Here is a 60,948-nt window from a genome sequence, read left to right as displayed (position 1 = left end):
GGATTTTTGCAAACAAACTTTCCTTAAACCTTGAAAAAACTCATTATATTTTGTTTAGTAATTCCCCATCTGTACTACCTATTTCTGTCAAGATCAACAACATTGATTTGTCACAGGTCAACAGCACAAAATTCTTGGGTCTTTACATTGATAGTGATTTATCTTGGAGAACCCATGTTGGTTATGTAAGTAGAATTATTGCTAGAAATACAGGGGTTCTAAACAAACTTAGTTATTATTTTCCATGTAATATTCTACAGAGTATATATTCAACTTTGATATCTCCCTATCTTAATTATGGGATTCTGGCGTGGGGAAATGCTTCTAAAAATCTTATCGATTTGTTATTTATTGTGCAAAAACGCGCTATTAGAATTGTAAACCACGCTGGATACTTATCGCATACGAATGAACTTTTTATAAGCAATAAAATTTTGAAAATTCCTGAGTTATTTTCTTACAACGTTTGCCTGTTTATGTTTCAATTCTCAACTGGCCAATTACCAGATGCATTTTCCAAAATGTTCACAAGAAACTATACAGTTCATGATTATCCAACCCGCCAACGTTATGCGTATCACCTTCCACGTACCCGAACAATTTTTGCGAAAAAAACTATCATGTTCACTGGACCTAAGTACTGGAATGAACTCCCTACGGAACTTACAAGCTGCACCACTTTAACCTCATTCAAACGAAAATTAAAACAATATCTTTTGAGCAGCTACGGCATGCATATTGTATAGTACTTGTTGCTCAGTATTTCCTCCCTTGTCTATCTCATTTATCTTCTAGTAGTAGTCCGACGGGATCCTAACCATGTACATTATTATTCTTCGATCAGTCTGCCTGTTGCGCTCTCTAAGTTTTTATTGTTACACTCGATTGTTGGAATTCTTGCGCGTGGCAGCTGTCTGTTACCATGGTCACACGGCCTGCATGGTTTAGGACCCCGCTGGAATTTGACACCTGAGCTCCATTGTCCTTGTGTGTATATTTTATATTCACGACAAAATTCTTTTAGCCCACCTTCCATTATGTATTTATGCCAATTGTTACGTCATCATCTATACCTCCACACCCACTTAAATCCTTACAATCTCAGTCGTTGTTCTCTCAATGTCCTTACTTGTAGTAGGTTATAGTTGCAACATGTGACCTTTCAGTGTTTTATTCTGTATTTTATATAGCCACATTTGATTTGATCTTGTTCGTTTTAATCGGATCCCCCAATTATAGTATGGTCTAAAAATATCTGTACTTATGCTTCCCCTAATCTGATTTTACCACGGGACCTGCGGCTCTATACAAGCTTGCTTTTACGCAGGCCCCATCATATTTTTTTCGCATTATGATCTCAGTTTAACTCGCATGTATACAGACCTTGTGTATACCAAGACAAACTTTTGAACATTCCGGTGAAGTTCTATTTTGAATTATGTTCTGTATAGATTTCGTATCAATTTATTTTATATTGTGATATATGTGAGAAATATGAAAATAAATTGAAATGAAAAAAAAAATGAAATGAAATCATGGAACAAAGTTAAAACTCCGGAAAGGCTGCCGTATCCCCCTCTGCTTGGATGGCCTACGTGCGGAATGAAACAGCATCTCGCTTGGATGAAAACAAATAAATACCCGCTGCCTTCCTCACTTCAATCAACAGATCCAGCAAGAAGTCTTCGGCTTTCTTCCAGACTGTCAACCAAGTCTTCATCAGCTAAGGGGAGCTCGATTATTCCATGCATCATTGTTTTCAAGTTGATATTTCTACCTTCACTTTCCACAGGCTCTCTATCATCAGTCGGCTGCCAGTGTCAAACCTGCGATGGTATCCATATGTGGTCTCCGATCTGCCGCCAATGTGCTTCTTCCTTTTACAGGCAGCCATGTTTTCTATACTTGTACTATAGGTGTTGCAAAAAACATGTTCCACTTCTGATCCTTAATACTAACGTTCAAAAACTACATTTCAGATAACACTGGCATTGTTATCATGAGCAATAGCTGGATAGTGTACAATATTTTGTTGGAGATATTTTAAAAAGGAAAGCATAAGTCAATTTCATTGAATGCTAGAATGATTCTAAAGTTATAGAATTCAGATTTTGCTCTATTTTCAACCCTCAGTACAAAACTGTAAAGGGCTTTTTACACTTGTAAATTTTTGCTTAGCCCCGGACCAACGGTGGGGCTAAGGGGGGGGGGGGGTGGGGGGGGCTTAGCCCCACCGTTGGTACGGGACTATCCTTAGCCCACTTTCTGTTTACACTCGTTTTTGCCAAAGTGGGCTAGCCCCACCGATAGTACGGTACTATCTGGCCCTGCAAAATAGCAGGGGTTAGCACCGCAATTGCGGTGCCAAGCAAGTGAGTGTAAACAGAACGAAAAAATAATCCTGGGCTAAGCGACGGAGACGAAGTGCGACCCTCACTGACCAATCAGAAACGAGGTAATCAAGTGCTGCCGGTGCGTCCGTGTACGTGTACAGTACACAGCGTAATTATGAATATTCATGTGGTTTGGAAAGTCCGGGGCTAAGAAATACGAGTGTAAAAAGGTCAGTTTTCTCCTTAGCCCCGGACAAGAGATAGTACGGGACTAATTGGCGAGTGTAAAAAGCTGAAAAAATTGGTACGGGACTAACGATAGTCCTGGGTCAGAGAAAGTCCGGGTTAAGAAACACAAGTGTAAAAAGCCCTTAAGTTTGCACAGGGTCAATAAATAGTGCGTATGGAAGTAGGCCTATGTGGTTAATACCCAGAAAATGGCCAGGGTTTGCACGGCTAGTTTTTATTTATCTTGAAATTAGCGGGATCAAGGAGGTACTAGGCAAGTACCTCCTTGGCGGGATACAAATCTCGAGATTTGCATCGCGATCGGTATCTCGAGTTTTTTTTTTTTTTTTGCATGTGTGGACACAACCCCCCCCCCCCCGAAAATTAGCGCGATCAGCATCGTGATGCTAATCCCAAGAAATCTTGCGCTAATGCCTCAATTAGCGCGCTAATTTGTCCCGCACCGGTACGTGTGAATGGTCGGGTTTAGAATCTCGAGTTTTTATATCCCATCATGCAATGCGCACATCACAACAGCGAGGCCTCTGCGAAGAGGTCCTTAACCTCTATAACGCATGGGGACATGTGCATGCATCATGGGCGTAAATCCCGGGGGGGGGGGGGGGGGGATATATCCCCCCCTGAAATGGAGGAGGGGGGATGGCCTGTACAATCATCCCCCCCCCCTGAAATTTGAGGGAAAAAATGGAGGAAGCAGAAATGTGATTGTATCATTTTTGTCATATTGCATGACGTTCGTACGCCCGCCTTCAGACAGGTAACAGAGCTGAACAGTATTCTATCTTGAAGGATAATGTATACATAATTTTCTCAAGCGCTCGCTCGCTTCGCTCGCTCGCGAAGAAAGTAATATCGACATAAGGTATGGTCCAGACGTTGACAGCGTCAAATAGCATAGGCTTACATGTAAACATGCTATGAAGCGAGCAACTCGGGACCATCTGCAAATTATGTACGAAAACAAACAAACAAACAATAACAAAAACTATACCGCCATAATTGAACCCCCCCTCCATTTCCTGCATCATTCCTGAAACGATGATGACTCTGATACATCTATGGGCACTCACGTAGGGATGATCAGGGGCGTCGAATCTATCTCGGGGGGGGGGGGGGGGGGGGTGGGGGAGGCAAAGGGGCATTTGCCCCGCCCCTACGGAAATGTTGGGGGCAGACAAATCATTTGTCCTCCTAGCAATTCCCGAGATGAGGACAAATCTCGAACTTTCTTTATGGAAAATTGGACAAGTAACGCCAAATGCACCGGATCGCTGAATTGCAATCATGAATATGCAAAAGATCCGCTACTGGGTCCCTTTCGATAGACTTTGTACACTTTTGAGATTGACGTTTTATTTCCTTATATTTATCAAAGAGTGTGCAGCGGATCTTTCACTTTATACTAAAGCTCCCTCATATGCAGAGGCGTCGCTGGAGAGGAGGGGGATGGTTCCCCATAATAGTATTGGGAACAAACAGATCATTTTGCTCCTCCTCGTAACTCCCGAGATGTGGAAATGTTCTTACTTTTTTGATAAAAAGCTGTCTAAATATTTCACCCAAAAAAGGCTCAATTTCAATTCTGAAAATACTAAATCTCCCTCGCGTAAGAGTGGGATAGGCTTAACCCCTCCCATACCCTCCCCGTTCAGTCATTTCTACTTAATACACTTTAGATCGACAGATTTCAAAATGTTTCATCTAAAGTGTGCACCAGGTCTGTTACTTCAGTTTAAAGAAATGCAAATGTTCCTTGGGTGGGAGGAGATATCTAGATACTTTCAATTAACGGAGGGGTTCCCCCCCCCCCCTAAAAAATAGTATACACTTCTGGGATTGAAAATTCCCCAGATTACATCATAAATGTGATATTTGTTGCTGCCAGTAATTGCCAGCAGTTGCGCCCGGTGCGCCCCTATCACCCTTAATTTCCTAAGCGAAAAAAGTACAGCTACAAACGGCAGTTTTTGGACTGTAAAATATCAAAATTTTCAAGCTCGCTCGCTTCGCTCGCTCGCATTTAATCGTTATGTCATTCTCCTGATGTTGCTGTCAGCAATTGCCAGCAGTTGCGCCCGGTGCACCCCCACCCCCCATAATTTCCTAAGCGAAAAGAGTACAGCTACAAACGGCAGTTTTTGGACTGTACAATCTCAAAATTTTCAAGCTCGCTTGCTTCGCTCGCTCGCATTTAATCGTCATGCCATTCTCCTGATGTTGCCGGGTAATTGCCAGCAGTTGCGCCCGGTGCGAACCCCCCCCCCTTTAATTTTCAAAGCGAAAAAAATATAGCTACAAATGGCAGTTTGGGGACTGTAAAATGTCAAAATTTTCAAGCTCGCTCGCTTCGCTCGCTCGCATTCAATCGTTATGTCATTCTCCTGATGTTGCTGTCAGCAATTGCCAGCAGTTGCGCCCGGTGCGCCCCCACCCCCCTTAATTTCCTAAGCGAAAAGAGTACAGCTACAAACGGCAGTTTTTGGACTGTACAATCTCAAAATTTTCAAGCTCGCTTGCTTCGCTCGCTCGCATTTAATCGTCATGCCATTCTACTGACGTTGCTGCCGGGTAATTGCCAGCAGTTGCACCCGGTGCACCCCCCCCCCCCCCCCCCCTTAATTTTCAAAGCGAAAAAATATAGCTACAAGCGGCCGTTTTTGGACTACAATATCAAAATTTTCAAGCTCGCTTGCTTCGTTCGCTCGCATTTAATCGCTATGCCATTCTCCTGATGTTGCTGCCGGGTAATTGCCAGCAGTTGGGCCCTGTGCGCCCCCCCCCCCACTCTGTTTTCAAAGCGAAAAAATATAGCTACAAGCGGCCGTTTTTGGACTGTACAATATCAAAATTTTCAAGCTCGTTCGCTTCGCTCGCTCGCATTTAATCGTCATGCCATTCTCCTGATGTTGCCAGGTAATTGCCAGCAGTTGCGCCCGGTGCGAACCCCCCCCCCCCACCTCTTTAATTTTCAAAGCGAAAAAAAATATAGCTACAAATGGCAGTTTGGGGACTGTAAAATGTCAAAATTTTCAAGCTCGCTCGCTTCGCTTGCTCGCATTTAATCGTTATGTCATTCTCCTGATGTTGCTGCTAGTAATTGCCAGCAGTTGCGCCCGGTGCGCCCCCCTTAATGTCCTAAGCGAAATGATATAGCTACAAACGGCCGTTTTTAGACTGTACAATGTCAAAATTCATGATCGCGTTCATGATCTTCAGTGTAAGAATTAATACAAGAAGTTTCTCGAAATGATACCATTTTATAAGCAAAATTGTTCAATGATAATCTACATAAAATGTACTGCTACCTTAAACATGTTGGACTGTTTCAAGTCGATAAAACACGCAAAAAAATGCATCAAATTGCACCATTTGCAACATCAATATGCAAAAAGTTCTCACTGTGGGAAGGGGACACCCCCCCCCCCCCACACCCTCCCCCCTCGCTCGCATCGCTCCCTCGCATCTAACCGCTCCCCCTAAGATCAAATCCTGGCTACGCCGGTGATAGGCCCCACTATTTAGTAGGCTTTCACAGTGATGTCGCATAAGCGGAGCAAGAGCTGAATACCACGATGTAGTCATTCAATTATCTATGAATATCTGTTTTCTTACTCTTTTTATAGGAAAAAAATCCCAATTTTCACCAAAAGTGTACACCAGATCGCTGAATTTCAGGTCTGAAAATGCCAAATTTTCCTTGTGTGGGAGGGGGATACCCCCTTCCCACACCCTCCCCCTGCTAGGCCGCTCCGCTCCCTCGCACAGATATTCAAACTCAAAGTCCCTCCCCTACACCCCATCACTAAAACGGAACGATGCCCCTGGGATGATTGCTTAAAGAAAATTGAAGAATACTATTAATAGCTACAGGAAAATATCTACTAAATACAAAAAAAAAGGATATCCATATTAGCATTTTATCGAATTTATTTGGGCATTATTCAGGGTTACGCTACGTTTTTGAAAGGGGGGGGGGGGGTTGTCTAAATCGCCTGTCAGTCAAGAAGAAAGAACATCAAAAGACAAGAGAAACAACAACAAAAAAAGTCTTCATACTTTTAAGGTCTGATTTTTCCGCCGAAAGTCGGCTGACAAGCAAAAAAAAAACAAAAAACAAACAAATAAAAACAAGAACAAAAAGTCTTCATATTTTTGCTGCCACTTCCCTCCCACTTTGCATGGAAAAGAGTGGGACATTAATTGATCCCTGTAAAGTGTGTGTGTGTGTGTGGGGGGGGGGGGGCAAGCTTCTCCCCCCCCCCCCCCCCCCCGGTTATATGGGCTTGTAATCGTGGTGATGGTGGCTATCGCCGATCATCCCCCCACTCCTCAGTACGGATTTACGCCGGTGGCATGCATACATATTCATGTGACTGCATTTTACCCTTTACCATGAATTCAGACTAGCAGTGCCCAGGGCAATCCATCATGAATAAAACATTCATTTGCCTTGGAGCAAGAGACCAGAAGCATATAATAATGGTCAACAGAGCTCTGAATAGGTGGTAATTATGTCCATTGTTCAGGGTAAAAAATTGTAATCACACACTCACAAACACATTTTGTTCCCGTGTAAAGTTCATTCTTTTTTTTTTACGGAGGATTAAAATTTGACCAAAATCTGGCACCAAATTTTAAAGTTAATCATGGATTTAATGAAACTGATTTATGTTTTCACATTCACCTCCAAACATAATAGGACACTAGTCAGCTACTACTCATATCATCAGTGACAATGTTAGCTGATATATAATTTTCAAACTATTAAGGATCAAAAGTGGGAAATACTTTTTGTAACACCTAGTATATGCAAATCACATCAAAATCATAAATACTCCACACTAAATCACCAAGCGGGAAGGGATTCTCATAAAGCACTTGTTACCTCTTGTATAAGGTCTTGGTCTAGGTCTAAACAATTAGACCTAGACCTCATAACTTTGGCTCAGTCGGTAGCGCGTCTGCCTTCAGATCCAAAGGACCCGGGTTCGATTCCCCGAGTCTCACTGAGCAATGTTGTGTGTAATCATATTACCGTCCCCTATAGTAAGAGGGGACGGTGCTCTCTATCAGAGAGTACCGACCAGAGTGTTCCTCTCCCTATCAGGGGAACACTCTGTTCCTCTGATAGGACATAAAATGAGATCCTGTGTATAAGAGCACCCGTGTGTATAGACGTCCTTTGGTATGGAATGACATACCATAATCATAAGTAAGAACTATCTCTTCACTAAATCAATTCAAGAAGAGATATAAGTTGTATTCATTAGATTTACATAACGTGCCATGATCTTGCCACGTGTAAAACGATGTGTCATCTCATAATGTAAATGTGTGTATATTATGTTAATCCAGGGAGGTGACACCTCCCTGGTTAATCTGAATGAATTATTTTTTCATCGGCGTCCGACTTTAAGGCAATCAGCCTTCCTGTTGTGCCCTTTCCCTTTTATAATTCTCCTTTTCCATTTGCATTTCTTCTTCTTCTTCTATGCCCTGCATGCAGAGGGTTGTATGATTGTGACTGTGTCAGTGTGTTTTCTGCATCCATTGTGTTGTTTCATGAATGTGTTAAAAAGAACTTGAATTAAATTGAATGTGAGAAAGTCACAACCCCGTTACGTAATATCAATTATCCCGCTTGATTTATTGCTCGGTCACAAATACCATCAAGAACTGCTACGAACGCCGTGCGAACGATTCTTAGACAATTTTGTAAGATCTTCGTAAGAAGGCCGTACGAAACCAGCGTTCGTAAACCGTTCGTAAGTAAGATTATTTCGTAAGATTATTTTTCTGCACAATTTCAAATCCATAAAAATGATATCAAGTCTACTTGGAAAGTTATAAATGATGTATTAAAAAAGAATGATGGAAAGAAACTGGGAATTGATAAAATAATACAAAATGGAACGATAATTGATGACTCCCGTGGTATTGCTGAAGCATTCAACACGTATTTTGTAAATATTGGGTCAAATTTGGCCAGAAATATTCCTTTAACGGAAAAAACATTTCATTCATTTCTTGTGAATCCCAATCCTAGTTCTATATTTTTCACGCCCGTAGATGCATTGGATGTCATTGATATTGTAAATAATTTTAAAGCTAAACAAAGCTCAGGCCATGATGGTATTTCAATGTTTCTTCTTAAACAAATCATTTATGAAGTAGCCGCACCTTTGACCCATGTATTCAATTTGTCTTTAATGACTGGTGTTTTTCCTAGTAAAATGAAAGTTGCCAAGATTATTCCTGTTTTTAAGAAAGGCAGACAGGACGACATGGGCAATTATAGACCTATATCTCTTTTATCATCATTCTCCAAAGTACTTGAAAAAGTTGTCTACTCCCGAACTATCAAGTTTTTAAATGACCATGATATCTTAGTAGACACTCAATTTGGTTTTCGCAAAAAACATTCGACTACTCACGCTGTTTTGTTGTTAATAGATAAAGTTGTTCAAGCTATCGAAGCTAAATCTCACACTGTTGGAGTTTTTCTGGACCACTCCAAGGCGTTCGACACAATTGATCATGAAATATTACTGTACAAACTGTCTCATTACGGGATTCGTGGCAGCGCCTTGGAGTGGTTCAGAGATTACCTCACAAATCGATCACAATTTGTACACATTAATGATTCTGATTCAAGCACAGCAAATATAACGTGTGGTGTTCCACAAGGCTCCCTTTTGGGACCACTTCTTTTTATTGTGTACATAAATGATTTGCCCAGGTCGTCAGCACTCCTTTCTTTCCTCTTGTTTGCGGACGATTGGAGTCTTTTTTTGACGCACAAAAATCCTACTGAGTTACTTGATATGCTTAACTCTGAGTTGAATCACGTCAATGACTGGATTCAAAGTAACAAACTATCTCTAAATCTAAACAAAACTAATTTTATGGTGTTTAGTAATACAATCACTTGTTTACCTGGCTCAATTTCAATCACAGGAGTAAACTTACAACAGACAAATTCAGTTAAATTTCTTGGTCTTTTAATTGATTGTAAATTATCTTGGCAAGAACAAACAAATCATTTATGTAAGTTATTATCAAGAAATTTGGGTGTTATGCAGAAGCTTAAGCATGTTTTCCCCACATATATATTACGTACCTTATATTCGACTTTGTTATTGCCGTATCTTCATTATAGCATACTGGCCTGGGGGAATTGTTCCAAAATACGCCTGGAGTCTATCTTTAGAATACAAAAGCGAGCTGTAAGGATTATCAATTGTACCAATTATTTAGCACCGACAAGCCCTCTGTTCAAAAGTAATAACCTCTTAAAGATTTTTGATGTATATTCTTACTCCCTTGGGATATTTATGTACCAGTTAACTAAAGACGAATTACCTTATGCTTTCACTCCCATGTCTGTAAAAAATAAAGTTATACATTCCTACCCTACAAGACAGGAAAATTCATTTCACTTTTCTCCCGTGAGAACTGCATTTGCTCTTAAAACAATAGTACATACAGGTCCAACATTCTGGAATAGCCTTGACTCCGACATTATTGAATCGTTGTCATTGAACTGTTTTAAACGTAAACTAAAAAAATCCCTTGTGCAGGCTTATATCTAATAATACAACATGCAATTTTATTTGAACTCCCTCTTCTTTATCAGATTCGTTGTTTATCATATGTATTCCATGGTTGCCTTTTGTTTTTTTTTACTGAGTCATTTATGTCAAGGCTATTAATTGAATTAATGAATCATTATGTATCATGTGCGTTTTTGCGCATTCTTACAGTTACGTAACTGTGTTGCTCGGGTGACAAGGAGTCTTGTTAACGCGTTACAGGTGGCTACTTTGTATTTCGCTATGCTTTCGTATATTCTATTCCTTTCCTTTGCTCTTTTTGCTCTCTTTTCTTTTACGTCCCTTTCCTTCCTTTCATAGTTTTCGTTTCTAGGTTGTTCAAGAAGACCAACACTTTCATATATACAGGGACCTATACATTACAAGCTTTGCTTTTTAGTAGGTCCCCACATTTCATGTTTGTTAAATTGTCTTCTCTTGTATTTTTTGTAATTTACGACGCTATGCTCAATCTTATGTTCAATCGATCGTATCATGTTTGATGTTTTGAAATGTGGAACAATAAAATAAAATCAAATCAAATCAAGTTCGTAGCCTGGTCGATGGTCTTGTCCAAGATTTCTTTTTTTTTTTTACTTCGTATGAAACCCTCTCTTCTTAGGACCGCCGTACGAACATCGTCAGAACTACGCAAGATTTTGTAGGGTCGAGAGACAATATTCTAGAAGCCTTAAATTTTTACGATGACTGTAAGAACGCCTTAAGTCGTTCATAGAGCGCTCTTACGTCTTTCGTATAAGAATGTCTTACGAACGGAGATTGGTACGGCTTCGACTTTGTCAGGCGTTCGTAAGGGACTCGTAAGGCGTAGGTACACAATTTGTGCAACTGTTGAGATTTAGTGGGTAAAAATCCAAATGCGCGAAGTTCCAATCCTCACTCTGTTCTAGGTGTTCGACCAGAAAGCATCTCTTTAAAATATGGGACCGCTACAACCACTCGATCTTTTCTTCCTCCTCCTCCTCTACTTTCAAAAGCAGCTGCAGTTGTAGTCCCCTTGGTACTACTGCCATCTTGATGTATAAAACTTTCAACTGTTACAGAATATTCGACAGGACACGGCAGCGTCTTTTTAACAACCAGACAAAATGTAAAAAAAAAAAAAAAAAACATTCCAAAACCTTTTTACGAATGACTTGAGAAGGCCGTGAGTTGCACGTACGACCATCTTACGACCAAAAAAAAAAAAGACCGTAAGATGGCCGTAAGTCTGACGAAAGAATAACTCAAGGCATTCTTACGACAAACATACGAATTCTAGGGCCATTGTATAACTGAAAATCATTTCGTTTCTCTAAAAGGTATTAAGTTGTTCTTGCTAATTGAACTGCGTTCATACGTAAGAAGGACGAAAGAATCTGCTCCCCATCTACGAATCTTTGTACGAACTCCAGAATTCGTACGATCGGTGGCATTCGTACGAACGCATCACTCGTACCAACTTTTGTGACCGTGGCTTAACTCATGACAAAGAGCAGGGTGCATATAGCCCGGTGGAGCGGTCCCGTCTCACATCTAAACGGATCCCCCCCCCCCCCCCCCCTCACGAATAGCTATAGTACAGCTGGATATGGGGTATCCATCTTCTTAGATGGAAAATGAAACAAACAAACAAACAAACAAACAAACAACAACAAACAAAACCTCTCTCCGGTCTAACTTCTCTGCAGTGCAAAACACTCAAGATGCATGCCTTCATTGCTCTTCTCTTCGTGGCCGTGGCCTCGGCCGAACTGGCCCCTCTCTATCGGCAGAAGGAGCCCATCCCGGGAAAATACATCGTCAAAATTAAGGTAAGTGAGCGGTGACACTGGGCAGAAGTCTTTTTCTTTTAATGGTGTATGGTATCTTCTTTTTTTTCTGATATTCTGTGTGGGAATTCAGAAGACTTGCTCCGTTGATGTTGGTGTGCGATGAATTTGTGATAACTATTTGACTCCTCATTGGTTTGTACTTTTTTCTTTCTTTAAAGAGAATGTCCATTTTTTTCACTTGGCTGTTATAAACTTTATAATTATCACTTTCTTGTCCACCTTTTTTTCCTCTATCTGTGATCATGCAGTGATACTCAAAGTTGGTTTTCTTTTATTCACAGCATAATCCGGCTACACTGTACTTGATCCCAATCTTTGGGCTGAATTGGACATTCATTCATAAATGCAACATAAAAGAATTCAACTCTTTTCTTAAAAAGCTACCACTACAGAAATATCATACGGAAACAAACTTCACCAGACTTGAACATTTCACGATGGTAGCTAAGGGGCAGGGCCGCGCTACGTTTTTTCAAAGTGGAATGAATTATGATGACATTAATTTTGATCGTAAGGGAGTAAATGAGTCTACAGCCAGCACAGAGTCTCGTCAATTATCTACCACTGCATGTGATGTAATCATTTGACAGGGCGGCTATGATCTCGACATCGCTGCGTCATCAGTTCGAACTAGTGGAGGTCGAGTTGGTTCAATCTACAGACGTGTCGTTCACGGATTTGCTGTCGAACTTACGGACCGAGTTCTCGATCTTGTAAGAATTCACTTCTTCTTCTTCTTCTTCTTCTTCTTCTTCCTATTATTATTATTATTATTATTATTATTATTATTATCATTATTATTATCATTATTATTATCATTATCATTATTACTATTATTATTGTTGTTGTTATTACTATCATTATTATCAATACTATTATAATTATCATTATCATTACAATTATGCGAAGACAAAGCGATGACACAATTTTCGATGGCTAACGCTTGTTTTTCTGTGTATTCTTTCGTGTGTGTGTGTGTGTGTGTTTGTGCTTTTGTGTGCATTATTGTATCAGCCACATAGCATGTCGTCACAACAGTGGCTAAAGACACGTGATTTCCTTAAAAAAAAAAAGCAGTTTGAAATCTCACCGCTCTAATGCTCTTTTCTTTTCCATATCTGTTGTTGTTTTTTTAATGAATCATAATTAGAAATAAATCATTTAGGACCAATATTTTCCACTGTTGTGACTACTGTTAATTTATGACATCATTCGTGCATATACTTTATATTGTATTTGAAAAAAATGCCCTTATTCTGCAGACGAATGGAAGACAAATCGACAACTTGTACCGCTTTGAATCACATATTCTTTTTTTTTCATATTTGATAATGGAAATAAATGAACTGTTGAATTGAAAACTATTGAATTGAATTTGGCATTAGATCTGTTGGAACAGATCCAGGTGACCTTGATCGTGATTAATTTGTATCCTCCATTTTCAGAGTGTATGAGCATTATAAAACACAAGAACAATATTTACGACTCATTATATCTGTTTTCATAAAACTCTGTTACGGATAGACGACATGGGTTTGTTTCTAGCGAAAACGTAAACAAAGAACAAATGCTGGATTACTAAAAACATATTATATCAGAGTTATAGCTGCAAGCTATTAGTAATTATTAGTTGGCCTAATTTCGAACATATGGCTTCTGTTTTGCCAAAGTAAAATTCTGCGTGTTAATAAGTTTTTTTTTTGGTTTTTTTTTTTTGGTTTTCTTACAAAATAGTGCGTGCTTGTATGCAAAACAACCCACTCTTTGTAATTTCCATAAGAATGATTTGTAAATATTATTGCATACAGAAATGTTGGTGGCATGGCGTAAACCATAAAGAAATTTATCATATTTTATTTTCTTCTTTTGATTCTGACTTCAACTGCTATGTTAATTTAATTTCCCGGATCTATAGAATGTTTATAATTGACAATAACCGTAATTGCAATGTCTCTTTTTTGGATAGTTACGTACACCCGCACGTGCGCGCACACACACACACACACGCACACACACACACACACACACACACATGAGATATAAATTCCATTTGTCCATCTCTGTGTGTGTGTGTGTGGGTGTGTGTTTATTGTGTACTTGTGAGCTCATAGAAAAACAAAAGTATGCCTTCATAATTTTTCTTCGAAATTGCTCCGCAAAACTGCCCCATTACAGTTGTACGTAACATAATTATGTCGAAACCTTCACTGATGTGCAGGTGCGTCGACTTCCCGCCGTAGATTACATCGAGGAAGATGGCGTTGTCCGTGCTATGGGCGTTACGTGGGGTCTCGACCGTATCGACCAGACAGGCCTCCCCTTGAACGGTATCTACAGCCCTAGCACCCAAGGTGGTAAGTAGTTTTGTAGGGGTCATCCCACGAGACCGACACCCACGAGTCATACAGCCCACGTGTCATACAGCCCATGAATTCGACACTAGGCAAATAAGGCCCGTGAGTTCGACACTAGGTAAAAACAGCCCACGAGTTTGATATCACAACACGGGGCTAAATGTGTCGGTCTCGTCGGCTTGTGTTTGTTAAGTTTCGAGCTCATAGGCGGTATGACACGTGCGGGCTGTATAAATGATTCGTGGGTGTTGGTCTCGCGACGTGCACCCGTTTTCTTGGGTGTAGAGCACATTGCATAATCTGTGCATACACGTTGCACTTTGCATTTGGTTAAAAGATCACTGTTGCCTTTTTGGGGGCGGGACTTCCAATGGGTTTACGCCGTAAAAATGTATTACCCAGCCATAATACTTCCATATCTTTCCATGGTTGCAGGGATATAGTTTACAGTACCATCCGTCTTTTCTTTTGTCTTTTTCTCGTGCTTCTCGAGTTATCATTATTACTATTATCATTTGTTAATGCATCAGGGTTAGGTAATTTCGGCACCATATTAACGGTAAACTAGATCTCGTGTCGATAGAATTCTTGTTACATATTTTTTATCATAATGTTGGGGTGTTTGCTGAAGCAGTAAGGATAGTACGTGTAATACAATGATAGTACCTTACGTTCATGGCAATGCACGAATTTATAGGCGTTACAGTGGACTACCGGTATAACGAAGTCCTCGGGACCAGCAATTATTTTTTTCCGTTATATTGAAACCTCGTGATAACTGAACAAATAAAAAAATAACATACATAGAGGAGATGATGTTGCGACCTAAATTTTTACTTCCTTGTAACCGTAATTTCGTTATGACTGTATTCGCTATAACGGGAGTGCACTGTATTACAGTAAGAAGTGATAGAGTTTGTATACCCATTTATAACAAATTGGTTCATTCAGGATATCCCTGTTCTCGTAGGTTTTTCAGTCCAATCATTTCACTATCTTTTGATGCATGCTATTTCGTATGGCCAGCAATCATTAAATATGTATATGATATATATATATATATATATATATATATATATATATTCTATAAATATCATATTGTATATACATATATATATGGGTCAGAATTTTGAACGATGTACAATTGAGCCAAAACAAGTCAAAATTTAAAAAGGAGGAAATTCTCCAAGTCATTCATCTTACCTGAAAGAGTATAACTCAAGCTTTGATATGAACCCAATTATACTAGGATTTTCCAAGAGGAACAAGTTTTTATTCACCGCTGATGTTTACCATGTCCAGAGCAGCGAACGTCCGTGAGGAATAGTACTGCACATACATTTGAATACCATTTAACATTGTTTCCGAAGATCTGATTCAGTTCAAAATCCTAACGAAATATCTTAGGGGACATGTGTACGTGATTGCAGAATATTAAGCTTGTACTCTTAACCTTTACGTAATGGTAGACAACTGATGATTTAACTAAATTCGTCATTTCTGTGGAAATATTGCTCTTCCGCTAAACACTTTCTTAACTTTACGCGCATTTTACAGAAACTCAATATTTTCACCTCTTATTTCACTATCCCATACTTTAATCCTCACTCCCAAATAATGATATACCTTTTTTAGATGTATCTCATCTGGGCAGTCTCTATAACCCAACAAAGATAGCATAGTTTTCATCACGGAGGTTCGCATGTAGCTCACGGACGTTCGGAACAAACAAGATATTGAACAATGCAGCTCTCTTGAGTTGAAAACGCATTCTACTCACAACAAACAGCAATTTCATGTCGAGAACAAACTCCTCTGCAAAATCCTGAATAGATATTATCAATTCTCAATTATATAAGCTTGTTTATCTTCTTATACGGAGGAATCAAAGAAAACAGTTTTTCCATCTCTCGTAAATGAACGTACAAACGTACGTGTAATCTCAGTGACGTAGTCCATCCTTGAGAACGAATATATTTATCAAAATTTCGTTATCATGAAGTAAATATTCAGGTCCTAACCTTGTTATATAAAGTCTACAATGCAAAATTTGCTTTTTATATAACGAACATGATCACAGCTAAAATTATGACAAAGAATTAATATAGAAAAACAACAGAAATGTGCTCCGTTATAGAAATACGAAGTTTAGCTGGGGAGGGCAAATGAATACGTTAAGAAGAAATCCCTCTGTGTTTGCTCCTTGTGTTACACACTGTTACCGAGGAGAATTTGTGTTATTATATTAGTCAGAAATGATAATAGGTTCGATACTGCGAAGTTTCGTCATAACAAGACACAATAAGTCCATATAACTTGGATGGGTGTTTGTGACTTCGATATTATACAATATGGTTTGTTATAACAAACCTTTTGTACCGCGTCATTTCGGAGGTTCGTTATTCATACAGTTTGTCAATACGAAAATTGATAGAGTTCGTATAATTATGAAGCTTTTTTATTCGGTAAATGATAGGAATCTCCGAAGATTAACCGAAAGGCTTATTAATTGGAACATGAAAAATTATGTTCGCTTATCCAAATGTGGAGAAACAAGTTAACAACTAAAATCCTCCAATTTCAAAACCTCATAATAACCGTTTTCACCTAAAGGAATATCAGGCCCATTCCACTTTTAGAAGAACGGACCTAAAAATAATGATCCTTAATATCTAATTTTCGAAGAACATTTCAAACCCCCTGAATTAACTACAATTTTTTTTTTCCATTTTGGAATAACAAACCTTTGGACATCGGAGAAACGAATCTTTGGAAGGGCGAACGTATCAAACTGCGACCTTAAACCTATTCTTAATAATTACTTTTTTAACATGTGTTTTCAAAGTAAGCACAAAAGCACAAACAAATTGACGATCTCTCTGTCTCTTACCATGTAAAATGAAAAACGAAATCTTGGAAAAAATTACAAATGAATATTGCTTTTCATTGATGAGTATAAAACAACACCATGTGATGATAAGCGGAGGAATTGTTTGTTTTCATCAGCCAATAATTGTATACTGCATGATTTTTGTTTGCTTGTGACGGCATTTCGATGAATAAAAAACATAAACAAACAAACAAAAACTTCTCCAGAGGAATTTGGTATAACGGGAGTGCACTGGCAATTCTTTTCTCTGTGTGTTGGAGCTCGATCCCTTCTCTGTTTCTCAGTCATTTTCATTCAACTGCTTCCACGTCCTTTTGAAACTTTTCCGTTTCTTATTCAACACATGCTCATTACAGACTTCTTCCGTCATTATCCTGAATGTGATTGCGTAGCACTTTTCGGATTTGTTTTGGTTTGTTTTGTTTTGTTTTTGTTTTCAGTTTGGTCGCAGCATGTTCAGGCTATTGAGGGAATGAGAGAAAAATCGTCATGAAGAGAAAAATAAGAATGAATTAAGGCATTTAATATCATGACAATTACAGCGAACGTCCGTTATGGAGACCAAAACTGGATGTGTTCTGTTTGAGACGGCAGCTACCGTACTCAAAAGATAAACACTTAGAGCACCTGTCACTAAAAAGTGGCACTGATCCTCTTTCTCCTACTATGTAATCCACTGACTTATTCAACCAACGAACATCCGTGAAAAAAACGTTTTCCGTTTGTTATTACGGGTAAATTGAGTGCTGAACGCTATTCACTTTCGGGTATGAGCGGCTCGGTGATTTGGTAATATTTTCAACTAACATTAATCTTATGTGCAGTGATATATTTGTAATTGTCAGAAATTTTCTTTCTCGGACAGAACGTCCGTGAGCGAAACTTTCAGAACCTGTAACAGTACAAATTGTCTCCAGAACCTCATTAGAAAGAAATTTAAACGCACAGAAATTACAGATTACGCAAAATTCCATTTTCCTATAACTTTGTTTTAAGCATTTAGCTGTTTTTTGTATAATTAAAGGGAAAACAAGCGTAAAATTGTGAGTAAATTTTCAATTGTTTGTTCATCATGATCACATAACGCCTTAAAAATTCTGAAACTACTGCTCTAAACTCATTTTCTACTTTGTAAAACTTTATTTGTCGCTATTCGAGCCAAAAGTTTTAAAGAATACAGGACACTTTCGGGACAAGTTATCCCTATCGGAGGGATTGCATACGTCACGGACGTTCTCTGGAATTATCACGGACGTTCGTTCTACTACTAGGGTCATGTTCCAGGACGGATAACTAATCGGCAGAGAGTACCTAGCCTTCCTAACTCTTTCAAAAATTTGAAAATGTATTGTCAATGCAAATTATAAGAAATTTGACATCCTTACAACATATGTATTGCTCAGAGGGGGATCAGGAGGTGAATTTTCAGAGAAAATATTAATTATTTGCTTGGTTTTTGGTGAATTGCATGGTCCAAAAACTGCGGACGAACCTCAGTCCGCTCCAAAAATGGCATGCAGCCCTTCGGCTAGAGAGCCAAAGGTAAAATGCACCTTCGCCATCAAAGCAAGATGGTGTCCCACTCGAAAACGTTTTAATCATCACGGACGTTCTTTTTTTCTTGGAGGTTCGTCTAAAAATATAATTTCGGTTCCTATTTGACAAAGGATGGACCGAAACTCAAAACAAACATATTATCGTGTTGCTAGATCTTAGTTGATTACGACTCAGAACAATATCGCCAATAACGTTTCATGGGCTACGATTTTTATTAGAAAATAGCGTAGGCACGTCCGTGACGAAAACTCAGTATAATTTTGCATAAAAGAATATTACGTCCCATGTACAGCCAGCAGACGTACATTTTTTGCAGGATATGTTCATTAGGTGGAACACCAAATTTTCGTATACGTTACAGTTGGGACAAGAAAGTAGAATTTGCAGCAGCGATAGAAATAAAAGCATCACGGACGTTCGTCTGTTTAGGACTTTGATATTTTAATTGTTCTCTGTAATTTTATACGTGCTCATAAAGTTCTTATAATTTTGTGGTACATACCCATGATATGTCAGATCCAGAACATGGTCAGATATTAGATGCCACGTACCATTAAAAATGCACATCATTAGTTTGAAAAACAAAAATTTTTGTGAAAATAACGTTTTTACCGTATTTTTACGCTTTAAGTCCTTGTGAAATGAAAAATATCAGGCAAAAGTCAACCAAACCATATATTTCCTGAAAGGAAATTTACCAATCTTTGAGATGACATGAAAAAATCTGGTTTCTTAGATCATCCTGGCGTGTTCTAAGGGAAAGAATGTCATAAGGTACGAAAATTGGCAATTGTACATCGTTCAAAATTCTCACCCATATATATATATATATATATATATATATATATACATATCATATTATATATATATATATATATATATATATATATATATATATATATATTATATACTCAAAAATATAGAAAAGAAATACGCTGATTCTAGGCATGGTATATCTCAGATATGTGATGGCTATTTCAGCATTGAACCACTCCCTTCTTCGTAGAAAGTGGTAAAACACTGTCTTGTACGCTCAATCACTATTGAACCTCAACTTCAGATAACTTATTCCTGTTTCAATTCCTATTGAAAACCTATATTCCTATATTCAATTCCAAACAGGTGGCTCGGGTAGAACTGTATGGGTTATAGACACTGGCGTACGCGCCTCTCATAACGAGTTGGTACCCGCGCTGAGCAAGTGGAGAACTGCGCCGGCGATGGACAAAATGCAAGTAAACCCACTCGTGTTGATTATTCAAGATGTGAAACTGCTTTTAAATACAAAGCGGGACAGGAGGGGTTGACGCGAACGTGAGCTCAATTGACTTGAACCTTATGAAACAATCATTATAGTAAAAGTCAATGGTATTTTAATCACTCATCTACAAGACCTACCTCCCAGCTCCCTGGTTTGGTTTGGTTTTATTGTTGCACATACAACGTTCTGCAAATTACATGTAAACATAATAAAGATTTAAATGTGCACACTGTCAAATATATACAAATAAGATAATGAATTCATGGGAAATATGAAAAAATGTACTTAGAAAAAAAATGCTTGTATGGAGTAGATTCCTATCCTAGAATCTATGAATTGACTTGCTCATTAAGCGTTTTCACATCAGCCCGATAAAAATCCAAGCTCGAGATATTTTTCGCGATCGCAAATTAGTGCGCTATTTCATTTCCTATTCACATCAGCCCGAAGAGAATTAGCCCGAAATTTTTTCGAGCTAATTCGACAGCTGAGCATGCGCAAACAGTGTCGGGTATCAGTAGCGCGCACGCTTTCGGGTCACACACGCTAGGCATGATGGAATGCATCGCGCTAATTTCTTGAGGCGATTTCCACATTATCAAATAGCGCGCTAGTTCGCTATGTTATCCCGCTATTTCAGAAATTTCCCGAGCTGAACTCTAGAAGTTTTCTCGATCAGAGCAATACAATTAGCGCGCTAATTTGTGTTCACATTATCAAATAGCGCGCTATTTCGTGATCGGGTTAATTTCCCAAGTCAGAAAATATCGCGCTATTTCGAATAATCGGGCTGATGTGAAAACGCCTAATTATTCATAGTTACAGTATGACGAATGACAAATCATGAAGTGTGAAACGCATGTGTCGAAAAGTAGAACAAAATTAATATCCAGGGGAGAGCGGGGTGAGTTGGGACGCGGGTCAAGTGGGACACGTTTTCTGAATCAAAAAACTGTTCAACCAATCAGCGATTGGCAATATCTACAATAAGCCCCTAGCAACCATGCATCACACTAAGAGAGCCATGCAGTTCGGCAAATTCTAAGTAAGTAGGGGAGAGCGGGGTGAGTTGGGACGCGGGTCAAATGGGACACGTCCTCTGAATCAAAAACTGTTCAACCAATCAGCGATTGGCTAATATCTACAATAAGTCCCTAGCAACCATACATCACATTAAGAAAGCCATGCAGTTCGGCAAATTCTAAGTGGTCATAAATTGCTATTGAAAATTTTCCCCCAAATATGATTTTTTTTTTAAATCAGGTTAATTAACCTGTTGTCTTTGTATTCATGATTTCAAGGGCACAATTGAAGCTGGTGGTGAGCCTTATTGATATGCAACTAATATAACTTGTTTTTGACAAATGCCTGCATGGTTACTGAGCAGTTGTACATATCTATGTATATGCCATGTGAGGGACAGTTGGGACAACGTGTCCCATTTGTCCCTCATAATAGCATTACATGTAAAACAGTTCAGATTTTCAAACATGTTGTTCAAACTTGTTTTGTTGAAATAAAGATCATTTTAAAGCATGTTTGACTGTTTTCATTACCAATGTTTCATTACGCCTTCAAACTTTGACTTTTCCGACATGTTTATAGGATGTCACACTTTACCCCACTTTACCAACACCGTCCCATTTCTCCCTTGCCGTTGTCCCACTTTACCCACGGGTGGGTCAACTTCTCCCCCAAAATAAGGTTTTTTCTTTTCATTAACTGCAGAAAATTGAGAACAGTGCCACCCCCAGTTTATAGCTCTTTATGTAACCTACCATATGAACCTTCATGCAAGCCCGCAAGGAAATGTAATCATCTCTTTTATAAAAAGATATCAGAAGAAAATCGGCGAACTTGAAATAATGTCCCACTTCTCCCCGCTCTCCCCTACAAATTGCTATCGAAAATTTTCCCCAAAATATGATATATATATTTTTTAAATCAGGTTAATTAACCTGTTGTCTTTGTATTCATGATTTCAAGGGCACAATTTAAGGTGGTGGTGAGCCTTATTAATATGCAACTAATATAACTTGTTTTTGACAAATGCCTGCATGGTTACTGAGTAGTCCTACTATGTAGGCCTATGTATGTCATGTGAGGGACAGTTGGGACAGCGTGTCCCATTTGTCCCTCATAATACCGTTACATGTATTTGGAATTCATACAAAACAAACAGACACCTTAAGATGAAAGCTAAATCAAACAATATTCATTACCCAAATTCACAGTTGATGGACTCTGAAAAAAAAATGCAAAGACCAATAAAGGTGTATACAGTTCAGGAAACAAAAGCAGTTCAGATTTTCAAACATGTTGTTCAAACTTGTTTTGTTGAAATAAAGATCATTTTAAAGCATGTTTGACTGTTTTCATTACCAATGTTTCATTACGCCTTCCAACTTTGAAATTTCTATAAGATGTCCCACTTTACCCTCACCGTCCCATTTCTCCCTTGCCAAAGTCCCACTTGACCCACGGGTGGGGTCAATTTCTCCCCCAAAATAAGGTTTTGTTTTTTTCTTTTCATTAACTGCAGAAAATTGAGAACAGCGCCAGCTGAGAAATTGAAATTGAAATTGAGATTGAAATTGAAATTGAAATTGAAATTGAGAACAGAGCCAGCTTATGGCTCTTTATGTAACCTACCATACAAACCTTCATGCAAGCCCGAAAGGAAATGTAATCATCTCTTCTATAAAAAGATATAAGAAGAAAATTGGCGAACTTGAAATTATGTCCCACTTCTCCCCGCTCTCCCCCATTACATTTATATAATAGATATCGCACCGCTTTGACGAACAATCACATTATTTTTTTTTTCACATGTAGAAATATGATAGATCGATAAACATATTATTCTTTGCATGATGTGTACTTTTCTGGATTGATGGACTGAGGGATGGCGGTTGCACTTTGTAAGAGCCTAGTTTCACCATGGACCTACTACAGATATGGACTATGAACGGAGGTCTTTCTTTGATCCAATGTTCACCACCGCCACCTGATTATGTGCATCTAAAGCGGGGTTCCCACTATCGTGCGATCCATTGCGAACGCCACGATTGGACATTCGTAACTGATCGTGGAAAATTTGTTGAACTCGTCTGAAATTTCACGTTTGGATACGAGGTTATGCGAGTCAATACGTGTTGGTACGCTTGGATGCGATATGGTCACGATTAGTCTATTTCAAGCGATACGATCTGTCACGATCTGGTCTGCCGTTCAAATACGATCCGACAGGATTGTCCTGATTGAGTTCACGATTGGTACCGATCTAACATGACCATTACGATGAGGATCCCCGATCTGGTACGTGCAGCAACGTACTGATACGTTCCAATACGAATACCGCGAACCAATACGGGCTGCTGAGATAAGATACGATATCTTTTACGATCGGGATCAGAAGCGACCCCCATTTAAGGCGCGATTGGACCCGAATGGGAATATTATAGTCCGGCTGACGATGGATTTCATTGTTTCCCTTAAATTATGCAGAGTGATTAGGCCTATTAATTATATCCACAACCATTGATGATGGCAAGGCTGACAGGTTGACGATGATGACAACGTAACGTTTGCTGTATTGCTAATGACGATTATGTTATCAGAGAGAAAGCAGCACCCAGGCCAGTCATAACCTCAGATATTCCCTCGTCTAATATTAAACGTAAAGAAATTAATAGATTATTAAATCGACATGCTCATCCTCCCCCCTCACAAAAAAGAATGAAATAACGAACCCAAATACATAAGATCAGATGATTACCCGTCTTCCCCAGAAAAAAAAAACCCAGCAAGACAAAATGACCTTTCTCTCCAATATATGAAGAAAATAATTACATGATGAAATGGAAGCTAAGAAAGAGGATGGGATCATTTTGAATGTTATGTAAGATAGTATTATGTGTTATATACGCTTGATATAAGAAAGTTGGCCGAATGGATAGTATTGCTTATGACATGTGTTCGATTTCACATTCGCAAAGTGTATGTATCATATGCCTTTTTATTTCAAAATGTCTTTATCTCATGGGTTATTAAAAGTTTGGTTTATTCGGCTTGATTTAAGTGTTTTACTTAACAATGTTTAACATAACTGATACACACACATAACAGAAAAGTGACTCCCTAATCAAAATGATGTCACTTTTTAACAAAAAAAGGAGGTTTTACGCAAAATTATTTCGCTGGGGTATATTGCTACATTACTAACTGTGAAAAATAATAAGAGTGATCTTCATTGTCATAATCATACGGGTGATCTCACATCCACGACAATGGTCACCTTTACATTTGCAGTAATAATGAGAGTTGAAAATAACCATTTGTCTAAAATTATGCTCTACCAAACATACAAAAAAAAAAGACATTGAAAAGTGTCAAAATAGATGTAATGGGGTCAAACGATGGCTGATGAAACAACAACTCTTAATTACTATGTACAATACACAAACAGCAGGATACTGCACCCCCCCCCCAAAAAAAAAAAAAAAAATCTGTAATATACTTTTAAAAATTAACCATTTGCCTTTGATATGTACCCATTTAAGCACGATTCATTAAACTATTCTCATCTTTGTACTGACGTTAGTCAATACGTGCAGACATACAATTGCCATTTTATTTTTGCTCATTTTTTGTTTTCGTTACAAAATTTAAAAAGTTATCCCATATCCTGTTTTGTGTATCTGTATAATGATAATAACAACTCATTAATGAAAACATCATTAACATAATGTATGAAAACATCTAAAATCTGTAATACAACTTTCATTTTATGAAATCATTAAAAAATGATTTTGATAATGTACCTTAAGAATTACGACAATTAAACCCCACACTGTCATACAATTTACCATTTGGAAATAATAATCTAAAGATGCAGGCTACCACCTATCAGAATACAAAATAAATTAATTTATGAGTAATAAGGGCAAATGGGCAAAAAATAATTATAATAATAAGCGGAAGTGAAGTGAAAAAGTCGATCCCGATCAACACGATTAAGAAGCACGATTAGAAGAGATTTGCTGCGTTTGGATACGATCCCAGACGATGTGATGCGATGATCACGATCAAAAACTAATCGTGTTAATCGTAGAAAATTTTTGAACCGTCCAAAATTTTCCTACGATTAACGCGATTGCCACGATTGACCTTAAGATCTGATACAATCTGATAAGACCATCACGCTTGCTGCACGATTAAGACCACGATTTCAATCGTGGCGCCAATCGTGATAGTGGGAACCCCGCTTAAATGAGTACATTCAGACGTTTGGACAATGACGATTGTATAATCGTGCATCGTCACCGAGAAAAGAACCGTTTCCCTCATTTCGGTCCTATTTGGCTGAGGTGTCTTTTCAGACTCAACTGCCCTTGAATAAACACCAATGATGGGGAGCAGCAAACCTCAAACAAAGATAAATTTTGCGTCACGAGGTTGATAATTACTCAAGCGGACACTGCGGCCACTCATGTAACGCCCCTGAATGTCGAGACAAGCATGTCGTCTTAACTGTTACTGTCCATGTTTACTCTGAAACAATGTGCGACAAATAGGGAAAAATAGATTACAAAGCACAGTAAACCTGCCTAATATTATTGTTTGCTTTTTCTTGTAAAGTACTTGTATTTCGCAAATGAAATTGCTTTAGCGATGATTTGGCAATATACACTACAACAACACATGCATTTTTCTTGATTTAAGAGAGTTATTATCTTCTGCGCATGTTCTCTTTGGTAAAATCTTCAAAGTTTTATTTATTTATTTTTTTTAATTGATCAGGAGGACTGCAATGGGCACGGGACTCACTGCGCTGGTACGGTAGGCTCCAGCACCTACGGAGTTGCCCCAAGCGTCACCATCAAAGGAATCAAAGTTCTGGGATGTGAAGGAACTGGAGCCACGTCTGGTGTTATAGACGGTAAATAAACCAAATCTTCCATAATTCAGCAACATAATAGTGTCGAACTATCTTTACAATGTTTTCAATCATCCTTCCGATAGAATGATTCTCCCAATGTATTACTCGATTTACAGATTATGCTTACCAAATCATTCCCCCCCCCCCAATTCTAATATTAATTGGTTTATTGTAAATTGTTATAGTTTAGAATATGATTTTTTTTTTTTGAGGGGGGGGGGGAAGGGGATAATATTAGTTGGTTTTGTTCTCCTCTATAAAGCTCCCAACTCTGTACACTGCAGTATACTATCTCTTTTCTTCCTTTTTTCTTTTCTCTTCTCTCTACTTTTCCTATTCGGGTACCCCCTTATTCTTGTCTATTATTCTCGGTGTTGTCGTGTTATATGCACCTTGTATCGACCTTTCCGGTCAAATGACGTTGAAAATACTTGAAAATATTACGTTATCTGTTCTATGTGTTTATATGTTTTCTGAGAGAGAAAGAGAGAGGGAGAGAAAAAAAAATGCTACAAGCCGTAATATGTAAGGGCTATTGTCCAAGTCAAGTGATTTGCTTATCGATAAATGCCTCTACCACCAGAATACTTTAAGATATGCCGTGAAATATATCACGTGCGTATCATTCACATTATCATATATTTGTAATGATAACTCTTGTTTATGTTTTCATTCGTTGTGAATATTTCTAATATTATCATGTACTGATCTTTTTTATATTTCATATCATTTTCATACCTTAAAAAAGTGGCGAAATAAAACTTACTGAAACTGAAACTGAAAAAATAGTTTGAGTCTCTTGTTTTGAAACTTACAATCCATCAGTCGAAGTATTGACTTTATATTCTCTCCGTTCTCCGTTCTTACACCACTCGCCAGTTATCACGTGGTCCCCGCACCTGTACCCGTAATGGTGATAGGGCCTTTTCTGTTATTTCCCCACTTCTTTGGAATAAACTCCCTCTTTACATTCTTATCTGTTTACACAACCTTAATTCTGTTGTTGTTGTTGCTGTCGTTGTATCATAATATGTACGTAATGCTGTATTTTACTTTTATGTTATACTTTCTTTTTTTTTTCTTTTTCCGGATTGATGCTCTTAGAAACATCAGTACATGTATTAAGCGCTATATATATAAATATTATTCATTATCATTATTATTATATATTTGGACGTTCAGGTTACTTAACATGAGATTCTGACTTTGAAACCAAATCAATGGGACACACAAAAAAAAAACAACAACAACCACATTAAAATGAGCCAGCATACGCAACTTTCCAGTTTCATATCCAATTTCCAATTTTGAAAAATAGTAATGCCAGGTGAAACCATTTTTACTATTAATAATGTTTTACCGATATTGCTACATCACTTGGCTTCTCTGTATTTTCTTAAGAATATTTGTTTCAGGGTTGTTGGGTTTCATTTTGTTTTTGTTTTTTCAATCATTTTCCGTCAGTCAAAACAGATATCTGTCCTATATTCCCTATATCTGATTTTTATCCTGGGACCTACAACTAAGCAAGCTATATTTTGTCATTTTGGTGTCGTATGATTGCATTTTTTTCCTGTGTCATTTTCAAGAAATATATGAAAATAAATTGAAATTGAAATTGAAATAAAGAAGAGCCCACAGATCTTCGAAAGCACCTGCAGTCTTGACGAATACCCCGCCAAAACAAAACAAAGCAAAATAAAGCAAAGCAAAATTGTCATCTGCTGGTCCACTTTATAATGATTACCAATTCCTGCTAGAATTCGCTCACCTGCCTGCCTGAAGGCAAAAGAAAAATAACAGTAATAGAAATATTAAAAAAAAAATCGTGAGATGTTATGCGTAGTGTTGAGGGAGTGTCGTTATCATGAAAGTAAATCGCCACAAACTGAAACGCTCTCTCAATAGGGGTCGACTACGTAACGAAAAACGGCAATTCGTACGATATTGCTTCCATGTCTCTCGGCGGAGGAACGTCCATTATGATGGACAACGCAGTTGAAGATATGATGGCTAAAAACATTTTCGCCGTCGTCGCTGCTGGCAATGAGAATACAGATGCATGCAACGGCTCGCCTGCTCGGGTTTCTGACGTAAGTACACCAGAATTAAAGGACAAGTTCACCCAATTAGCTGTGTGGATTGAGTAGACACACCTGTGAACGTTTGTGGAAAATCGGCAGTCCTTTCAAAAGTTATACATCTTTAAAAGTTTCAGTGCCGCCATCGCTGGATGAGGAGACGACTACAGTTTGGGATGTCACTGTACTGCGATGATTGCAGGACAACGATTTATAAAGAACATGATATAAACAAAATTCAATACGTTTTCGTATACTTTTTCAGAAAGCACGGTGAACAATATTATCCTTAACATATGTCAGTAACAAATCGGGGTAGTGTGTACTCTTCGTAATAAAAGAAATTTTGTGGAATTCTTTTCATATTTTCTATATCGTTGTACATACGTGACATCACAAACTCACTAGTAGTCTTCTCATCCAGCAATGGCTGCACAGAAACTTTTAACAACTGTTACGGGAGGTTAACTTTGGCCTAACGAACCATCATAACCACCAAAATACCCAGACTCTCAAACAAGGTGTTTGGTCGATCTCGGTCATCTTGTCGAACTCCTTTATTTACATATTCCTCCGCGGAACGATAAAGTGCCCAGAAATGATAATACAATGCACATGTATCCATAACACTTCCCCCCTAAAAGAGTGCATTTAACGTTTTAACACAAATGGACTCTTACCTTGGCACAATATTTTGGAACAGTACAGTATTGTACATTCCTCTTCCAATTCACTCTTATAAATCCATGAGTCTACCATGGTTGCATTATCATAAGAACACATAAAAAAAGTATGCTATGGCTATATCATCATCACAACCTGTGATAAAACATGTACGACTTTAGTACCATTCAACATGTGCCAGTCTTACACTCTCGTAAGTTACTGCTGCTTGTGAGTTACAGCATACTGGAATTGCATGTAGTTGTGCAACACTGAATACTGCGATGTTAACTTTCTCAACACCTTAACCTTTATGCAATCATGTCATGCATACAGTACAAACGATACACTTGTACCAAAATCATGTGGTTTCCTCGTTAGAACACACATGCAACATAAGTCAATTTTTACACTGTCATTATCAAATGATTAACCTGTGTACAACGATTATTTAATCACGTCATCTCTTCCACAAGCAACTGCATATAATCCAACTGTTGTAATCATATTACAACCTAAAACCAAAACATCATATTCCATATGTGACTTGCATATACCTGTAGACGTTGTGTCAGCATCTATTGAAATGTCCAGATATCAACAAATGTCATATACCCTAGCTCTCATTGAATCGTTATGCCATTCTCATAATGTTGCTGACAGTAATTGCTAGTAGTTGCGCCCTATGCCCCCATCCCTCAATTTCCAAAGCGAAAGATAAATATAGCTACAAACGGGAGTTTTGGGACTGTAAAATGTCAAAATTTTCAAGCTCGCTCGCTTCGCTCGCTCGCATTGAATCGTTATGCCACTCTCCTAATGTTGCTGCCAGTAATTGCCAGCAGTTGCGCCCGATACCCCCCCCCCCCCTTAATTTCCAAAGCAAAAGGTATAGTTACAAACGGGAGTTTGGGGACTGTAACATGTCAAAATTTTCAAGCTCGCTCGCTTCGCTCGCTCGCATTGAATCGTTATGCCACTCTCCTAACGTTGCTGCCAGTAATTGCCAGCAGTTGCGCCCGATGCCCCCCTTAATTTCCAAAGCGAAAGATATTCAACTACAAACGGGAGTTTTTGAACTGTAAAATGTCAAAATTCTCAAGCTCGCTCGCTTTGCTCGCTCGCATTGAATCGTTATGCCATTCTCCTAATGTTGCTGCCAGTAATTGCCAGCAGTTGCGCCCGATGCGCCGCCTCATTAATTTCCAAAGTGACAGATATAGCTAGAAACTCCAGTTTTGGGACTGTAGAATGTCAAAATTTTCAAGCTTGCTTGCTTCGCTCGCTCGCATTGAATCGTTATGCCATTCTCCTAATGTTGCTGCCAATAATTGCCAGCAGTTGCGCCCGATGCGCCCCCACTTATTTCCAAAGCGAAATATATAGCTACAATTAAAACTCCAGTTTTGGAACTGTAGAATATCAAAATTTTCAAGCTCGCTCGCTTCGCTCGCTCGCATTTTATTGTTATGCCATTCACCTTATGTTGCTGACAGTATATAATTTGTCGATTGTTTCACACCGTCATTCCATAATCCATGTAAGGAAAACTTTACATATATATATATATATATATATATATATATGTATATATAAATGTATATGTATGTGTATATATAATTATGTTTCTGAAAACTTGCCTGTCAACATACAAAACACCAAGAGTATGACCTACCTAACAAAGCATCAAATGAACCTGAATGAGATATCCCCGATGATAACCTGTGTGTATACCTGTATGCATCCCTGTATAACACAGTTCGCTTAAATACATACCTGTTGGTATTCTCATAGCTCATGGTCGGACATCCGGGTATTTTGCGTGTCACAGGGTCATGGATAGCGGTGGAGTGAAAACAAACAGTCGCGTGAGCCTGGAGTGGTAACGCTGTACGTGTTTTCTGCCGGGGCGCCCCCCCCCCCCCCCCCCCCCGCGAGCATAGCGCTAGCGCAAGCTGTACTACTGTAGCTGTGCGGGCGGCAGGATTAGGCCCTAGGCCTACCCTAAATTAGGCCCTACCCTAAGCCTACTACAGTACTAACGTTACGCCTGTAGACCTACCTGAAGTTTCTATGAGGTACTAAGTAAGCGTAGATATCGGGGTAGGGCCTACTCAAAGAGGTTCTACTGCACATCTGGCCATTTTGTCGGGTCGTTGATCCAGAGTCCTGCCGCGATTTCATACGGGCACAGGTCCAGTCCGACTGCCTTCAACTTGGCAAAATACCGGGACCGATCGATCGACAGGATCTAGATTATTAGAATATTGCTGGCAAGACATGATGCATGATGCATGAATGATGGCACAAATGACAAAATGAATAATGAAATGTAAAAACAGTCCCCATGTATGCGTAGAGTTGCACATAAATTATACGCGTCGCACATGCACAGCATGCAGTATGCGCATTATGCAGGCTTTAGCGCTAAAAATTGCAAGCTGTTTGTTTTCACTCCAGTCAACCGGAAGTGACGTGTAGCCGACCGCAAGAATATTGGATCAACTGTGAAATACTGGACACCTTCGCCAAGGCAATGATTGAACTACTTGTATAACAATGAGCAAAAGCTATGTACATGTATAACTATATAATTTCTGTACCTAATACAGTATACATGCTAATTAAATCCGAAAGGCAACATCCAATAAACTTAGGGTGTATGCCACAACAAATTTAACCAATACCTGTACATGTACATTACTCGATACATAAAATTCTCTATCCAAACAGCAACACTACCTGTTTGAAGTTATTTTACCAACAACTCATATTCTTGACAACTGTTGATGGCCAGCGTAACTTAAAACAGCCTTCATAATGTCTTCTTTTGGAGAGTGACTCAAGCACAATTATAGTTTGCTGTGTTTCCTTATTAACACAAACATGTCTGAAGATACTTCCCTGTTGTTATTTACACATTCAAAGTGCCATTCATGCTGTTGGCATCACAATTATAGTGTATGCAAGATACATACATATACATGACGTACACACACTGTCCTGTGTACTTGCAAAACAAATTACACCTGTTTAAAGTGTTCAAAACATAAAATACATTTGCACAATTGTTGCATCTGGCAACAAGACAAAATATCGAGATGTCTCAATTAAGCACGGGAGAGTGTGTCCGCGACAATGTTTTCCTTTCCGCGAATGTACCTAATGTCAAGGTTATACTCCTGTAGGATTAAACTCCATCGCATCAGTCTCTGGTTTTTGTTTCTCATTCTGTTGACGAATGTCAGTGGGTTGTGATCAGTCCACACAACAACGGGTTGAGTTGTGCTGCCCACGTAGACATCAAAATGGCTGAGCGAAAGAATTAACGCTAGGGTCTCCTTCTCAACGGTAGAATACCTCCGCTGGTGCGCGTTAAATTTCTTTGAGAAGTAGCAGACCGGTCGGTTCACTCCATCGTCATCAGCTTGCATCAACACGGTGCCTGCTCCGACATCGCTGGCATCGACAGCTAGGCTGAAGCCTTTTGTGAAGTTCGGCGCTGCCAACACAGGACCACTCGACATGATTGCCTTCACTTGGTCAAACGCAGACTGGCATGCGGCTGACCACTGGAACTTCACGCTCTTCCACAGGATTCCTCCGCGGAACGATAAAGTGCCCAGAAATCATAATACAATACACATGTATCCATAACACAACTGTTTAACTATTCATAACTTTTGAATGGATTGTCAGATTTTCCTCAAACTTTCACTGATGTCTTCAACTAATATTGCTGTATTCACATATGTTTGGGTGAACGTGTCCTTTAATTGTGCTCTTTTCATCATGACTGAGGAACGAAATCTAAAATGCATGCGTTTTGATTATTTGAAATTGTAGGATTTGTATGACCACCGTTTCATTGATATACATCATAACCCACCAGTGATTGGTGAATAGACACAGTGCGTGCGTACTATGTGATGCGTACATCTTAAAATACATTGACTCTTATAACGTGAATTGATATCATTTGAGTAAGAACGTGGGGGTGGAGGTCCTTCCAACATCTTGTCTGGAATACCCATCTGGTCAGATACTTTTCTGTGAAATATGTAGAAATACCATATCAATTTCTTGACTCACTCGTACAAAGGCAATCACCGTGGGAGCCACCAATGACGAAGACGGCCGCTGGTACTGGAATCCCTGGCAAGGCTCCAACTACGGCTCCTGCGTCGATATCTTCGCTCCTGGTGAGGATATCACCTCCACTTGGTACACAAGCGACAGAGCCACCAGCACCATCTCCCGAACGTCCATGGCGACCCCCCACGTTGCAGGTACGTTAGGGATATGGTGTTTATTCTATAGTGACTCATATATATGGTAAGATATTTTTAGTTTTTAATATTATTTTGCAGCACGTATTGCTTAATGTAGTTAAATTAATTTTACTGTCGTACCATTTTAAAATGAAAAAAGCAAAGTATATAAAGCAATGAATAATTAATAATTTCGTGATAGAATTATTTCCCGACTCTGATGGCGAATGCAAATCATTTCATATATAAAGTTAAATCCGGGCGGTATATAATAATGAGACGAAGGAAACATGTAATGACGTAAAACGCCTTGCTTGGGATCAAAATAGTACTTGTAAGTCAACGGTTCTTTTATTTGTTTGTTTATACGCTTGAATTTAGTTTTAAAAAATTGTGACACAAAATGAACGTACTCAGTGCATGGACATGACAAAATACAAATGTAGGGCCTACTGCTTATAAAAAGGTAAGCTGTGAGTGCAATATGTCTGAGTGCATTTATCATGATTCATTCGCTTACTACTAAAGCTGTAGACTAATGGTGAACATAATTTGTTTAATATATGGGTCTCTTAAATCTACAGGTGCGCTTGCACTGATCGGCGGACGGAACTCTTGGAACACTATCTTGGGTCAAGCAACTGAGGGCAAGCTTTCAAACATCGAGAGCGGTTCTCCAAACAAACTGCTCTACGTCTAAGGTGACTAGAAAACTAATTTGTATAATTCTTTGCATCCTGCACTATCCGACTCCGTAGCCAGTTTAACCTTAGCAATTAATGATAAAATCGAAATATTCCCCACATATGCACTGAATATCAGTTCAAAGAAAATAAATATAAACGGTCATTGTGTTTTGGAATGCCTCGAAAGGGACATTTGTCGAATTAGTTCCAAAATACAAGTAAAATAGGGCAACGTTGATTCTCTCAAAATCTACCAAACGATAAAATTTGAGTGATATGATTATGTATTATTTCAAGGAAAATAGTGCAAGGATCTTAGACACACATGAAATTGTACAGGTTGGACAATACAAGTAGGATTTTCCACGAGCCTATAAGCTTCTGGTTTAATCACTTAATTGTCCATTGATTGTATACTACTTAAAAAGAAGAAATATCATTTAACTCAAAAGATATTAATGATATTCCTGTGTGATGCGGAAGAAGAAAGCGTCAGGAGATAGAGAGATAAAAAATAAGAGACGAAGAGAAATGAAGACGACAGGAAAGATGACGGAAAAGAATTAAGCAAGAAGAGAGTACTTGTAGAAAATAAAACGGGATGTGCACTTTGTGGGTGACGTTAGCTATTCCGAAGATTCGTTATTCCGAAACAGAAATTCCCTATACATAGACGTTCATCATTCCAATCATTTATGGCGTCATTCCGAATATTCGTATTTCTGTAGCTGAAGTAAGGTTTGTTAATCCGGAAATGAAAGAAAGAAAGTTATTTCGAAGTTTCGTTGATCCGAAAATGAAATAAGGTTCGTTAATCCGAAAATATAAAGACATCAGGTATACTAACAAACCTCCGGAATTACGATTTTTTTTCTTTTTCGAAATAACGAACATTCGGATTAATGCCCCTTAATATCATTATCGAATTAACGAATTCACTTTAATCTCGAATTAACGAGCCTTCGGAATTATACTGTAACCTGTCCAGCTGTCACACATATTTTGATTAACTTTCACTTATCTCTCCTTCATCCGCACTATGAAAAAAAAACCTGTGTGGGGAAAACATCGCAAGTAACTTCGAAAATATAACTAAGAACATTTCAAAGTCACAAAGTCTTTAAAGGGATCGTATAGTTTTGGTTGAGACTTAACTTCAGGTTTTTATCATTTTTTGGTGAGATAGTAAGAAACCTCTTATGAAATATAAAAGGAGCATGAAATTCCATGAGGATTTCAACGTTTATTTGATGAAATGATCAATGATTTTTTGAAATGGCTGAGATATCCAAAACAGAGTGATCTAATAAAGTGTGGGACCCACATTTTTTTACGATCGTTTTGTTTTACTTTGTTTTTGGATGCTTCAGCTATTCAATACCCGATTTTCATCAAATAAACTTTGAATTCCTCTTAAAATGGTATGCTCTGTACTATTTTATTAAGTGTTTTCTTGGTATCTCGCAAAAAAAGTTAAAGCCCAATTTTCATCTCCACCAATACTGTACCATCCCTTTAAGTTGTAAGCTCTCTATACAATACCAGGCTCTACAAAAACGTCTTTCGTTTTTTTTTTTTCCTGCCATATTACAGATGGAGAAACGAAGCACTACGGCTTGCAAGATCAAAGTTCGCAATCCCTTAAACTTCTCAGAGTCGTTTTGATTTTGCTTCCGAATTGTATGATCTTACGTCATGTTGCTTTTTTTGGGGAGGGGGTTCAGTTTGATCTCAAAGCTGCATTTTCCACAATAATCATACATAAATGAAGAATGCACGCATATGAACGAAAATATAAGTAATAAATTCGCAGTACATGATTATGATAATCGTAAGGAGCTGCCCGAGCTGGCTACAATTTGGTCAGCTCTTATACATTTTTCTTATAATTACACACATGAAATTGTGACCTAACCCTAAGATTATTAATTCACTAGGAAACAGAGAAAATGTATTCATCGTCCTATTTTTAGCTTTGATTTCTCAAAGAATGTTATGTTTTGAATCCCAAAAAGAATATGGCACTTTGGGGAAAAATGTTGATTATTAAGTATGATTTGAACAAATGTCTTGAAATATTGAAAAAAAAAGATCTACGAAACAATTATTTCCAGGTTGAATTAAAGAAATGCAGGAGTCTACCATCGCAAGAAGATAGGTGAAGGCAACCTAAAAAGAAAGAAAATAAACACAGAGTAATGGGCAACTTGCCAGTAAAACTGGTTTTAAAGAAAGGGAAGTGAGTTGGGGAGGAAAACACGAAGGACAGTGATAACCCCAATGTGCAATTGGCATTTTCTTTTTCCTGTGGGTCTATCGGGCAATTATCTACCCCCTGGACTATTGCCCCAGACCCTTCCGCTGACCCTAACCCTTATCCTAATCCTGTACCTAATCCTAACCCTTTAACCCGAACTGTAACCCTAAACCTAACCCTTACCCTAATGTTTCCTCTCACCCTATCACTTACCAGTATTTAGCCGGAGGCTAATTGCCCTGAATACGTTTCCTTAGGTATCCCCGGCAACACCACGCCAGATAAAACAGTTTCTTCCTAGGTATACCCAACAGTGAGACGCTCCTAAGAGTGGCTATAATGCACTACGTGAAAACTTATCCAAAAGCCAATGTTTTGGTATTTCATATATATATATATATATATATATATATATATATATGTATGTATACACATAATAAAATCACATAGAAGGAAAACAAGAAAGACACCATTAATGAGATGGAGTGTAGTTTAATTGGGGAATGATCGAAAACCTATATCTGATAATTAACAATGTCACAAAAATCTTAACTCGTGGTAGGCCTATTGCGTCTATTCTGTAGTTGTAGAGGCATCATTGTAATGTTCTGTTGTAATGATTGGGTGAATAAACTATAGAAATGACTTGCAGATTCGTGTGTGTTTTTCTCGTGAAAATGTGTACAAATCATTGCAATAAGTGTCAAGTTGCAATAGTTGAAAGAAAATGAGGTGAAAATGTTGACATGAGCATGAGTGCTGAGCTATGTGATGTGTATGTGTGTGTTTGGGTGGGGGGGGGGGGGGGGTGGTCATCCCACGAGCCCAACAATGAAACTAGACTTGGAATTTGTCAACACTGACAAATTAGGTGATCCGATCTTTTCGAAAATCAATGATTTGAGTCCTGATCCCAATAGACATGACCGTAAAGGTTTTATCTGTGTATATGGACATTGGCCGTGTGATGTTTGGATTCTCATTTAGAAAAAAAGGGAGTCAGGTCTGCCATCTTTGGTGCCATATTCCGTATACACTATAACGAAGATACAGAATGAAGTATATTTGACCATTGACCCCACTTTGCACAGCCAAGATGGCATCTGAGAAAAAAAGTGGTTATTTTGTGAAATGATCCTGGTAATGTGGTCTTTGTGTGTGCAAAATATTGGAAAGATAGGACATGTATTCATCAAGATACAGGATGATACATTTGTGACCTTTGACCCTAATTTACCTACCCAAGATGGTGTTCGATCAAGTAGTTGTTACCTTATAAAATAATGTACGTCACATGAACTAAACATGTGCAAAATATGGGGGTACTAGGGAATGTCTTTCATGTGTTATTGCAAAGAAATTTGCAAAAAGAAAGAAATATGAAAATACATCGAAGCTAAGCTTTAATTTAAGAGAAGTTTTTCGACGTGATTTCGACGTCGTTTGAAAAAACGGAGGACACATTGCCTATAGCGCAAAGTCTCAGTTACAACATATTAAAATCTGGGAGAAATTCACCGTAGGATAAGTGAGATAGTGCTCGATATGGACAGTCATGTTAATTGTTCTTTTCAAGAAAAACTGCACTCCTATGGAGATAACTCGCAAATGGGTCAAATTTGGCAAGGTTACCTTCAATCTATTTTTACGAGGTGAAGACTTCATCCAGCGAAATATTTGATGATTAAAACTGATAGAGCATTAAGTAAGCTACAACATACTGAAATCTGGGTGAAAATTGGCCAAGGATAAGTGAGATACGCTCGAGTAAACTTGAAATTTGATGACGTCATTTTGAAAATTCACTTTTTTATTTTATTAAGAAATTTGATATCTTTTCATCATTTTCCAGCATCGCCACCCCATGCAATGACATGTACAACTCATCAGCTTTCAAAATATGTAAAGAAAAGGGGGGGGGGGGGTCACCGTCCATCCTGGCGAGTAAATTCGGATTTAAAATTGGCGGTTTTTTGGTATTGTTGCACTGTATATCGCCATTGACGCGCGCGCGGAATTTCAACTTTGATGGGCCCGTATGACGTCATATTGAGTCGGATTGACTTGAAACTTGGTAGAAATATTCCTTGACATTTCAGGCATCTGACACATGTGAAAAAACGGGAAATTTCTATTGCATATGAGCTGTGCGTGCGTATATGTGCGCACACGTACGCGTCCGTCCGATTTTTTTCAATTTTTCAAAAAAAATGCTCCAAATGGTCTGAAACGTGTGCAAAAACATTTTGAGCTCGATTTGAGCGTACAAATATTTCAACGCGCGCGTACGCGCACGTTTTAAGAGAAAATATGAACTTTGAGAACATGAGTAGAATGCGCATAACTTGAAATATATGTGACGTAAATTTCATTGAAAATTCCATTCCATTAATGAGATATAATTGAGAATGTTTTCATATAATGACGTCATAGTGATGTCACGGTCGACTAATCACAATGATTTTACTTGATCTGTCGTCTTTGGGACACGATACATATATGGTATAATTTTGACATTGATAGGAAGAGGACTTTCAGAGCTAACCTCTGCACAAATTTTGAGGAGAAATAAAGAAAGAAAGAAAAGAAAGAAGAAGAAAGAATCCGTACAGATACAGAAGGTGATCCGAGAGGATACTCGGATCACCTAAAAAGGCCAAAAGTTTCAGTCTCGACGGTCTTGTTTACGTGATGTCAAGCTCATGGGCCTTATTTGCCTATAGTGACGTGCACGTGGACCGTATAACTCGTGGGTCTATTTTACGGGTGCTCGTGACGAGACGGACACCCACAAATCATGCACCCCTCGAGTCATACAGCCGACGAATCGTACAGTCCACTGCAGCCCATGAGTTCCAGACTAAGCAAACAAGGCCTACGAGACCGACGCATTAAGTCCCATGTTGTGGGCTGTTTTTAACCTCGTGTCTAACTCTTGGCTTTATTTGCCTGGTGTCGAACTCATGGACTGTAAGGCTCGTGGGCTGTTTGACTCATGGACCATTTTTGGATATCGAATTCTTGAGCTGTATGGCTCGATGGTGTCGGTCTCGTGGGATGACCCCTATTTTACTTGATGTCGAGCTCACTGGCCTCTTTAGATAGTGTCCAGCTCATGGGCTGCGTGACTCGTGAGCTGTGTAACTCTTGGGCTGTATGACTCGTGGGTGTCGAGCTTGTGGCGTACACTCGTAGGTTGAGGAGCTTCCCTCCAGACCAAATATTTGTTTCTTTCTTTGTTTATTTTTCTTCCAACACAATTTCACATATAAATCAAGATTCTTTTCAGTAATATCACATAAAATATCAATATACAGATTTCAATGCACATGATTCGAAGAAGGAAAATAAATGTATAAATTATTTTCCATTAACAAAATATGTATTACTAAATTTCCAAATCATTACCTGAGAAATTATGCGGAAGAAGGACTGCCACGATAAGCAAATGCTTGAACAGGTGGCAGCCAGGGACCTATCTATACATAATACACATATCAGGCCCTATATTTAGCGGAATGCATGGGGAAGTACTAGTGAAGATATAACGATACGTAAATCGTCTTTTTGCTGTGGGAGAGTTTTATTAACAAATTTTAAGTGAGGAACGAAAAGATCAGGGAGATATTTCAAAAAGCTGTTGGTAAAGTTACGAACGATTCACGAGCGACTGGTGATCAGTTCTTGTGCTGAATAATGGAAATTCTGATAAGTACAGGTACCCATATAACACATCAGAACTGATCACCAGTCGCTCGTAAGCTGTTCGCAACTGTACGAACAGCTTTATGAAACAGGGCCCAGGTTGAAGGAAATTAATAGAGGACAATCCTCGAATAAATGTTCACGTCATTCTCCTCAAGCCAACGTGAGTCCACGTGTAAACCTACAAAAACTGGAAATATATGGAAACAGAAACATGAAATGCAAAATGAAAAGTTATGATGGTAAAATGCATAAAGTTATAAAATCCATAAAAATTTTACGATAAAAGCCTGCTTTAATCCGTCATCTTAAACACAAATTCATTTCACAGCCAACTATAACAGACAGTATATATCTCTTTAATATAGGTGGAAAAGTACGTAGTTCAAGATATCACACCTTGTGAACACAACATGTATACTACATTTCCACTTTGAACGTCACTGTATTCAGTCTACATGCAGGACATATTTGTTTTCCAGCCTTTTGGCAGTCTGAAATGGTTAACCATATAAATGCTCATGAAGGTCTACACAAAATTCACGTGGCTTGCAATTGCTGCCGAAATCTAATGCTTGCAAAGGGCTCAGTCACTGATATCTACTGTGAGAAGTATCAGATGTATCTCATTGGCCAATCGCTTTGCAACCACCGCGCCACCATACCACGTACGTCGCCCATACTCGTGTGCGGTGTCGTGTTATGTTAAAATGCTACAGTCACACACGGCCTGGTCGCTTGCGCACTTCAAAATTTCAGCTCAACTTATGAATAATTCATGTCCTGTAGCGTTTCCATGCATCGAAAAAAAAAAATATTCGCGGCCGGGGTCACAAGACGGATTTGATCCGGGTATAAATGAGCCGGATAAGTCCCGGAATGGAGGGTAGTTTATGCTACATTCACAGTCACACACGGCCGGATTTCGAAACGGGTCCATAAGGAATTAAAACCGTATCGACCCGGTTCGAGCAGTAGAGACCTGTATTGACCCGTATCGAACCGAAAAAAAAAATCGCTTTAAATCCTTCTGAATCCTTTCGAATCCTATCGACCATTGCCAACCCGCTTCGACCCGTGCCGACCCGGATGTAAACCTTGTTATCATCCGTTGTATGAAGGCAATGCGGTATACGTCAAGGGTCCATACGGTTTTACGCTGCGGGTTGCAGCGGATCGATGCGAGTCAATGGTTGACCCGGTTCGAACCGGTCAATTCGGATATCAATACGGAGTTGAAATCCGTAAGAAAATTTTGAACATGACCAAAAATTTTTCACCGCCGTGTCGTAGCCTCCGGAATCCATTGACACGGGTTACGATGCGGGCCAATGCGGGTCTCTACGGCTCGAACCGGGTCGATAAGGTTTTAATTCCTTATAAACCGATTCTGTGACGCGCTATGTGTATTTTTTTGGCATGGGCAGCGCCATGAACGCGGTGTTTTAGCCGACCCCCCCCCCCCTCCCCCACCCCCTTCCGCGCACGGAATGAAAAACTGATGCATGGTCGTTTTAGCCAATATGCGTCTCGTACTGAGTGCGCGAATGCTTGCTTAGTGCGCGAACCTTTGTTACATGTGCGCGATAAACACGTTGCCCGTGGGGTGGGGGAGGGGGGGGGGGGTCGGCTAAGACACCTCAAAATGAGCTTATGGCTGCGCCCAGTGCCACAAATTGTCTGCTGTCCTCAACGAACCCGAATCGGTCTATAGACGCTGTTCGAAATCCGGCCGTGTGTGACTGTAGCATTAGTAGCCTCTGCAGGGAAATGAGGGCAATTCCCATTAAAGCAGGGAAGTGGGAAGAGCCACCTCCCTATGGTAATAATGTCAAACTGTCATGTCATGTCTAATAATGTCATGTCATGTCTAATAATGTCAAACTGTCATGTCTAATAATGTCAAACTGTCATGTCAAACTCATAATATTGTTTCTTGTACATTCTGTTGGAAAGAAAAAGTGAAAATAAAGTTTGAATTGAATTGAATTGAATGTGTCGCTGAGACTTCATTGTTTCTACGGCGTGAATGAGACAATGAGATTTCTAGAAACTTCCTACACTGTAAAAACATCGGTGTTAGATTTAACACCACGGGTGTTAAATCCAACACCGATCAAACTTCAATAAAGGACCACACCCACAGGTGTTAAAAATGCACTGTGATGGTGTTGAAAAGTGTTCACCTGACACTTCGTGGTGTTAATTTGACACTGTACCTGGTGTTATTTTGACACTGTACTGGTGTTAATTCAAAAATGACACCACATGGTGTTGATTTGATATTTGTTGGTGTTAATATCAATGGTTTAACACCCGTCCAGCTTCAATAAGAGACCACACCAGCTAGTGTTACTTTGGTGTAAATTTATTTTCACATTTTTTCAAAAATCTAGTATTTTAATGTAAAATTCTTGATCGTCTTGTTTAAATTAAAAATCAACAAGAAGTGCAGCTACTAAGAAACTCTTCAAAAAACAGTTTAAAATTTGGAAATGACACCCGGAGGTGTTAATTTAACACCATAAATGAGCACCGAAAATTTAACACCAGCTCGGTGTTCACTATTTAACACCAGGACTTTTTGCAGTGTATGGACATGATAGAGATAAGCGTGGCACAGCACAGACCCTCATCAAACTGGTAGAAGAGTACTAACATCCATTATTTTGGTTGCGTCATGAAAAAATACAGTGCATGACAAGATTACGTTAAACAACATATTTTTCCACAACACTGAGACTGACATTGGTGATACAAAAGTGACGGGTAACGACTCCATGCACATAATACCATGAAGATAAACGTTGTGCAAGTTGTTACGTTTAAAGAGGAAATCCATTCCAAATATAAGTTAGTCTGATAAAAGGAGTAAAATTTTACGAGTTCAACGGTAAAACTTGACTGAAATAGATGAAAAATAAGGAAGTTATGGATTATAGAGTTTTGATAATTTCTCCCAAAACAGTTCTTGTACAGTGGTATGAATATGCAAATGAGTGAGCTAATCATGTTATACCCTCACAATTTTCCATTGATCGTGTACAAAAAAAAGTGATGAAAATTCATTGTTTCTGTCTTTGAAGTCTGAAACATGACGTTATTCCTGGTTGAATAACTTCACAGTAGTGATCAGTTAGACATATTATGAGCCTTTGAGCCGCTATTGGCTTGGAAGTATGAAACTGTAAAATTTCATAACTACTTTACGTATGTATACAAACTACACGGTAAGTTGTTAGGGAATGACATGCCCACTTTGTCATTTGCATATGCATATTGACTGTTCAAGAACTGTCCCACCCCCCCCCCCAAAAAAAAAAAAAAAAATGTCATAACTTCCTTATTTTTGTCCGATTTCGATCAAATGTATACCGTTGAGCTCTTAATATTTCATTCTTTCTTATCAGAATAACTTATATTTGGACTGGATTGCTAATGCGCCAGCCATGAAGATAATGCAGCATTATAGGCTTTAATAGCCAAATATCACACGGTCGCATTATTTTGATGACAGGCGCCTAAGCTCCAAAATCAGAGCCACACGTTCACAGAGTATTTGAAATGGTTGAACAGCAACTCAAATCAGTAAATTGATATATTTGTTTTAAGTTAAATGTAAAAATATGGACAGGCAAAAAAAAAGTAAACCGGGCTCTTTCGGTAGAAAGCTCTAGATTTTGCAGTCTGTCCGATTTAATAGTGAAGCTGCAATTAGCATACGCAGATAGACAAATACAAGAGAAATTATCATAGCGAAATATAGCTGTACTTTCCCCCTGTAACCCCTCCTCCACTAGATAAGAATTCTGATGATGCTTGCACTTCTAATCACCAATCATGCATTTCACGTTCTTCATTTAAGCAATACTGCCAGGTAGGTATAATTGTATTTGATTATTCATAACGATGAGGAGTTGTATATAGCAGCTATTATGGCTATTCTACGCCGTGTTCAGGACTTAATTTAATGAAATGAGTAACGGATAACGTAACATTACAAGAACAGAATGGCAGAAGTTGTATTAAATTGGACCTGCAGTTGTGGAAATTTAACACTTCACACGATTTCATCAAAAACTGTCAGTTTTGAGAGTAAATCCACCCCAAAATGAATAAACTCTAAAGGAAAAAGAAAATTCGTGTAAGATTTTACCTTGTTCTAAACACTTCTTGGCCAGTTGTTATGAATATTACAAATCAACAAGTTGATGATGTCATACTCTCGCAATTTTTTATTCATTTCATATACAGAAATGAAAACAAAAAACAAAACTCGCAGCTACAGAGATATAAAACTTGTCTTAATACCGCCATAATCAAAAGGAACAAAATAAGTAATAACGCTGATATATTTAGGTGTGGGAATATCCTTTTTCCTGTGTTAGCTAAAAATACATCTTTTGTTCGAATTTCATGTAAAACATACATGAAAAAATTGTGAGGACACGACATCATCAATTCGCTAATTGGAATATTCTTAAGATCTGGTTGGGAAATATTTTCGAATAATTATGAAATTTCAAAATGTTATCTCTTCCAATGTATTCCCTATTTCCCGATTTTTGTCATTTTTGGAATGTTCTCTAGCGATTTTTTTTCTCTTTAAATGTATTTGTAGGGTGGATTTTTAAGTATGTGTGTGCACATTTAAAGTCAAGGGAAATGAAAGATTTACAAAGTCCATCTTCCTGAAGAAATTTAATGTCACCGCATCTCTCTCGCTCTCTTTCGTTTTTAGAGAGAGTGCTATTGCAACAGAACAAGAGAAGAAAGAGATTTACATAATGGAGAGAGAGAGACGGGAGGAGGGGGAGGGTGGGCAAAGGAAACGCTGCCGTCATCCGAAAGACGCTTATCTTGCCCAGACATGCAAATCATTATCGCCCGACAGGTACAGAATCAGCCCTCTCTTAATTTACATAAATAATGTCCATATCTCCACGGTGCCAGGTAAAAATGGCAGAGGTAAAAATGGCAGAGGTAAAAATGGCAGAGGTAAAATGGCAGGGGTAAAAATGGCAGGGGTAAAAATGGCAGAGGTAAAAAAAATGGCAGGGGTAAAAATGGCAGAGGTAAAAATGGCAGAGGTAAAAAATGGCAGAGGTAAAAATGGCAGGGGTAAAAATGGCAGAGGTAAAAATGGCAGAGGTAAAAATGGCAGAGGTGAAAATGGCAGAGGTAAAAATGGCAGAGGTAAAAATGGCAGAGATAAAAATGGCAGAGGTAAAAATGGCAGAGGTAAAAATGGCAGAGGTAAAAATGGCAGAGGTAAAAATGGCAGCGGTAAAAATGGCAGAGGTAAAATTGGCAGAGGTAGAAATGGCAGGGGTAAAAATGGCAGAGGTAAAATGTTAGAAGTAATGAGAGCGATTTCGTCGGAGATAAACGTATGAAGAGGTTTTGAATGATAACTTAGCCAGAGCAAACTGTATTCATCGAATTATCAAATCTAAACTGCAGATTTGAAGAATGTTTATTGAATTATGTTTTAAAAAGATTAGAGCACTCTCATTATTCTGAGTTTGATACAGCATGACATTCTGATGATACATCAGAAGCAGGTACACAGTGAATTGTCTTATGACTTCTGATAGTGAACAGTTTTTAATGGTTGCTCAGCAATGTAAACGCAGGAGGGAATACAGATCATTCTTATTGATACACAGAAAATGGGGAAAAGTGAATATGATACCACTGGCAAATTACGTCCCGTAAACATTTTCGGTTGTACAATGTATGAATAAGAAAGTTCCTTGTATCGTTATTATAGTGTGTATGATCTTTGCGTCTTGTGTTGGTAGTGGATTTGATGGTAGTTGAGGAAGTGGAGTAGTTGTACCGTATGTCCCCCCCCCCCCCAAAAAAAAAAAAAATACAATGGGGACCTCCGCAATGATATATTTAAAAATATTGCATCAATCTAAATACAAATTCAGGGTATGAAATTATACCTCATAGCCCACATCTTACAGAAAACCCCATTCGATTTGCTTCCGTGGTCAACGAGAAATACGGAATTTTGTAGAGAATGTCGGGAATCTCTTCCTTCCAAGTTCTGTCTATTATTCACACACAAGATCATCGAAGTGCTAAACTTGGAAGAATCGGACTCATGACATGCTTTACAACAATCCACATTATTCTGTGTGACCGCTTAGCCAAATCGAATGGGGATTTCTGCAAAATAGAGCTAAAATGTTACATTTTAAGACCCTAAAAGTAGCACTTAGTCGCGGCATGAGTCTAATTCTTCCGATTTTAGCGATTCGATGCTCTTGTGTGTGAATAATAGACAGAACTTGGAGGGAAGAGATTCCCGACATCCTCTACAAAATTCCTCATTTCTCTTTGACACTGAAGCAAATCGAAGGGGTTTTCTGTAGGATGTGGGCAATGAGTTATAGTTTCATACCCTGAATTTGTATCTAGATTGATTCACTATTTTTAAAGATATCATTGCGGAGGGTTCCGTTGTAATTCTTTTGGGGGACATACTGTATAGCATCGGTGTTGGTGGATGTTTGAAATATTATCGAGTATGTTTGTTTGTTGAGTTGCTGTGATGTATTCCTTCTGGTGTGGTTTATGTTTCAGGCAGCCTGACGGAAGAGGAGAGAGAATGGCTGGAAAGCTACAACGACTGGATGGGGGAGATGGTAGAATGGCAGCGTGTGTTCGAGGATTATAAGAAAGGGGCTACCTGTAATAACTAAGAGGCTCCCTAATGACTGTGCATGAAACACAGAGGCAAAACAGCGTAAAACCTTATTTTATACTACTATTATGTATATGGTTGGTAGAATAAAAAAAATAATGTGATTTTTAGACAAGGACGAAATATTTACATGTTTATTTTATCCTCCTTATTTCGTCGAGTTGCTTTATTGCAACTGATTGACAAGTTGACTTACATCGACGTAAATAAGCACTGAATTGTTCGTTGTTTACAATATCTAAACACTGATCAAAGCAGTGCTTATGTACGTCTATAGGTTAGGCAATTTGTCAATCAGTTGAAAGTTATTGTATTTTACACTCAATCATTGTCAATATTTTTTTCTACTAATGGATCTAGAGGCTGCTGTCTAATCAACCTTAGACAATTTGTCAATCAGTTGAAAGTTATTGTATTTTACACTCAATCATTGTCAATATTTTTTCTACTAATGGATCTACAGGCTGCTGTCTAATCAACCCCAGAAGAGGCTTATGAATTGAAACACAATGTACTTCTATCGCAATATTTTTATTCTATAGTTTGGGTGTGCGGGATGTTTCCTTCAATGTACTAAATGTATAGCTGTCTAAAAATCAACCATACAAAGAGGCTTTATACTTTTGTAGCAATATAATCATTCTAGTTATTTCTATGCTTGATGTTTCCTTCAATAAAATGACAATTACAAGCAACCAATTTAGTTTTCCATTTCTTTCCCCCGCAAGCTTTACGGATTGCGTCAGAATCAATCAGAACTAGAAAAGCACTCTGAGAGCGCAGACCTCCGCCAAGCATGCAGCTCATTTCCACCACTGATCTTGTTCTTCCATAGAGATATCAGTGACTTCCATCCATAGGCCCTACGTACTTCTATAACATATTGTGCATGAAAAGTCGTCCGATTTCCCAATAGGAGCCTTTGTTACGTCATAAACCCTCAGCTGCACGGCGCGCCTCGCCTTAGCAGACAGTAATGACAGTAATGACAGTAATTTATTCTCATGTCACCCCATTAGGGTATTGGAGAACGCAATTTCAACATATTAACATGAACAGGCCCGTAGCCAGGGGGGGGGGGGGGTGGGGGGTGGTGCGGGTGCGTACGCACCCCCCCCCCCCCCCAATTCTGAAAGGTCCACTTTTTCATAACCGGTTTTTAGCAATTCTCAAGATAACAATCCAAATGAATATAAAGACACATTATATGCTACGTAAATGTGGAAGAGTACGTTTAACAATGTTAAAATAATTGTACGAAACCCTTTTGTTGTATGAACCATCGGATCGTCCCCATGCACACAAACACAAATGTTATATATCAATTTGTGCGAGCTATTACATATTGAAAACTTTCGGTCATCTGCGAAGCCGCGCTTCCGCGCGAACGCTATAACAACACGTAAAACGGGTCAAAAATCGACGCATTTTTCCACAAAATCTGCCATAACTTTTAAACTGTTTAAGTAGCAAACTTGGGGCGCCCGGATTCTGAAAGTGGACACTTTAAGGATTATTTATGTGTATATATCTTTATTTTAACATTTGTAGCAGTGACGCAAATTAGATCAGAAAAGTACCTTATGAGTAGAATTGTCTATAGCGAACAGTCCAAATTTGACGAATTTGAGCATATTTTGCCGTCTTGTAATTCTTCCAGACGGGATATCTCGAGAACGGAAGATCGCACAAACTTGGGGCGCACGGTTTCAGAAAGTAGAGGTTCTTCCCATTTTTGTGACATAAGAATCTTGTCCATTGGTTGAGCAGTCCTGACGCAAATTTGCAGTAAAGCTAGACTACCCATTCACAATTGCTGTCATAGGGAACGTGTACAATCCATACAGAACTACCACGTGACGAGACTACCAACGAAAATTTGAGCCGTTGACCTTCACTGTCTGCCGTTGTCAGCAGTGTGAATTCCTGTGATTTCAAACTTGTGTTTCTCGCCAAATATCATTTTCAACACAATATCCAGATACAGTAACTTGTATGTGAGACATTATCTAGATACGTAGCAGCCTTATTGACAACATAACTGTTAAGTTTGGGAGCAAAAACGACCAAATAGATCAAATCAAATAGGAAAACATCTGAGCACTAAGCCTGAGGTCATGACATTTGACTGATATTGGAGATGTTTGCGAATCGGATCTACTACCTTTAATATCATTAAATCTAAAATGATTATTTGAAAGTTCGGAAATGCTGGAAATATCCTACCACAAGGAGGCAAAATATAAATGGTTCACATTTACAATTCATTTTGTTTTAAAAATTTTCTTATTTATTTTCGTTTTTGACAAACTCGCATATCAACGGCTGATATACTGTATAGTAAAGTGAATGTTTCATCTTCCAAACAGCATCCAATGGGATGGAAAACTCCAACTGAAAGGTGGACACCGTGACCATACTCGCTAAAGAAAACGCGTAATAGGGGTCGTTTTTTTTTTCTCACGGATTAGATGGAAAGTGTGATGTACGAGCATATAATTATAATCAAAGGGTATCAAAAAGGCCGAAATTTGGGAAAATGGTATATTGTTCAATCATGATGAAGTACTTCTTTAGGGTGCAGGAAACATTTAAGGAATACTTGTTTTTAAGGCCCGAAAAAATCATATGATCATTACTCGTTTAGGGGCCATTTTGAAAGTCCATGTATGAGCATGGTGTCCACCTTATAATATTGTCCCTACCCCTCCCGGGACAGTATCAAAGGACCGTTTTGTTAATTAACGCAATCCCCCCTTCCTTTAAAAATCCTGGCTTCAGGCCTGCTAAGGCGGGTATACAATGGAAAAAATAACAGTTAAAACAACACCAGGAAAATCACTATTCTCAATTTTGCGGCGCGCTACGCGCGCAGAGTCTCGAACACAATTAAACTTTGCAACTTCCTGCCAAAATGAGTTTTTACTATTTCCTAGATGAAATACCGTAACGCGATTGCATGCAACAGACAAAAATACAAATTTCCTCAAGACTTTAAAACGTCATTAAAACAGTCAAAATTCACAATTTGCGGCGCGCTTCGCGCGCACATTCTTATACAACTTTTGTAGTTCGGTCGTCCAAAGAATATATATATATATATATATATATATATATATATATAATTGTGTGTGTGTGTGTGTGTGTGTGTGTGTGTCATCATTGGTATTGGTACCGAAGGTCCGTTTTTTTAGTGACCGCACCCCCCCCCCCCCCCCCCCTTGAAAAATCCTGGCTACGGGCCTGAATGTTAAAATGAGTCTGGTGCTACCGTCCCTATAACTAGCAATCAGAGTTGCTATCGGTGAATGTTTCTGTCAAACTGATATGATTCCATATAACATTGGCCTACAGTGTATGGTTTTGATATTGGAACTTTAAACACAATAATTGACTTGGGGCTGTTGCATGGATGCTTTTGTCATGCTATTGATACACTGTTAAAACAAAGTGTTCTTTGGGTGGAAACCTTTCAAGTGAAAGTATCTTTTTCACAGTGAAACGTATGGGTAGCCCTAAACAGTAATTTATTTGCTTTTCCCATTTCTCATTCACATGAATGTAATCCTTGTAAACAATACAACGATCATGGATCATGCATAGGCCCTATCATATAATGCTATAACATCCTGAAACGGCATGAAACAAAAAAGAGAGAAAAAAAAAAAACGGGGGGGGGGGCTGCAGGGAACTGGATGCTGCGTGATATGGCTGATGTTCTGGTTATTATGAAGAGAGATAAAGTGACCACCAAGAGAGAGAGAGAGAGAGAGAGAGAAAGAGAGAGAGAAAAAAAGAAAGAAAGAAAGAAAGAGAGACAGGGAGAGGAATTAGGAAGACAGAATAACATGCCACGCAGTAAAATTTTGAAATGAATTGAATTGCTGAAACTACACTGGTCTTACACTCGAGACACAGTGAACAGTTCCAGCACGTTTATTTTCATATTTCACTTGACATCTATAATACTAGACAAAAAATGTAAACAAGCAAGAGACAAAATATGATATAAAGCGGTTCATGACTAGAAAGTGTGTCAGCATACATTATGTACATTTATAACATGACGTGAAATATGAAGGAACCGCAATTTAAGCAAAGCTTGTTACCGCGGGTTCCAGGAAAAATACCAATGTAGATTAATTTTGTTTTGCCATAGAGACAGGACACAAAGCATCATACGAAACTGTATGAAAGCTCATTATAGCAAGGCACAAAGGGCAGAAGAAGTACAAGAAAAGTAAAGGAAAAAACAAAAGAAAACGAATAAGAACTGGTGAGTGAAAAAAATGGCATATAAATACACAAGTATATATACGGGAATTATATCTAGAATCAAGTTCATAACGAGTTCAAAGTATGAGTACAACCTATGGGAGCATAGACTCTGGAACCAGAGGAACCCATAATCATAAAGATTATACACGTGGATTGGGGAATGTCATATTAATTGTAGAACGCATCTGTTCTGGGCCCCGTTTCATAAAAATTTGATATGAAAGCAACTCTTGCTGCATGGGATGGCAATTGTCATGGTAACGGCAAGAATCCAGCTTCCTGATTGGCTGTTGCTATTGGAAGTTGTCATTCCAGCAAGAGTTGCTATCCTAACACCTTTTATGAAATGGGGCCTTGGTCTATTCAGCGCGGGGCTACGCGCCTTGTTGAATAGACCAACTGGTGGCTTATCTCGTGCTTCGTGCGATATTCGTGCCCAATGCATTCACAACTCATGAATTATTCGTATACTATTTCGTTTTCAGTTTAATTATATAACCTTCAGGATAACGAACATTATCCTGTCGTACCATATAGGTCGACATGATGGTGGTGACAACATATTGTACACATTCTTATTTTCGTTCGAGTGCCTCATTTTGGTGGCATAAAAGCTTACAGAACAGTATTAACGAAAGCAAACATCGCTACCTGCCTAGCTGTGCCCCTCCCCCCTCACTCTCTCTCGCTCTCTCTCTCTCTCCCCCCCCCCCCTCTCTCTCTCTCTCTCGTTCGACTGAGGAGGAAGATGGCAAAGCAACCCCCCTAGTTGTTTTTCATAACGTATGTCATTATGATAATGATGATTTGATGTACAAAAAAAAAATGTATCAGAACTAAGAGTGTAATTCATTGAATCATGACATCTATCATAAGTTGTCACAGCGGATAAGCAGGCTTTTTTTGTCGTTGTTGCTGCTGTCGTTTTGTTGTTGTTGTTGTTGTTGTTGTCTCTGTTTTGTGAAGATTATGCATAATGATTTCCTCGGAATAAAAGCGACACTGATCTCCACTAAGAGAAATTCGACATGACATTGTTATAAGCCGAGCATTTTCACGAGTGGTTTCTTTCAACATTAAAAATGCAACAAAGGATGCGACGTACACACACAGACACACAGAATTATCAAGAGCAAGAAATGAAGAAAATGACACAGAGAGAGAGAGAAAAAAAGAGAGAGTAAAATACTAAATATGTCGAGATCGGTCGCCGGGTTGCACTCTCGCGTTCTCGAGCTGCAGCAGAAACTTCGACAACCGTATTCAGTCATATTTCAACCATAGAGGGCGCTATCACGAGTTATCAAGAAAATACTACTAGAGGTCACAGAGCAGTTAATTATTATCGCAACTTTTTTTTTTTTTTTGGGGGGGGGGGGCGCATCATGATTCTCTCATTTACTATATATACCCCATCCTCGAATTAATGACGTTGGCATTCGAATAACTATGAGACTAGTATATTATGATTGAACAATGGATACATCATCAAAGATTTTACCAGTAAGTTCTCACGCAACGACGAACAGTTTTGAAATTTACAAACAATATTAAAGGGGAAGACTAGTAACTGATCAGTGGGAATCAGTGGAAATGCTGGGAGATGATTGTTCCAATCCTTATGGGATTCATTCAAGAGTTCATTGTATATCTATTGTTGTGTGAAAATGATTTGCTTCAGAACGGTCTCATATTCAAGTAATGTGCAGATTAATGCTCCGTCACTGACCAGGGACGCTAACCTGGAAGCATTAAACTGCACATTACTTGAATATTAGACCATTCTGAAGCAAATCATTTTCACACAACAATAGATATACAATGAACTCTTGAATGAATCCCATAAGGATTGGAACAATCATCTCCCAGCATTTCCACTGATTCCCACTGATCAGTTACTAGCCTTCCCCTTTAATAATACATAATAAGACCTATACCTTCTTTGAACCTGAAGATGTATGGTTTATGACATCACACATTCGGGCACGAAGTTCTGTTTCCACCTGGAGGACAGGACCGGACGGTATCAGTCGACTTGGCATGACAAGGAGCTTCAAATAATCTCTTCTTCTTCTTCTTCTTCTTCTTCTTCTTCTTCTTCTTTCTATAGTAGACTTGTCTTATTGGACATAGCCCTGATACATTTGAGACCTTCTAATTCAAGTGATGCGCACATGTATAAGTGTTCCCCCTTTTTTAAAAACCGGATCAATGTAAATTATAAGTAATTAATAAGTTGGATATTTGAAGAAAAAACTGGACAAGTTAACATCATACTACTAGAAGCCCCTGAAGAAGAAGAAGAAGAAGAAGAAGAAGAAGAAGAAGAAGAAGAAGAAGAAGAAGAAGAAGAAGAAGACGGTGTCAAAGTTCATACGTGAGCGTTTTAGTTAAATGATAGTTTTTGGGTGAAGGAAGTGTGTTAAAAAAACACGCACAGACACACAAACAAACAAACAAAAGCAAACACAAAACATAGGAAAATGAATAGAAGAAACTGTGTGTGCATATCTATAAATCAAAAGGGGCCTTTTCATTTCTTTTATCAATATCATTATTGTTGTTAATATTGTATATACTATACTTTGATATGTCTGATTGGATTTGTTGGTTGACTCTCACTTTTCATTTTGTTGCCTCCTCTTGGTACACCTCATTAGGGCTGGCTGCTTGCTTACCCTCCCCCCCCCCCCCATGCTGTTATTTCACTCTTTTGCTCTCTTTATCCCTCTGTTGTTCATTATCTTGTTTGATGTTGCCTCTCTTTTCATCCTTATCCTTCAAAGGTTGCCCCCCCCCCCCCCCCCCCCATCCTCGGGATCGGGATAATCACTGACCATCCTCTGCCTTTTGTCTGTCCACCCTCCTGCTCTAATCCCCCTCCCTTTACCTGTTGGGCTCCTTGCCCATGACCTCCTACCCTTCCCTTTTGTTTTCTGTGTTTTGTGTCCCTAGCCCGTCCCTGACTGTTCTTGTTGTGTGAAGCAAAGAGCGTACTACGCTCTTTGGTGTGAAGTCCTTAATTATATATGATTGCTTTCCCTGCCTGTTTGTCATTTTGCCTCTGAAGAAGATTCTGTTAGAATCGGAAGCTCAGGCTCATTTTGACTCCATTTTACTCCATTGGCTCGCCACAATTGGATAAGCAGTTTTCAGCAGTTTGTTTTTCTTTTTTGGCTACATATTTATAAAGAAATGATAAAAAAGATAGGCCTAGGCATACCCTCTGTATATAAAGCGCCGGGTAGGTACATAATTCATTGTTCTATCGGAAAAAAGGTGTATTTTTTAGGCAATGGAAGATGAATTTAGCAACCTTTGAATGTGACAGTGGACTATTTCTCTTTGGCGTCCAGTCCTTTAGAAATTCGGAACAGGTGACTAATAGAATTACGATTACGCTGGGTCGATCACAGCCTTGGCTCAGCCCAAATTCTTTATGTATGTAATTTTGAGAGCACAACCTATCAAGGTTGACCTGGGACAATGTTACTTCAAACATGGCTGTCTTATGTCCTCATCGAATTCGCAACTCTGCAGTTCTGTCAGCGCATCACATACACTGATCTCTTTAGGAGGTATCTCATACAGTGGATTTACGTTATAACGAAGTCCTTGAGACCGGCAATTTTCTTTCGGTATAACATCGAAATTTTGTTATAACCGAACAAATAAACAATAAAAATACATAAGACTGAATAATGTTGCAGCCTGAATTTTTACTTCGATGTAACCGGAATTTCGTTATAACCGTGTTCGTTATAAGGGGAGTGCACTGCATAGAGATTAGTGATCCTACACTGAAGAAATATAATTTCTGTTGTTCTGAAATGCGTTGCCAATCTATAAGGATCAAATACATTATAGATTTGACAATCGTACAACAGAACAAACATTAGTGTACATAGAAAATAATAATCATCTTTCATTACATCAAAATGTCGTTACAGCCAACCAACCAATATAGTGTACAAAGTATTATACTTTATAATAATTGAGAATTCTTTGACCTTGATTTTGATTTCGTTGTAACCAGAATTTCATTGTAACTGTATTCCTTGTAACGAGAATACACTGTACGCTGACTATTTTGGTCAGTCTTCGTGGTCTTTTTTTTTTGACAGTTTCCTCGTCACGGAAAATGATAATTTTTGAATACGTATAGGACATAACTGTAAGCTTGAGACAAGACTATGTAGAATTTTAAAAGAGCACACACTTTTTTCTCTTCCTTCTGTACCACCTCAACCTCCAGGGAACACCTTTTCCTCTATTTTTTTTTTGCCTACTTTTCCATTCTCCTGCAAGGTATAGGTCTACTTCTTCATTTTACTTTGGGATACACAGCGTACAATATATATATATATATATATATATATATATATATATATATATATATATATATATATATTTACATTTATATTCATATTTATAATCAACATGCATATACAATGCCAGCAACTTCTTATATACTTATAGTGCATTTCAGACTTGAAAAGAATTTCGCTGCGCTTTACAAATTATACCATAATACAAAATATAACCAAAAAAATCATTATAAGCATGATTCATATTAAGTAACAAGCATACACACACACACACACACACACACACATACATATATATATACATACATATATATATATATATATATACACACACACATTTTTTGGTTTTGTTTTCTTCGTTACTTTATGCATCTTGCTTTAATGATTATAGGTACGTGTACTTTCACTTTTCATACCACACAAAATGGTGTCAGTCAAAAAGAAAAAACAAACAGGTACCACTAAAACTATGTAGGTCCATTTGGAAACTATGGTCAAACTTCTGTGTATGTTGCAGCTTTAGAAACCACATGAAAGTTTCAAGTATCGTGAAAGTAAAAACACTGACTACATACCACTAGAATTTTCTTTCAGTTCTAACTTCTTCAATGGTATGGCACACACGAAGTGCAGTTTTGAAGCGACAACTGAATCACAACCTGTTATTACTACTGGTACGAAAATTCATTAGTCCCGGGGTCATTAGTTTTACCACTTTATTTTCCATTCTTCCTGGGTATTAGTGTACTGGCTCCTGCTTGATAACACATAAGTCAGGATTAAGATATCCATGGACAATACCATGCAAATGACAGTATTATAAAAATATACCAGAAAAAGTTATTTCATACACTGCACGTTCGATGTCACCCAATGGCAACATTGTGGCAGAACATGCAGTATTTCACTCTGTTTCAGCACAAGTACACTTGAACTTATTTTTTTTTTGCTTTACAATGTATTTTATTCAGTAATCTTTATTTCTGATTCCATGCAATCAAAATGTGCACAATAACTTTGAGTGTAATAACGGAATGAACAGAACAATTAGACAAGATATTTGGTTCCCCCCCCCCCAAAAAAAAAAGCACAAATTAACCAATATAATAAAACATTTAAAAGTACTTTGCATAAGTTTGATACAATGTACCAAATTATCGTAATCATGCCTCTCATGTACCTGCTGACCATGATATTGCCATCTTTACCAGCACACACAGTGTTACCAACAAATAACTAACTTGCGCTTAGGCAAACATGTACAGTGCACTCCCGTTATAACGAAATGCTCGGGACCGGCAGTTTTCTTTCGTTATAACGAAATTTCGTTATAACCGAACAAATACAATATATAACGAAAACAAGGAACCACGTATATATATCATATTATGTTTGCTGAATTCTCATCACAAACTGGAAAGCTATGTGAAATGTGATGGGATAACTGTATTACAATAATAAACGCAAGTTCCCCTAAGAAACTGTGCGTGACACAAGGAGCGAACACACAGTGGTGTGAAGCGTTCACCCATGCAGAGACGTTATAAATGCTCTTTCCGCTACGTATTTTCGAAAGCAATTCGCATTTCGTTATAACGGAGCACATTTCTTTTGTTTTTCTTTGTCTGTGGCGCCCGGAAAAGACTTCGTTATAATGGAAATTTCGCTATAACAGTATTCGTTATAAGCGAATTTTGTACCATAGACTTTAATGGTGATAATTTTGGGACCAGAAGATTTACTTCGTTATAACGAAATTTCGTTATAACCGTGTTCGTTGTAACGGGAGCGCACTGTACTGTGACAACAGACTGATGTCTGGATGTGGTTACATGAATATCTGTTTAAAAACAAAACAAAACACAATAAACAAACATTCCAATTCATGAAATACTTCTGTCATTGTTTTTATTGCAATTGGCGGCTCGCCCCCCCCCCCCCCCACTTTTTTTGCACAATACATAGGAATACATAGGATGTAACCACTTTGCCCCCCCCCCCACCCACTTTCTTTTTTTCACCCTGTTGCACCAGGAAAAAACAAAACAAAACAGAATGTGGTTTTTGCTAGCTGATGAAGCACTGGAGCAGCTTTTGTTGTTGTTGTTGCTTGTTTAATAGCTGATGAAACCCAGAAGTGGCAGCAGAAGTTGCGGCTGAAGGCCTTTTGTGTGTGTGTGTGTGTGTTTTTTTTCCTTGTCAGCTGATGAAACCTGGAAGTGGCACCAGAAATATAAATTGCCCCCCCCCCCCCCATTTCAAAACGTGGCATCGGCCATGCTTGAAACTCCAGGAGGCCAGGGCGAAGCAGAGATTCATGTAACAGAAGCTTGAGCAGCTCAGAGAAAGGCAGAAACTGGATCGAGAAAGGCTCGAACTTGAAGGGCGCATGGCAGGAATGGACACTGTCAACAACAAAAGAAAATGCTGAACTCGAAGCCACTTTATGGGCACAGGAAATTGCAGATGAATGCAACTCAGCCAACGTCACTGCAGACAGAGACAATAGGATTGTGGTAACGTAGAAGTAAAATTTTGATACCTAACAATCCAGTAGTGCATGAAAATGTGCCTGGCAAGAGTAAGATGAATAAGAAATCTCTCGATGACAAGAAAACAGAAGATGAAACCATTTCTACAACACATTTATGTAACATGTTGATGATGACAATGAATATGCCAAAACAAGATATGATATATGTTCGATGGAGATCCAAGCAGATATTGGAACTTCATGAATAGCTTTCATGTCAACGTAGCAAGTAAGATTTCAGATGATCACATAAAAACTGATGTACAGTGTATCTTGTAAAATTTTGCTAAAGTAAAGCTAAGAACAGCATTGAGCATTGTGTTGTTGTGTTTTGAAGATAAAAAGAGAGAGAAAAACGCCAGGGCCCTATAAAGCAAATAATTTGCCCCAAAAGTACTGTGTGTTGATGGAACCTCATAAAGGTTACACAAAAGCCATGGAGATGCCGGCAGAGCAATATTGGCAACCACACGAGATCAAACATGCATTGGTGAGAGAATTGTTGGATAGGAACCAAATTAGGCCAAATGATGGCGCCATTAAAGCTAGTGGAGCTGGCTCGCCAGATGTGCTGCAAGTGTGAAATAACCTTGATTCAAATTGGTCACAATGCAAACTTGAACAGTAGTCAAACTCTGTTGAAGGTACAACAAAGTCTCCCAATGCACATGCAAGTGGATTGGGCAAAGCGTCAATTCTTTGATCAAGAGTGGAACCCATTCTCTCACATGACATAGAGTTCATTGAACAACATTCACAGGAGGCAGGCAATGTCTATGGTCAGAACATAGGTTAAGTCCATGAGAGATGCTAGTCAGGCAAAGAAAGGTAGAAGGTCTTCAAGTGGTAATACTAAGGGGGCGCTCTTCAGGCATTGTCGGGCAGAATGTGATTTTCTCATCTCTTACTTTGAAGCAAAATTTCACTGTGTGATATAGTGATTAATTCCCCAGGATTCTTGAATGGACTTTTAATGCGGTAAGGATTATTTTGTTCAACAATGGACCCTCCAAAAGTATTAACTCATCAGTTGGAAAGCACTCCTAACAAATCGTCCCCTTCCGCTAAGAAGCAAAAAAACGTCTAACAGTAGTCCCACCGCTTGCAGTAGCCGTGTGGAAACAAACTACGTACCGGTAGCTGAAATCCAAGGTCAGTACGAAAGCAACATGGCCGCGCCCTAGCACGGAGCCGGACCCACCGACAATATATGACAATCTCTAGACTTATCTTCAGAAGCACCCCCTACGTGGTTTGTCACATTTGTGAAAGATTTTTTTTTTTTTTTTTTTAGTGGTAATACTAAGAGACTGACTTCCTTCTCAACTCAAGGCTTCCAAGAGAGCCAACCAAAGACAGAAAACAGAGAGCCCCTGAAATGTATTTGCCCATTGTGCTTTAACGCCTTACAGGACAATGACCTGTGTCAGGACTTTCTAGTGCAAGGATTCCTAGCCAAGACGCACAAAGAAAGGCTTCACGAAGTGAGGAAGAAACGACTATGCGACAACTGTCTGAAATCGTCTCACATCGCGAGTGGAAGCAGGTCTCCAAAGAGATGTGTTAAAAAAGAATGGCGGCAGCATGAAGCATCCTACGCTCCTACAGTTTCTGCAGACAGCAGAAATGTCAACAACCAAACTGGGGCCAGCACTAACAACAATGATCCTCAACCTAAGGGCACAAATCTCTCAACCATAAAACCAGGCACAGTATGTCTCAGAGTACTCCCAGTGAAGGTATGAAGGAATGTGAAAGAAGGACTGTAACCATCTGGGCGCTTCTTGACCAGGGAAGCGATGTCACTTTGTCGTGATGAAAGGCTGGCGAAGATGCAAGGCCTAGAAGCATCAGTAAAGGAGCCTGGGCTGACAACCATCAATCAAGAGAACAACAAAGTACTGAGTGTTGAAGTTGACATGACTGTGAGTGGAATTGGCAAGGCTGAGACTATACAATTAGACTCAGTTTGGACCGTGAGAAAACTAACGATATCGCAGAGCAGCATGCCGCATACTGAGGTGAGGATGTGAAGAAATGGCCACACTTCAAAGGGACAGAACTCCCTACCATAGAAAACAAGAAGGTCATGCTGCTGGTAGGTGGTGACGTACCCGAAGCCTTCTGGGTACTGGAAGAACGGCGGAAGAGGAAGGAATGAAGGAAAGATCCACATGCCATAAAGTCATCGCTTGGCTGGACCTTGATTGGCCCTACCAACCCTATGAAGAAGAATTCTAACTTCAGAGTGAATTTCACCCATCATGGAGACGAGCTACTTCAGCAGCAAGTGGTGTGATTTTGGCAGATGGACTTTGGGGGATCCATCCTTGACACCAAGGTGGGAGAGTCCCTCGAAGACAAGCGAGCCAGAGCCCAAATACACAAATCCATCTGGGTCTCCCACGGAGGCCTGAAGATCCATGCCTATCGGACAATCTCTTACAAGCAGACGCAAGGCTGCAATACCTCAAAAGGAGATTGAAGAGGGATCCCCAGCCCCCAAAATAAAAGACCTTCAGCGCAACTTCTCGTTCCACTTCCTGGTTTCTTCAGCTGACAAGCAAAAAAAAAAAAAACAAACAAACAAAAAAGATTTTCAGCACAAAAACAAAGCCTTACCACTCTCACACCCCAACGTTTCTATCTACAGTGTATTTCTTTCTTGTGCCACTTATGCACTTCCGGGGTTTAAAAAAAAAGGGTGGGAGGGGGGGGGGGGGGAGGGGCTGAGCCCCTTTGAAATACTTTACAAGTTGTAGGGCCTACTAAGCATTTCTTGTTATTTTTGTGCAATTTGATTATACACATGTGTGGACTATGAGATATCTACTTTAGATACAGACTGAAGTACATTTACAGTACCTTTAGCAATACAGTGGACTCTCATTACAATGAAATCCTCGGGACTGGCAATTTTCTTTCATTATATCGAAATTCTTTTATAACCAAACAAATAAACAATAAAAACATAGAGCATAAAAGGTTGCGGTCCAAATTATTACTTCATTATAACCGGAATTTTGTTATAACCGTGTTCGTTATAACAGGAATGCTCTGTACACTGCCTTGCACATATTTTAATGGGGCTTGCAGCACCAAAGACGCTTGAGCTGAAACAGTGCTCCATTGTCCCAACTCCCAACCACAAAGTAACAAGGGGAGATGTCAAGAAAAAGGGCGGCCATCTTACAAAGCATAATAACTAGTAGATACAATGAAATTGAGTCTGTTTCTTCCACTCCATTGTTGTTATCAGTTGGTCTCCAAGTGGGATTAACACACAAAATTAATCAATACTTTACACTTTACAACATGGTAACACTGCACTTTCCTTTTCCTTAAACCCGTTGAAGACTAGTTCGGAGTATACTCCGACAGCAGCAGTCTATGGGACATGCGTGTTATAAAGTCAG

The 60,948-nt window shown here is 38.8% G+C and overlaps 1 protein-coding gene and 1 pseudogene across 1 annotated transcript in view; one reads left to right on the top strand and one right to left on the bottom strand.

The window, feature by feature from the left end:
* The first annotated feature begins 11,880 nt into the window (after positions 1 to 11,880).
* Positions 11,881 to 33,727, top strand: LOC139708035 (aqualysin-1-like; annotated as a pseudogene).
* Positions 33,728 to 60,574: 26,847 nt separating this feature from the next.
* Positions 60,575 to 60,948, bottom strand: part of LOC139708036 (BAG family molecular chaperone regulator 1-like) — a 14,994-nt gene continuing 14,620 nt past the window's right edge. The window contains exon 6 of the mRNA XM_071620023.1: positions 60,575 to 60,948. This exon is cut by the window's right edge and continues 224 nt beyond it. The gene's annotated coding sequence lies outside the window, so the exon portion shown is untranslated.

This window comes from Diadema antillarum, unplaced genomic scaffold, assembly GCF_040938485.1.
Source record: "Diadema antillarum isolate AM-2024a unplaced genomic scaffold, OU_Dant_1.0 seq00001294_RagTag, whole genome shotgun sequence".
In the NCBI taxonomy this organism is placed as follows: Eukaryota; Metazoa; Echinodermata; class Echinoidea; order Diadematoida; family Diadematidae; genus Diadema; species Diadema antillarum.
Note: the sequence above shows the minus strand (reverse complement) of the source record. Positions and strands in the feature narration are given on the sequence as shown.